Source organism: Wyeomyia smithii, chromosome 1, assembly GCF_029784165.1.
Source record: "Wyeomyia smithii strain HCP4-BCI-WySm-NY-G18 chromosome 1, ASM2978416v1, whole genome shotgun sequence".
In the NCBI taxonomy this organism is placed as follows: domain Eukaryota; kingdom Metazoa; phylum Arthropoda; class Insecta; order Diptera; family Culicidae; genus Wyeomyia; species Wyeomyia smithii.
The window spans coordinates 127667314-127739402 of NC_073694.1; the positions used below are offsets into that span (position 1 = coordinate 127667314).

The 72089-nt window shown below is 39.1% G+C and overlaps 1 protein-coding gene and 1 long non-coding RNA gene across 6 annotated transcripts in view; one reads left to right on the forward strand and one right to left on the reverse strand.

The window, feature by feature from the left end:
* The first annotated feature begins 23808 nt into the window (after window positions 1-23808).
* LOC129718014 (bombyxin B-7-like) lies at window positions 23809-56779 on the forward strand. Of its 2 annotated transcripts, none has more exons than XM_055668392.1 (3): window positions 23809-24025; window positions 56031-56375; window positions 56430-56779. In XM_055668392.1, the coding sequence occupies exons 1-3, from the start codon at window positions 24017-24019 to the stop codon at window positions 56580-56582; spliced, it is 507 nt and encodes a 168-aa protein (XP_055524367.1). In that variant the 5' UTR covers window positions 23809-24016; the 3' UTR covers window positions 56583-56779. The 2 variants fall into 2 exon arrangements, with proteins under 2 accessions (XP_055524367.1, XP_055524366.1); XM_055668391.1 differs by lacking the exon at window positions 23809-24025 and adding an exon at window positions 30744-30985.
* A 14710-nt stretch (window positions 56780-71489) lies between these two features.
* The window catches only part of LOC129718337 (uncharacterized), a 16316-nt gene continuing 15716 nt past the window's right edge, over window positions 71490-72089 (reverse strand). For all 4 annotated transcript variants that reach the window (XR_008726875.1, XR_008726876.1, XR_008726874.1 and 1 more), the window contains one exon: window positions 71490-72089. This exon is cut by the window's right edge and continues 395 nt beyond it. This is a non-coding gene — a long non-coding RNA (uncharacterized LOC129718337).

Sequence of the window (72089 nt, forward strand, 5' to 3'; positions counted from 1 at the left end):
CTCCTAGAATGGTATAGCAATCACTGCAAAACTAAAGGTATAAAAATGCTCAAATTTGCCGAATGTCGTATACCACTCGACTCAGTTCGACGAGCTGAGCATTTTCTGCATGTGTTTGTGTATGTGTGTGTGTAACGCTCTCCCAATCTCACTCGATTTTCTCAGAGATGGCTGAACCAATTTCAATGAAATTAATTGCAAATGAAAGATCTGGTTACCCTATAAGACCCTATTGAATTTTATTGTAATCTGATTTCTAGTTTAGAGGTTATGCATCAAAATATATAAATATCTCAGAAACTACACAACCGATTTGAACAAAATGGGTTTCAAATGAACGGACTACCTAAAAAAATCTTAACTTTTGAATTTTATGAAGATTGAACTTGTGGTTAGAAGTTATGGAAAGAAACGTGTTATGGAGACTATTTTATCTCACTCATGTTTCTCAGAGATGGCTGGACCGATTTTCATAAAATCAGTGTCATATGGAAGGTCTTGTTGCCCGGGTCTTACCCTAATGATTTTTTTGCAATCAGATTATTACTTTACCTGTTATGTTTCAAAATGTGAAATCCAGCTATGAATAGAAACACATTCCGAAGACTATTTGGACTCACTCACTTTTCTCAGAGATGGTTGACCCGATTTCCACAAAATCAGTATCAAATGAAAGGTCTAGCTGCCTCATAACACCCTACTGATATTTTACTATAATCGAACTGTAACTTCGCCCGTAATGTACCAAAATGTAAACATTATGAAACTTCATTATCTCAGAAACTACACAACCGATTTGATCAATATTATTATCAGATGAGCGGGCTAGTTAAGGGTTAACTGATAAATTAAGATTGAACACGTGGTTTCAAAGTTTGGCTGCCCTATACGTTCCCTTTTCATTTGATTGTAATCAAACTTAGGCAACCGTTATGTTTTAATTTGTAAAACAACGAAAGTCTATTATCTCAAGTATTACACGACTTATTTGAACATAACTAGTGTCATATAAACAAGTCATCTCTCATACTTACAAATAACAAATTCATAACACTTTGATATGCTGTTCAAAAGTTTTGGAAAAAAAGAAATTCAAAGACTATTCAACACTATACCTGCTCTGATCAATATATATGGCCTCGACATGATTTGAATGTGGTATCGTACTATATGAACGTTCATGGTATCGCTCGTGAATTGTTCGAAATTAAGAAAAAAATTAAATTAAAATCGGGTGAAATATATATATATATATATATATATATATATATATATATATATATATATATATATATATATATATATATATATATATATATATATATATATATATATATATATATATATATATATATATATATATATATATATATATATATATATATATATATATATATATATATATATATATATATATATATATATATATATATATATATATATATATATATATATATATATATATATATATATATATATATATATATATATATATATATATATATATATATATATATATATATATATATATTAGAGTGGCCATATTTTATATGGACGTTTTTGAAACTATCGATCTTAATGAGCGCCGGGCTGAAAAAGTTTCCTTTTGACCTCTACATTAAGCCACGAAAATTTGAAGTTGATCGGAGTATATTTAATGGACCCACAAAGCGCTTATATTTAAGAAATCGATTTACATGAAAACTGTACGGAGTTTTATTCTTTTTTTAACATATTTCTCTTGATAAACGTATCCAAACACACTTGTATTTTTATAAAACCATCATATTATTGTCCTAATTTAAGTTTAAAATAATCTAAAACTTTTGGTGTTTGTTAAAAAGTTCGGATTTAGAATGAGGTGGGTATTTTTACGGTATGAACCAACAACATGCAATATAAACTGAAGTTCGTCTTCATTATGTGTTGGAACACGGTTAAAATTTTTCATGAATTTAACACCATGTTTTGTGGCGTCGTTGGAAGCGAATAATTTCTGAAAGAAGTTTGCTATTCCTCATTATTTTTCTACTCGGCTGGGTCACGGTCGAAAAATCAACATGAGGTTCAAAACTCGAAAAGAAAGCATTGTATAAAACGAGATGGGATTAATTACATACTAGTAACTGTTCAGCATTTTATTGCTTGCGACATTCGACAGCAGCTTTTTAAGGCCAAACGGTATTGAAGCCAAAAATGGCCGACTTCGAGCCACCACTTTGAATTTTCAAAGGCACAAGACTCGGTAAAAGGTAATGCGTCATCTGTGAAAACGCTGTTTTATGTTTGCTGTGGTGAAGCAAACATAAAATAGCGTTTTCACAGGGAATGCATTATTTATTTCCGAGTCCTGTGCTTCTAAAAGTACGAAGTGGTGGCTCGAAATTGGCTGTTAGTGGCTTCAATACCGTTTCACCTTAAGGACCATTCGCTTTGAATCGTTTGATCATTTTTTGTTTAAATTCAAGCTTAAATACCACAAGTGATTCTTCATTTTTTTAGTTACAGCGTCTGAAACGACTATCAATTTCGATATATGCGAAAGAATCACGTAAAAAATTCATAACTTTAATCATACATTGGATAGCATTCGTACACCCGAAAAACACCTGAATGTGAAGTTTGACTATAAAAAGGAACATGTCTCGAATGCGATTTATGGTCAATGATCAGAGCAAATATTTTCTCAGGCAATAAATGTTATTTTTAACCATATAGCGTGTGATAAGTGAAAAAGGGTCACTTTACAACCAAGAAATGTGAATGCTAACTCCAAGAGCACTTCATAATCGCCGCGAACTTGATTGCATAAAATTGCTTGATTTGATTGCAATCTTCTTCGTACCATTTCGAGCGAACTTTTGGATCATTGAAGCTGTGAATCATTTCGCTTGATGCTCTTGTAAAATAGTTGAAGAAAGGTGTTTAAGGTCCGATGCTTTTGCCATGTAATATATTTTGCATAAAAGTTCATAGATATGAAGAGGACAAGTAATATTGGTTAGTTTTCGAAACTTTTCTGAAATATTCCAATCCACTAGGGTATTATGAACTTCTTAGGCGATATTTTTGCCGGAGATTTAATAAATTTTAAGCGCGCCTAGGAACTTTGCTGTTCAATCGTAACTCATAAGAATTGCAATTCGATTAACATGTGATATACCGACTATATTTGAAAAAAATCACCGTCCTGGTGAATTTAGATAACTAGTGCTGAACTGTTCCATAGAAAATAAAAATAATACTAAAACTAACATTAAATCAATACAAAAAGCTCTTAACCCTTTCCCGCTCATGGTGACTCTAGAGCACCAAGAATTATAATCATCATATCTTGACATAAAATAGTTTGTTGTGCTTACGATTGTTTCATAAACTTTTATATGCTGCCTCAGACCATCACTGGGCGTTTGCTTCAAAATACTACAGTTAATAATAATTTTAGTTAGTCTACAAAGTATTCAGCTTGAAGTTTCTCGTGAAGCTATAAATTTTAATGTTAAAACCTCGTGAGCGGGAGAGTGTTAATAACTTTAATAATTTTGCTTCACCAATCCGATTGTGACAGTTCACTAGGGATATAATCACTGAATGGCAGCTTCAAATCTTCTAACAAATACAAGAGGTCATTCATTTATTACGTAACGTACTCAGAAGAAGAAGATATTCAATGAAGAGTTCCATTGTGCGAGGCCCCCATGCAAAATTGTGTTATTCAGGAATAGTAGGTATTCAAAATTGCTAAAATTTAGCGTTACGTAACATGTGAATGTCCCTTATGATATGGTTTTATGATTAAAGAGTAATTCGACACAAAATATACAACTATTTTAAGAAACTAAGGCAAAAAACTTCATGAAAAGATGAAAAAAAAGCAATTCTTATGAGAATCTAGTTTTCTTAAATATAAGCGTTTTGTGGGTCCATTAAATGAACTCGGATCAACTTCAAATTTCTATGGCTAATTTTTGGAGTAAAAAGGAAACTTTTTTCGCCTGGCGCTCATCGAAATCGCATGATGTTACAAAAATGGCCACTCTAATATATATATATATATATATATATATATATATATATATATATATATATATATATATATATATATATATATATATATATATATATATATATATATATATATATATATATATATATATATATATATATATATATATATATATATATATATATATATATATATATATATATATATATATATATATATATATATATATATATATATATATTTTACAAACAAAAATTATAAATGCTTTCGCTACCATTTCAAAATTTGATTATTCGCATTTGAAGATCTGTGTCACATCACTCAATCACAATTTTTTTCAATATTTCACGCTATTGATACAATACTTATTTCTGCCGCAGCTACTTAATTCTTGTTACGCCAAGATAGCAATAATTTTCAAATTAACCACAGAAGAAAAGCTTTCGCAGAGGAGTTTCCTACGAAAATAAATCCATTTACCAACAATACGCGGAGTCAGCCTTGATGGCAACGTGTCCGTTTATTTTTCTTTGATAATTGAAAGGTTACAAATTGATACCCCTTTGGAGCAAGCATTTTTGACGTGATGATAGGAATCCGGTATAGCAGCGAAAACCAGAGCGAAGACGTCCTCTTTTGCGCTATCAGTCATATTACCAAACAGATCAATTGAATGAACATAACCCTTACAGCATACACTTTGTCGTTGGTCATACATCAGGGGCCATCCACATACCACGTGGACAGCTTTGGGGGGGGGGAGGGTTTGGTTAATGTCCACGGTCCATACAATTTTTTTAGAATTTATATGGGCAGTTGTCCACGGAGGGGGAGGGGGGGGGTCAAAATCGATAAAAATCTGTCCACGTGGTATGTGGATGGCCCCTTACGCCTTGATAAGTTGTCTAATCAATGTTATATTCGACCCTAGTTTGCTATTTTTCGAATGAGTACGCAAATAAGACGAGAAAGACAAATTTATCATTATATCTTTGAACTCAGATAATCGAAAAATGTGTAAATATGCATGAAATGTTTCTGTACACATGTTTACATGTACCCATAGCCGGATCAGAGGGAGGAGCATGGCCCCCGGGCCTCATAACAGTTCGCTTCTAATGACTTACGACACAAAAAATTTCGTGACACTTTAAAAAAAATTAAGTTTAAACCAAACTGACACAATCTTTCTATAACCTTTCTTTAACTTATATTATGAGATGACTTAGACAAACTAGAAAAATATTGTAGAACAGTTTTGTGGAAATATTTGTTTCTTTCTTAAAGGTAAAGAAATGATTATCCTTATTTGAATAATTTCTTAACTATGTTTTTTTTTTCCTGTAGAGGAACAATTTACTTTCTCTTTGTTAAGGTTTCTCAATCATCTGTGCACTCAGCGCAAGAAAAAACTCAAAACAACCAAGAGAAGAGCACACGACTTGAAAACAGAGCAGCGAGTTAGAATTTCACTTTTCTCTGTTTTCCTCTGAGGAGAAACCATCCCTGGCAAATAGGTGCTTCAAGCGTTTGCATTGCTGACTGTCGGAAAAAACACAGATATTTGCATTTTAACATAATAATAAAATATGGGTTACCGAGGGCTAAGCTTACCATAACAACGATTTTTTAATCAGATTACCACTGGTGGGGTCCAAGGGGCCATCCACATTCAACGGGACATATTTTTGACTATTTGACCCCCCTCCCCTCCGTGGACAACTGCCCATATAAATTCTAAAAAATTAGTATGAATCGTGGACATTATACAGACCGCAGGATGTTCCGCATTCGCGGATGCGGTTATCCGTAGCATCCCTTGTATTTTATTCTGCTTATTTCATATGACCATGTCCCTCCCCAGTGCAAAAGTTTTTTAAGCGAGCAGTAAATACACCAAGGAATATTTTTCTACAAAACTTTATGAAGTGATATTTTTTTCAATATCCGCATGGTATGATGCGGATAAGGATGCGAATGCGGATGTTCCGCATTTGCGGATACGGTTATCCGTAACATCCCTACCCAGTATGAATAACTTGGGTGAATGGGGGAAGAACCAATCACGTGGTAGCATCTCTGGTTTGTTTCCATGTCGGGTGATGAATGCGATGCCAATTGGCTGGCATTGCTATACAAAGACTGAACGCGCGGAACTATTTCGTCTATGTTTTTGATGTCTGCGTTAGGGAAATAAGCCAATAGTTTGAAAAATGTATGTGGATATTTGACATTTAAACTTTTTCAAGTAATAAGAAAAGGTAAGTATGATTATCATGTTATACAAATCTTGTATACTTTAGCTTTCCAATGGTATATCAACTATTGAAATCGGTACAGTTGTTTACATTAGTCATTAGCATCTGAAAACTTCCATTCCGCCAACCAAAAACGTTACAGTTTCAGTTTGTAACCCAGTATAGTGAAGAGAGACGTAGTCCCACGTCAAATATAGGAAATGCTTCTTTATTGTTTAGAACTCGATTGAGACACGTATCATCTAGTGTTTCTAGATGAAGTCTCCTTAGATAACCGAAGTATATTCAGGAATCGTGGTTATGGTGTAAAGGGGCAACGAATAGTTTTTCGGAGTGATTTTGTGCGTCGTCCCAGGGTATCATTTCTATATTTTCTTGGAACTATCACACGAAAGATATTGTTCGTTTCACGACTACAGAATTTGCGCTAAAGAACACTAAAGTATTTCAATACCCGGGAATGTATTCTGTAATGGATGGGTAGACTGACCAGTTTTTTTTTTTCGAGGGGAAATTGAGACAGGTGGGTTCGAAAAACGGGACATTCGATGAGATTGTTTTTTGAAAATTTGTATTTACCGAAGTAAAAAATGTAGAAAACTACTCATAAGGAAAAATATATATACAAAATCACTCATAAGGATAAGCTTGCCTGATTTCGTACAGAACAATACTTAGCTGAAGATGAAATTTTAATGAGGTCCTGAAACTGCAATGGAAATTTTGCCAAACAATTGTCATAGCTGTCATGGTCTAATCCTACACTGTAAATAAAAATCACGTCGAAGTGATTGTGAAGTGATTTGCTATTGAATTCGCACTACTTGCCTCGCATTTCAGATTTGAGAGAAAATCTCGCTAAACATGTGAAAAGGGCCCATGTGCCATAGGTAAACAAGCCACAATTTCACGTTTTTCAATGAATACAAGCTTAATTTATTCGTACAAACAAGATTGTTTGATTAAGAGTAAATTCTTTTATCAATAAATCTTATTGGTAAGGGCAGATTTCGCTTGTATTAATAAAAAAAACTGAAAAATTTAACTTGTTTACATATGGTACATGAGCCCTTGTCACATGTTTGGCAAGAAATCTTTCGAAATACAGTGTCGGACATAAGTTAAGCAGCTAGTTTGAGGTATGCAAACCAGACTCAAAAAATATAGATTTAACTGACGCTCATTGCTTTCGGGTTCGGATAATGTTTTTTCTTTTTCATTTACATCATTTCAAAGAGGGTGCAGTTATTTATTTTAAAATAACAATATGTAAGTACAGAAGAAGTTGAAATACGATGATTTTTAAAGCGACAAAAGATAAGAACTAAAAGATATCATTGATTTATAGCTGATTTTCTGAATATTTTGTTGCATATCTTCTATGCTATTGCTGCGCATCGCCGTGAGCCAAGCCTGAATTGTTCCTTATTTCGGATCCTGATGTAAAACAGCCGTTTTCAGAGCAACGTTTGATTACGCGGACCAGCCGTAGACTAGTTTTCCTCGGACGGGACGGAACGGGCAGCCGTTTCAGCCGTTTCTTTTCCTTAATATCGCTTTAGTAGGCGGGATACCACTGACTTGTGAATACCAAAAAGTTCACTTACTTCTTTGTGGGTACGTCCTTGTTGGATGAATTCAACAATTTTTTGTTTCAAGCCGTTACTTTTATAGGGTAAGGACCCCACAATTCACCCTGACCCCATAATTCGCCCACCCACTAATCAACTAATTGTTTACGGGGTTTGTAATTGAATTATGCCAAATAATAATTTATTTTCAATCTCAGCTATTTATTTTTATTTTTAAACACGGTTCTAAGGAAGTTGACACTATCTTGCGAACAATAAAAAAAATAGGTGGGCGAATTTTGGGTACTCGGATAAGTGGGCGAATTCTGGGGTCGTTACCCTATGACATTTCTATAGATCACTTTGCTCAATACTTCAGCAAATAATTAACCCCCTAGTACCCAATGCCGCCATTTGGCGGGCTTCAGTCGAAGTTCTGAAAAGCTTCAATGAGTACTTAAAAAGTATTTTTAATGCCTCATAGTGATTTTACCAAAGTCCGTCTAGAAATTAACTAGTAATTGTCCACGTAATAACCTACATCGACCACTTTGTTTACCAAATTTGCGCTTAATTTATGTCGCACGAGTTTAAGCACTTTATTAATATTTTCGAACAGTGCTGCCAAGAAACTTTTCACAACGCGATTCTACAAAATAGTGTATGATTACTTGTTGTTAGAGTAACATATGGATTAAATAAATACTTGCAAAAGTGATTCTACTTCAAGCAATAATAAAGGTTATCTGTTGTACCACCTAGTTGCTTAACTTATGTCCGACACTGTATATTATTACAAAGAACAATAAAATCAACAGCAAATAGCTTAATTTTTTGTTGTTATGTTCATCTTTGTTGATATGCGTATGTTTGAGAGACGGAATGTTGGTCAGTTAGATATTATCAGCTAATCACAATAAACCCAAGAGATTTTTTTTCATTTTAGATTTTTCATTTTTATTTTATTTTAGATTTTCAATTTAATAACAAGATGATCCCTGCCACTGTATCGATGCAATCGATTTTAGGATCTGTAAAAGAGTCGTTTTATTGTTATTTCAATTTAAAAGATTCAATAAAACTGTCGGACAATCCCTGGCCAATGCAGAGAAATATAATCGCAGGGAATTGTAATCCGCGTTAGAAAACGTGAAAAATATACTTTGCTGTGAAAACGTGTTTTATTCGTATTGTTGTACAAAAGAAAGAGAAAAAATATGACAGGTCGACACGGGACCTTCTTTGTTCACTAGTAAAGAGTATGTGGTTATAGATGGGCGAAAAGTTCATCAGCGCACCGATACTGGAAATTTACCAACACTCCTCCTCGCTGATTACTTTTCTTCTCTCTTCTGACGTAGCCCAAGCATTTGCCTGAAATGCTGCTTCTTCACTGATCCTAGTGGCTTGGTAAAAATATCAGCCACCATATTTTCCGTCGAGCAATAGCACAGTTGAATCGTCTTACTAGAAACTGGGCTCTTGGCATGATGGTATTTCGTATCGATATGCTTACTTCTTTTAATTCTGCCTCTCAAGCGACACAAAATCGATACAGCTACGATTGTCTTCATTGACCACTGTAGGAGATTGTTGTTTGTGTCCCAACTCCAATAATAGTCTTCGCATCCAAACCGCTTCCTATGCAGCTTCCGAGAGAGCTACATACTCAGCTTCCATGGTAGATGTTGTTACACATCCCTGTTTGCGGCTTGCCCAACTTACGCTTGCTTTACCAATCTGATACACAAAGCCGCTGGTGGACTTCCTATCGGTTGTGTCCCCAACCCAGTCCGCTTCACTGTACCCGATCAGTTCCAAGTTCTTCGTTGCATCACTGCTAAATTTCAGCTGGCAATCCTGCGTAGCCATTAAATAACGTACTACTCGCTTTAGTTCCACCCAGTCTCGCTGCATTGGTTGTTTAGTTTTTCTGCTGAGGATTGACACGGATGCAGCTATGTCTGGTCTTGAGTTAGTCGCTACGTACAACAGCGCACCAACCAGACTATGATACTGAACGTTATCTGCCAGTGCTTCTCCTTCTTGCTGTCTGAAATATCCGGGGTCTAGCGGATATCTAGATGTTTTCGCACCGATAAGCCCAAACCTATCCGCAATCTCTCGTATAAAACACTGTTGATTGATTGCGTAGAACCCATCCGAATCTTTTGTCACTTCGATGCCAAGAAAATGGCTCACCTCACCGAGAGATGAAATGTCAAAACTCTGTTGTAGTTGCCTCTCCAGTCGCTTAATTTGGTCTTCATCCTTACAAACAACAATCATGTCGTCCACGTGAATTAATAGATAGATCCACACGCCATCAGCTAGTTGCTTGGTAAACAAACAAGCGTCTGACTCCGATTGACGAAAACCGAGGCCGACCAACACTTCTTTAACGGTTGAGTTCCAGACTCTTGCGGCTTGCTTGAGTCCGTAGAGGCTTCTGTTCAATTTGCACACTAGTTCTTCTTTGCCCGTTACCAAATAACCCGGAGGTTGACGCATGAAAATTTCTTCTTGCAACACTCCGTTTAAGTACGCGTTTTTAACGTCAACATGCCGCACTTTAAGGCCTTGGTGTCCTGCAACAGTTAACAATACCCTGAATGTCTGTTGCAGTGCTACTGGTGCATGCACTTCACTGAAGTCTTCACCAAATCGTTGCGCATAACCTTGAGCAACCATGCGTGCCTTAAAACGAATTGTTTGCCCCGTTGGATCCTTCTTTTCTTTATAAACCCACTTCGATCCAACCGCGTGACGACCGGGTGGTAATGGAACGAGAGTCCACGTGCCATTCGATATTAACGACTGGTATTCTTCGTTCATTGCCTTTACCCACTCTTCTTTATTCACGCTTTTCATTGCATCCTTAAAATTCGTTGGTTCACACTCCTGAATCTTCGCAACACCTACCACGTAATCATCAAACCGTTTCGGTATAGCTCCGGCATTCGCCCGTTGTGATCTTCTCCCTTGCAATTCATCACTAGCACTAGCAGCCTCGTTATATGTGTCATCAATATCATGGTATTCTTCATCTGACGAATTCATGTCCGAGGAAGAGTCACTCACTAAATCATGATTATCGCCATTTTCTCCACATTGAACATCACCAATTTCCCGATTCTTCATTGAATCTCCATCACTCACTTCAGCTTTCTGCCTTGAGCTATTGCTTGGCTCCTCCTGCACCTTCACGCCGAGCTCGAGAAACCTCGCATCACGACTTATGGTAATTTTTCCCGTACGCTTGTTGAGAAATCTGTACGCTTTCGATCCACAAGCATACCCTACGAAGGTCAACTTTTCGGCTCTGCTCTGCAACTTGCTACGTTTAACATCAGGCACATAAACGTACGCCTCACACCCGAAAACCTTTAGTTCACTCAAGTTAGGCTTCTCTCCACACCATAACTCATTGGCGTTTTCTGTACAACCCGCGAAGGCAAGCGATTTTGAATGTAAGCTGCCGCCGCAATTGCTTCACCCCAGTACTGCTTTCCCAGTCCTGCATCCAGCAGCATACATACTGCCATTTCCTGCAAGTATCTATTCCGACGTTCAGCGACGCTATTCTGCTGCGGGGAATAGCCAGCTGTCAGCTGCATTTGAATACCCTCTTTGCGATAAAATTGTTATAGCTCCTTGTTAACAAATTCTGCACCACGATCAGAACGAATTATTCGTGGTTTCTGATGGAATTTATTTTCAACAAACCTGACAAAGCTTTTAATACATTCCTTTGCTTCCGCTTTATCTTTCAACAAATACAAAACAAGATAGCGACTGAAATCATCTATGAGCACCATAAAATACTTGTTTCCCTCAGGTGTAACGTTACTCATTGGCCCGCAGAGGTCTGTATGAATGAGCTCTAGTGGTTGACTCGCTCTATGTTCTGCTTGCTGTGGGAACGGCAAGCGCGCCATCTTCCCTTCCAAGCAATGTTCACACACGACTTTCATATCGCAGTTCACTAATTTCATACCTGTAGCTGAGTTTTCCTTCTGTATTCGGTCTATAATCGTTGGATCCCGATGACCGAATCGTCTATGCCACGTATGCTGGCAATGCATAGTGTGACTACCACCTGCAGCTACTGCAACATGCTCCGAATTTTTCAACACATATAATCCACCATTACGTTCACCCACAGCGACAATCTTGTCGGACTCATCATGGATCTCAACGCAATTTTGCTTAAATATAACATTAAAGCCTTTATCGGCAATTTTACTCACCGACAGGAGTCCACTATCGAGTTCCGGTACGTACAGGACATTATCGAGACGGATATTCACCTGCTTTCCCGAACCATTAGACCTGACACGGTACCAGCGCCATGCCCACCGGATTTAGTATACTTCCCGTTCGCCAACATAACCTGCACACTCGACGAATCGTCCAGGGTTTCGAAAAAACTGACGCAGCTAGTCATGTGGCACGAAGCACCACTATCCACCGTCCAGAAATGATTTTGCTTCACTGCCGAACGAATAACATGAGTCTCTTCCTGCGCGAAAAAACTTACGGCTTCCGTGTTCGAGTTAGCCTGTTTCGCTTTCACTGGCTGATTATTGCTCCGACCCGAGCTGCCTGCGTTGTTTCCAGAAGGCCCTGGTACCGGTTGCTTATCTTTTGCCGCTTGCCACTTCCGACAATTCTTCTTGAAATGACCGGGCTTTTTGCAAAAGAAGCAAACAATGTCTCTGTTTACCTTTTGCGTTTTCAGTACCTGTTCGCCAACAACTTGTTTCCCTTCTCTTTGCAATCGCTTCTGATACTGATCCACCAGCTTTGACCGGACAAATTCCAACTTTATTTCTTCATCGGGTCGTGCCTCTAACGCCGATGCAAAACTATGGTACGAATCGGGCATACTGCGCAACATCATCGCAATTTTTAATTTTTCATCCAGATTCAGTCCGCAATTCTGAAGCCGCTCAAACACTGAGTCCATCTCAAGCAAGTGTTTTTCGACGTCACCGCCCTCCGGAAGCTTGGTGTCACACAGCCGGTTCAATAGTGACAACTGTGAAGTTGTCGACGACTTCTCATGGTATGCTTTCAAAGCATTCCATACCGCAACAGCACTAGCACAATCTTTTATTATGGTGTACTGAGTCTGCTCAAGACACAAGCCGATCGTAGCGCGAGCTTTTCTATCAGCTTTTTGCCATACCGATGTCTCCGGTTCCGGTTTTGGTTGTGCAACGACATGCCAAAGGTCCTCTCGCACAAGAAACATTTCCATTTGAAATTTCCATGTAGCGTAGTTCGTGTTGTTAAGTTTAACTAACGAAAACTTTCCTAGGTCCGCCATTTTGCCACCACACAACACGCACGAACCGAACAAAACACCTAACGCCGTCGACCGAAAAAACTTTTCCGAATTTCGCGACAAAAACGCTACAATTCTCACGGTCTGATACTGGGACCAAAACCTGTCGGCCAATCCCTGGCCAATGCAGAGAAATATGATCGCAGGGAATTGTAATCCGCGTTAGAAAACGTGAAAAATATACTTTGCTGTGAAAACGTGTTTTATTCGTATTGTTGTACAAAAGAAAGAGAAAAAATATGACAGGTCTGACGGCGAGAAGTGGCCGGGTAATGGAATACAGCGTTCGGATTAGATGCTAAACAAGAACACGCGCGACTGTTTGGTAAAACTGCTTTTATTGGAATGGTATACGGATACAGAGAAACGCAGTAAAACGCATGGAACAATGTTAGGTTGGTAATGAATGACAGCAGGTGCGTGCTGTGTGTATTCTGAAAGGTGCGTTTAAATTAGGAGCAAGGTATAACAGAAAGGTGGGTCATTGTATTTCTCAACACTCCTCCTCAATGACCATCGGGTTCATTCCAATCTCCAAGTCCCATCATTTCACAAAACTGTTGATGCTTACTAGGACCCAGAGGCTTTGTCATAACATCCGCAATCATTTGGTCAGTTGAACAATAACACAATTCAATCACCTTCTTCTCACACAAGTTCTTAACAAACTTTTTACGAGTGTCAATATGCTTGGATCGACGATTGCATCGTTCCGTACGAACGAACGCGATACACCCCTGGTTGTCTTCGTTCACAACAGTAGGAGTCTCCTGCTCCTCACCAAAATCGCAAAGCAATTGCCGCAACCACACGGTCTCTTGGCAACCTTCACTCAGCGCCAAGTACTCGGCTTCCATTGACGACAGAGCGATTGAAGTTTGAAGACGACTCGCCCAAGATATCAGAGCTCCTCCGTGAAAGAATACAAAACCAGATGTTGATTTTCGACTATTCACATCGCCCGCCCAGTCGGAATCCGAATAACCGACAAGCGGTTGACGTAAATCTCCCCCTAAACGCAGGCTGTAGTTAACTGTCTTCTTTAAATATCGGAGCACTCTCTTTGCTGCAGTCCAGTCAGCTTCCGTCGGATCACTAAACTTACGGCCAAGAATTGCCGTACACGCTGCTACGTCCGGTCTAGTATTACACGCGAGATATAAAAGCCCACCCACGAGACTCCGGTATTTCGTTGGATCTTTAAACCCTGCACTTGATTCTTCATTCTTCAGAAATCCGGGTTCCATTGGTGATTTAGCTGTCTTAGCTAACTCCATGCCATTATTTACGATGAGCTTCTCAATATAATTTTTCAACCGAATTTTAAAGATTCCATCTTCTCGCTGTATTTCCATCCCTAGGAAATGCCGAACATCACCAAGACACGTGACTTCAAACTTTTCTTTAAGCAAATCAATTAATCGTAGCACTTCGCGTTCATCAGACGACCCTATCAACATGTCGTCAACGTACACGAGGAGAAACACTTTCACCGAACCGATATTTCGCACAAACAGACAAGGATCAGCGCTTGACGGTTTAAACCCCAGCTCTACTAAAGCTTCGTTCAGCCGCTTATGCCAGCAGCGAGCTGACTGCCACAAGCCGTATATGCTCCTCTTAAGTTGACATACGAACTCCTCCTTGCCGCTTACTTCCCAACCGGGTGGTTGACGCATGATGATTTCTTCCTCTAGTATTCCGTTAAGATATGCCGTCTTAACGTCAAGATGTCTAACAGCCATGTTTTGCTTCGATGCTACACTTAGAAACGTTCTTAAAGTTGCCTGATGCGTTACAGGAGCAAAAACTTGGTCATAATCAACCCCAAACTGTTGACTATATCCTTGAGCGACGATCCTGGCTTTCAGTTTCACGATTTCATTCTGCTCATTTCGTTTAATCTTAAAGACCCATTTTGAACCTATTACCTTTTGCCCTTTGAGCTGCGGGACAAGCTTCCAGGTTCCGTTACGATTATGAGAAGCCAGTTCGTCTTTCATCGCCTCTCGCCATTCCGGCTTTTTCAACGCTTCGCGATAATCCAGGGGTTCCTCAATTGCGCATGCCGCTATACCTACAGCATGATCCAACACAAAATCTTCAAAATGTTTCGGTAGTAAACCACGGTTCGAACGATACGATCGTCGACACCCTTCTGCATCATTATCGTTGTCGGGAACATCATGATACTCATCGCTATCAGAATCGCCAACCGACTCTTCTTCAGACGGTAGCAACTTGATTTCATCGTCAGCATTTGGAACAGATACAGACATGGGAAACTCTAGAGAACTAGTGCCGTTTCCATGTTCAATAAACTTGACATCCCGACTTATAGTTATGCGATTTGTTGAACGATCAACGAAACGATAGCCTTTGTGCTCCATGGAGTAACCTACAAAGGTCAATTTCCGAGCCTTACTCTCCAACTTGCTTTGTCTTTCAGCTGGAACTAGCACGTAAGCCTCACTACCAAAAACTTTAACGTGACTCAAGTCCGGCAAACGTTTCCACCACAATTCGTATGGAGTCTTTTGAATAGATCTCGATGGTAAACGGTTTTGAAGATAGGTGGCGGTAAGTATAGCCTCCCCCCAGAAGCGCTTTTCGAGACCAGAATCTATCAACATACAAGTAGCCATCTCATTGAGTGATCTGTTCTTTCGCTCGGCCACGCCATTTTGCTGTGGCGAGTAGGGAGTTGTAAACTGTGGTTTTATTCCCTCTTCACGGTAAAAGTTTCGCAGGTCTTTGTTATTAAACTCTCCTCCTCCATCTGAACGAATAACTCTCGGTTTCCTACCGTGCAAATTATTCACCCACCGAATATACTCTTTAATGTTTTCGGCCGCTTCATCTTTATGTTTGAGGAGGTACGTTACCGTAAAACGGCTGTAATCGTCGATTATATTCATAATGTAACGATTGCCGCTCGGTGTAACGGTTTTCATCGGACCACACAAGTCTGTGTGCACAATGTCCAGAATCTCAATCGACTTACGCTCAGTAATTTCGGGGAATGGAGGTCGGGCTAACTTTCCCTCCAAACAACATTCACATTTAAGTCGCAGACCACAATCGCTTACCTTCATGCCAGAAGCCAAATTCTCTTTATTGATGCGTTCAACAGCCGCCCAATCACGATGGCCCAAGCGCCGATGCCATAGGTGTTGGCAGTTATCAGTGTGCTGCTTAACTGTTGCCTTCATAGACGACTCTGCAATCCGCAGCCGATAGAGACCACCGCATCGACTACCAGTAGCGACAACAACATTTTCCGGATTGATAATCCGACAATTTTCTTCATCGAAATGAACTTTCAATTTCTTCTGTGCTAACTTAGCAACCGAAATCAAACTGGTCGACAAACCCGGCACAAACTTCACTTCACTCACGTTTATCTTCATAATTTTTTCTTCGCCGTCTATGCCGTAAAGAACACCGTTTCCTTCACCCAAGATCTGCGTCTTCTTACCATCCGCCATGGTAATCCAACCACCAGCGAATTCCTTCATGGTGTTAAAGAAGGAACGGTCGTTTGTCATATGAGCACTAGCTCCACTGTCGATAATCCAGCACTGCTTTTCATCCGCAACAGTAAACGCCACATTTCTCTCACTATGAGCAGCCTTTGCCTTCACTTGCTCATCTTTTCTGTTAGGGGCATTTTCTGTTTCCCTTTTTGACGCTAATAACTTTCTACAATTACGTCGAATATGACCGGGCCTCTTACAGAAGTGACATACACGCTTTTCCTTTTGATTGTTTTCCGCGGAGCGCATCGCTTTCTCCGTTTTAACGGAACCGACACCACCTTCCCGTTCTAGCCGGCGGTAATATTCATCCCCCACTTTAGATTTCACAACTTCTATCGTAATTTCCTCATCGGGACGAGCATCTAGTGTAGTAACTAACGTGTCGAAAGAAGGAGGCAAACTGCGCAAAAACATACACACTTTAATGTCTTTGTCTAACGCGATACCGGCACAATTTAACCTATCGAAAAGCTCGTCCATTTCCAGAAAATGTTTTTCTATATCACCCTGTTCCGGTAAATTGGTACCACATAGTTTCTTTAACAATGAAACACGAACGGATCGAGTCGTTTTCTGGTGATAGGTTTTCAAAGCGTTGAAAGCATCACGGGCATGTACGCTATTCTTCACCGTATGCAACTGATTGTCTTCTAACAAAAGAAATAGCGTTGCTTTCGCTTTACGATCTGCACTTTTACATGCTGCAGTTTTCGCCTCAGGAATTTCGTCGGCAATAGCGTACCACAAATCTTCTCGAGATAGCAGATTCTCGAGGCGAACCTTCCATGTTTGCCAGTTCGTACCGTTTAGTTTTGGAATGGTGAACCGTGCGTCAACCATTTCAACTCACAAAACACACAGAATCCACGCGACAATTTCTTTTATTCTATCTTCACTCACGGAGTGGAAAAAACAACATCCATCCAACTGGGCCGATAACCTGACGGCGAGAAGTGGCCGGGTAATGGAATACAGCGTTCGGATTAGATGCTAAACAAGAACACGCGCGACTGTTTGGTAAAACTGCTTTTATTGGAATGGTATACGGATACAGAGAAACGCAGTAAAACGCATGGAACAATGTTAGGTTGGTAATGAATGACAGCAGGTGCGTGCTGTGTGTATTCTGAAAGGTGCGTTTAAATTAGGAGCAAGGTATAACAGAAAGGTGGGTCATTGTATTTCTCAACAAGGTCGACACGGGACCTTCTTTGTTCACTAGTAAAGAGTATGTGGTTATAGATGGGCGAAAAGTTCATCAGCGCACCGATACTGGAAATTTACCAACAAAAACTCACGCTCAAATAAATTTTTGATCTCTGGGTAAATGTGCTGCTTGCGCCGTTCGCCATCGTCACTATTTTTGTTTCGCTTTATGGTTTTGACGTTCGTCAATTGGAATTGCAGCTGTAATTCAATTGATTTAAACAGTGGTGATAATACAAGAGATATTCATTATAACACGATGGTGATTATCATTAACCAGTTTTCTACGCGAGATCATTCCATTGGAAAGTGTTAATCATTGCGAAATCAACACTAAATCACTTCAACTTGCAGTGTGATGTGACGAACTGAGTCAAGTGCAAAAACACTTGAAGTAATCGTGACATTTTTTTACAGTATATGTCATGTCCAATCGTGACATATCGCCTGTTCACATATCGTTTACGATACAGAATAACCTTCCAGAGGCTCGGTACTACCGCGAAGACACGAAATGATCTCAAAAACATAAACAAATTGCTAGCATATTAGAAATTTCTCATTTCAGGAAATATTTCAACCCAACGGTTTGCAACTGTCACGGACTGGGTGTTCTATCTTTTTAAATACATTCCTGATAATAAGCATTTTCCAGAAATAAACTGATTGAAATTTGTTAATAAGGTCGTTACAAATTTTATTTCCATTTTATGTCACCCCCCCCCTTCAAAAATCTTGAATAATGGAAGGGGAAGAAAAAAAAAAAGCGCAAACTGTTTTGTTCATTTTATTGGTTTTCCGACAGCATAAATGCTTTACTTAGCAACAAACAAATCCAGTGACAGCGAGAATGTCTCCAAAAAGCAAGCGAAATAAATAGTAATAATAATAAAGTGTTATTTTGCAAACGTCATAACTTGCACACAAACTTTGATCAAAGATATTTCTTTTTTTTTCGTCTCAGTGTTATTTATTTTTTGCCACCCCCTTTGCTAACTTTGATAACCTTGAACATAAAATAAATTCGAAATTTGTATCAGCCTAAGTTTAATAAAAAATTTCTGGACACTTGAAGACGGTACAGAATGACGAAAATGGTCAAAGTATTTAAATAAATCGGGACTGACTCGTTATAAACGTTACGTTTGGTCATTGCTACGATTGTCAACATTAATGCTTCAACTAGTACCTATACAACCCTACTATTATTATTAAGTTTTGTGGAAATGATGAATACAACACTAGCATAATCGATACCAATCTAATGGATGTTTATGTCATTATTTGTTTTAGATAACTTTTCCTTCTAAAAATTTATATCTAGTAGTATTTAGTTGGAATATTTAGTACACATTCTCGCTGGGATAAAAACCAGTTATATTTATTTATTCCTTTAATTGTTCTTAATTCTGTTTCGAACACTACTATCCATTTATATATTAATTTTATGAAAACGCAGAAGATGCATCTTCGAAAAACCTTTCATTGGTATCTTTTTTTTATCCGCCTTATTATGTTATCAAAAAAAAAACACGTCTAGTAAGAAACTGCTCTACTGGCCTTAACTAATAGACCATCTCGCCGGATCTCTTCAACCTCACTTTTCTGACAGTTAGTGGTAACTTTGTTTACGTTTTGGATTTTGTGCTTTTTTCTAGTAGAGTAATCCTGAGCGAAATGCTACCGTCTGCCGGGGTGAGATTGTGCCAAAAATGGATACATTTTTCTTCATTAGCTTGTAATGTACACATTTAGGCAATGAGTTTGATCCAAATCACGTCAATGCACACTTAAATGTTTAGTTAACGACTGCCGCGAATATGGTTTAGTTACAATAAACTATAATTTTGCTAAAATTAAATGAACTTTGGCCTAATCTCACCCCTTCTATGGGGTGAGATTGTGCCAAAAACACAAAGTTGACTTCAACACCTGAAAAATGAACAGTAGTGTATCTACGAAAAAATCACATGAATAACATGATAAAACAGTAAATATAGGGTCGACCATAAACAACGAGGACTATTAAGGGGCTGTAGGGGGTTGACCAGAAACTACGTTTCATATCAATTGTAGAAAAATGTATGACTGGATCAAATCGATATCTGGAGTAACCAGTTATGAGTAAAGGCCTAGAGTTTAGGACCATAGTTATGAGAACGTAGCTTATAGACAGTCTCTATACATATCAACGTTGCCAGTATGCCAGATAAATCTGGATTTTGCCAGATTTCTGTTTGCGCGCCAGACAAACAAATAAACCTCAGAATCTGCCAGATATTTGTAAATGAGCCAGATATTTGCCAGATTTCATCCGCGTCGTCTCGCAAAAAGGTCATTACTGCGAGATGGGCCGTGCCTGGCCTTTACCTACCTACACCCGGCGAGAGCAAGAAAAAAAAAGTCATCAAAATGAGTGACAGATTTTTGCCAGACTTTTTATTTTCGTTTTGCCAGATTTTATTCAAAACTTAGTGGCGCCGCTGATACACATAGTGGCGTCTCCAGGTAGCTTAGAAAGAGCCTGAGAAGACTTTTCGTTTCAATTATTATATTCCGTTGGAGATCTCAAAACCACTGGAAACGTACCCACAACCCTCCTTCCTCGCCGAAAAAGTCATCAGTTAATATAGAATCGGTGAATAAAATTTTGTTACATTCCATAAGTAATATCAGTCAGTGTAAATTTCCATCTAATAGTTGTTAGCTTACTGTTCTCAAGCTTTTAGTCATTATTTCAAATATTACCTTGGCTATACAACACACCCTATGTAAACAATGCAAGTGTTTTGGTGTATACTGATATAATTTTGTCGTAAATATGAATTCCGTACATCATAGGCGTAGCCAGAATTTCGATTAGGGGGGGGGGCAAGTTCTTCAAAATTTTAGAAGCAAAAAAATGGTATTTTGAAGTATAGCAATAAATACTAGTAGTAAGTGATCAACACGGATTTGCCCGGTACTTTTGCCGCTGCAATGTCCTTAGTGGATCAACTAGAAAACCTGTGCAATTCCACATAGGCACAACAACACAGGCCAAGCATTTCAATCAATTATTTTTGATCTGGCTGATACTTTACACAGATGTTTCAATAGGCTAAAAATGTCGTTTTGTGCTAATGTATGCGTTTAAAAATGGACTTTTTTCGGATGGTGGTAAAAATATAACTAAGACAGATAATTAAGTTTCATAAATTTCCTATGGAAGGTAATTATGTTAGCTTACCTGCAAAAAAAATACGATCTTTCGTGCGGCCTTCCGGCAGTTAACCGGAACATTCGCCATGGCGGACGAAAACATGCTTGTAGGAATGTTTTTTAATTCTTTTTTGAAGTAGATCTTACGCTTCAGACTTGCCAGAAATGCTCGATGAGACGCAACTTGGGAACGTTGGCCGGGTTCGCCAACTTGGGTACCACATCGACATTTGGCCGTTGCATCTCCTCAAACGATCACCTCGAATAGTGAGCCGACTCCAGATCCGGCCAAAACACCATGTCTTCGGCCTTTTTTGGTATTTTTTGATGAACTACGCAACTTCCGGCAGGTACTTCGTATTAGTGCTGGAACTATCCGGATTAAAATATCCGGATATCCGGCATCGGATATCCGACAAATATCCAAAATCCGGATCAAATGGATATCCGCATATTATCTGACAGGACATCCGGAGTTTCGGATAGTCGGATATCCGGATATCCGGATTTTGTATCCGAACATAGTTTGAAGAGAATTATGTAATTAATTACTTACGAGGGGATGAGGGATTTTGAAAAAAGCCATATTTCGTGTTACGTTTTATTTAACGGGGTTTCAAAAGATAGAAAAAAATTACGGATATCCGGATAATAAATATCTGGTTACCCGAATATTCGATGATCCATATCCGGATAGTATTTGTTTACCCATCCGTGATCCGAGCTTCGGATAACCGGATCTCGAGTATCTCCGGTTAAAAGTCCCAGCACTACTTCGTACTATAAATTCCCCCGTTCAGGGCCAGTCCGGAGCGAAAGAAGAGCAGCTTTGACATCCCCTTCTCGCTGATTGTCAGCCACAGCAGCACCGTCTTGGGGAACTTGGTGTGTGAAAAAAATTTCACCATAGTGCTTACTTCTTTCGTGGTGGAAGTAAAATACAAAGTGCCCTACCAGTCGTTGCCAACCAGGGTAAGATAGGTCTCGTCGTCCATCACCAACGCCACGTCGTGAATTGCCGGGAAAATCGATTTGACCATCTTATCCAGGCGCTGCCGCTGCGTCATTGCCTGCAGCTCCGAGACTAGTGAACGGGTATTGACCGTCCATGTTCGCCAAGCACTGTTTGATCGGTTGCACAGACCTCCAGGCCAAGCGCACGGAGCGATTTATCCACTTTTCCCTCGGTCTTCCTCTTCAGTATCCTTTGGAGCTTCTTGTCGCTCAGGGTCGTCGGCCGTCCGGAACCGGGCTTTCTTTCAATGCTCTGATTGGTGTCCAATAGTGCCACGATGTTGTAGGCGCCGGAACGGGCGTATCCGGTGTCCACGAACTGCCGCACGATGTCCGTTTTTGACGCGGCGGGGTACCGTTATTTTAACGCGCAAATCAATTTTTTCCCAGATGACTTATGGGTTAATATGATTGTTGCTGCATGCGTAGTTTCGTCAGTGCATGTAAAGGTAAACAAAATTCTGCACCAATTCCAACAATTAGGAGGGGGGGGGCATAGGCTACGCCTATGCCGTACATTGTACCGTTCATCATAGCTTGGCATAATCTCACCCCAAAAGAGCTCGAAAAGTGCACAGTTTGGAAAAACATTATTTTCTGAGCCAACACAGATTTAATGCATAATATTTTCTCAACACATTCAAGACGACATCCTAACGTAGCAACTGAGCAGTAAGTTGATGAGATTTCTTGAACGGGTGGTTTGCCTTGGCCATTTTTGGATAACGTTATTTGCGCATGTTTTTCACCCTGTACTTTGAAACATTTTTTTAGTGGAACAATTCACTGATATTATCTATATTTTATTTGAAGTTGTGAATAAATATGTCACGTTTCATAAAGTGTTTGATTTGAGGTAGTAGGTAATAGAAATCTCAAGTAATTTAACATACAAACATATCCCGTTTTGGCTCAATCTCACCCCCGTGGCTTAATCTCACCCCGGCAGACGGTACTCAATTTATAATTGTTCTTAGTGTTCTGGTACCTCACACACAACATTTAAATAGCATATTGGTCACAATTGAAATGATCTGCTATAATCGAGAACTAAAATGCATCTAGAGCGGGGGCCTAGTGTGGTTGGTAACGTCTCCGCCAACCACGCTCGACGCCTGGGTTCGAATCCCACCGCCGACATAGGTGTCGATGGTTGTGAGGTGGCGTGATCCACTCACAACCAACCCAACTGGTCTAGATTCAATCCTAGCCGACACCGGGAGATTTTCTGAGGCGAAAAATCTCTGAGATCACACCTTCCATCGCATGAGGAAGTAAAGACGTTGGCGCCGGTCCGTTAATAAGCGGGTCGTGAGTTAGGGTCCTGGGTGTGGAGTCGCCTCCCTGGGCGTCGGTGATTAGCCACAACAGTGGCGGAACTAGACCGACGGAAAATAAGCGAAAACAAAAAAAACTAAAATGCATCACTCGAAGGTAAACAAAGTTACCAATATCTGTCAACCTCTAGTCAAACAAAAATGCATTACTCAAAACCATTATGCTCTTCGAATTAACCGTATTGAAATACCGCATGCAAATTCATCACCAGTTATGTATAAGACACCGGATGAGCACATTTTAATCAGTAATCATTCGCCTACTGTAGCTACAGCTGATATTTAATCGCCAGTGATATGTATAAAAATGTCAGACGGTAAAGGCACATTCTCAATTCCATCCGTATTTTGAACCGGTATAGATCTTGTGTGATTCAGATGTTATGTAATAAATAGTGAAAAGTGTAAAATAATTTACATTGTCCCTAAGCAAAGATGAAAAATGAGTATTAGTGTATTTTACAGTGTCATTTTCCTGAAATCAATCAAGTAAACCTTGTTATTTGAATATTTATACCGGACAACGTTGCAACAATGAAGCTGGTATGTGATATATTTTCGAATGACAGATAATTAAGACTTTAATATGTGTGAATTGAGAATGTGCCAACATACACCAACGAATCAGTTTGAATTAAGTGAATGTTTGCCTGCGGAAGTTTTGTAGAAATTCGACAAGTACACTAAAGTCGCTTTTTACGCGGGGGATACATGCCGCGTAAAAAAAACCGCGTAAATTCCGGAATCCGCGTAAAAAAACACGTAAATTCCGGAATCCGCATAAAAAAAACAGCGTCAATTCTGCATTCCGAGTGAAGGGAAACCGAAACCCGCGCAAAATAAATACCGCGTAAATTCCGGAATCCGCGTAAATTCCGGAATCCGCGTAAAAAAACCGCGTAAATTTCGGAATCCGCGTAAAAAAAGCCGCGTAAAAAGAAACTTGCGTAAAAAAACCGCGTAAAAAGCGACCTTAGTGTACTTAACAGCTTGCCTCTCGTTTTCGCAACGAGCCAGTCGTTGAAATTTTTTTGTCGTCTTCGAAGAGTCCTTCAAAATCACGGAACGCGTTTCGTGATTGTAGTGTAGTGGTTTCTTAGGTTAGCACAGAGCATTAATAACAGATCAAATTGAGACAAATTGCCAGATGCGCCAGTTCTGGATATTACGGACGGTGGTGTATGTAACAGTTATAAACAGTTTTTATTATGAATTCATAGTTTAAATGGCTCAGTGAACCAACCTTGCAGCCACTAGTAATGGTCTCTCCATTGAATAACAAAATCTGTTTCATGAGAAATCTCATAAATGATGCTGATGAGTTCATGAAATAATCGAACTAGACTATGAGTTGACCTTCGTCGAGTAATCTATGCAAAAAATAGTGATTATTCCGGAACAACCCGCTACCGCTTCAATGAAATTAAAAACTGTGTTACAATCTCTGAATCCCCACAAAGATCTTTGCACAATCACTGGTCTAGTGATTGAACATTATACGAGTAGGTATTACTTTTGAAATGTTGTGTATCGAGTTTATCATAGAATAATTGGGTACATTAAGTGTAAAGGTTATATTATGCATAAAGTCATTCACTGAAAAATGTCTATAAAAATCTACGCTTCGAGATCGAAAAATTGTTTCAAAAATCATATAATTTGTAAAACCGTGCAAGAATATTTTATGGCAAGGTAAATCTCGAGATTTTAGAATGTGCAAATGGGAATCTTCAATGCATTAAATATTTTCTATTGATTTAATAATTCATTTACCTTTGGCAAGTTTAGTCAGCGTAGCGCAAAACCTTTCCACTCCTTTCGGCTTGATCATGAGATGTGTGCTACGTTTCTTCAATGTTTTGCAAACTTTCGAGAAACTTTTTTTTTTATTCACGCACTTGCCAGAGCAGCAGCCAACATGCAACCGCTAGCAAATTCTCTTTTGTCTTTCTCCTCGCGACGAGAACGCGGGTAGGGATATGCGAGTAGGAGTACTCGAATAAAACTTGACTGGGAGTGCTTTATTCAGCGACTAACGCATGCGATTTGTCAATTGCTGAGTTGCTGCCAAGTAATTTTACTTCGTGCGCCGACAGCCGAGAGAAGGGTGGAGAATCTGTATAGTATCGCTCATCGCATACTGGAACGTGCAGGGATCGGACTACCTATCGGTCGAAATGTTTTTTGCCACTCCACTTCATCGCACTACGCCACTCCTCTACCATCGTGACGCGTCTTGAAACAATCACCTTCGGCTGGTCGTGGTCGCGAGTAGGAAAGCGCACACGAGTAGGAGAATATACGAGAGCGTGTGTCCATGATTTCGGGAGCGAATTTCTGCTTACGTTCGTACGAGAAAATTCGAAAGCATTAACGGGGACCTAGCGAGGTTAGTAACGTCTCCGCCAACTACGCTCGACGCCTGAGTTCGAATCACAACGCCGACATAGGGATCGATGGTTGTGGGGTGACGTGATCCACTCACAACCAACCCAACTGGTCTAGATTCAATCCTAGCCGACACCGGGTGATTTACTGAGGCAAAAAATCTCAGGGTTCACGCCTTCCATCCGTTGGCGCCGTTGGCGCCGGTCCTTTAATCAACGGGTCGTAAGTTAGGGTGCTGGGTGGAGTGGCCTCCCCGGGCGTCGGTGATTGGCACAACAATAGTGGCGGAACTAGACCGACGGAAAATGAGCGAGAATAAAAAAATAACTGGTACGCTTCCCCTACAAGAGGTGTTAAAATACTGCGGAATCAGCCAATTTACGATATACCAAAGATGACTAGAACAAGATACCTGACTCTTGCAGAAATCATCAGACATGATTGTCGCTGCGCGTGAGCGAAAGTCGAACTAATTTATACACTGTTATTTTGATATACATTTAACGTCAAAATCAACTGACGACAAGGCCAAGACATGACTGCTGAAAGGTGCAACAATTTTCTAGTTATCTTTGGATACACCTAATTCATTGGTAGCTCTGTGATCACGAAGATAAGACAGTCCACGCTACTTCGCAAATCCATGCTGATCTCTGATTTCGCTGAAACATTGCACAGGTGTTGTTTTATGATATGAGTTGTTTATGTTGACTCTCGACTGCTGTTTTAAAAGGACCTATCTGAAAATGTGACTAATAACTGAAATATTTTATATCAGAAAACGGTTTATTTGATTTGAGTGTCTTCAGCATAGTTATAAGCAATAAAAATGTGGTTCTAGAAAAAAACATTTTTTTTCTGTGCCAAATTTTACAAATTATCACAAAATATTTAATATCTATGCTTTCGTCAAGATGTTATTTTTTTACACATTGAAGATAACAATGATTACTACAATCTGTTAAAACTTGGTGATGGTGAAAGAAAAACTTTATTTGAGCCAAAACAGGTTGTTTGATTTAAATTATGTTTCCAACAAAGTTTTAGATAGTGTTTTGGTTGTTCCAAAAAATATACATCGTAAGAAAATTATTCTTGAGAAAAAAATAAAAACAATGGTTATACACCGTATTCTCTTTTTGCACGGTCTTTTTCAAGGATTTTTTACACGCCTTTTTTCTCGAAATAACACGGTTTTTGTAAACACGCTTGTTTTTGCACAGGAAGCATCCTCCGCGCAAAAAAATGCACCCGATTCTTTTTTTGCACGGTCACGAATTTTCTCGAAATAACACGGTTTTTTTTTTGCACAGATTCTCGAAACAACACGGGTTTTTTTTTACAGTAGACGCATCCCCCGTGCAAAAAAAAGAATCGGGTGTAAATTGAATAGCATAGAATATTTGATCGCCCGTGTGTTGCCCGCGATTGACCAGAATCAACGCAAGCACAAAGAACCGTTAAACTGATACCTAGGAGTAACATGACATTTTCAGTGTACGATTCCTGGTGATCTTTCTTTTCACTGGTCAATAACGTAGCTGGCCACGCTCAATGCAGATCAATTGAGGAAGGAATATCGGAAGTGTTAGTTTAATACTTGTTGCTTCTAGAGAACGAGGAATCCTCTGCATCATCCACAAGTATCAAAGGAAGGAATTAGTGTTAGGGGAAAGGAATTGATCTGGATTCATCGAGGTTGATGGTGCGATCTTTCCTATACAAATTCGCATACGATATGGTTACTTCTAGGTCTCGGTGCCCCGAGACCACCTGGAGATGATATAAATAGAACCGCTTCATGATCGCTGTATCGGCATATAGGAGAATGGAAGTTTCTAGTTATCTTCAGCAACCTACAAATCGTTTCGAGTGTAAATTGAATATCTTCCAAAGTTCACTTTTGAGGGTCTGATTAACTTACACCTTACTAGCCAAACATTGATACTTGTTTGAATAAAAACTAAAAAAGTTACGATTTGTTAAAAAAAAAACAAAATCTACAACTTTTCTAAAGATATGATATGAATCAAATGAACCGTTTTGATTCAAATAAAAATAAGATAGTTGCTTTTTGAAAATTGTAACTTTTTTGTTTCTTATTTTACCATCACAAAATTTTTAAAGATTGTAGTAAACATTCAATATGTAAAAAAATTAGATTTTAAGAAATAGTGCCTTTTGAGATATTCAAGATTTTGTGACAAGTCGTAATATATATATATATATATATATATATATATATATATATATATATATATATATATATATATATATATATATATATATATATATATATATATATATATATATATATATATATATATATATATATATATATATATATATATATATATATATATATATATATATATATATATATATATATATATATATATATATATATATATATATATATATATATATATATATATTAGAACCGCATTTTTATTGCCTATAACTTTGCTCAAGACACTATTTCAATCAAACAAACCGTTTTTCTGATATAGAACATTTTATTCATCAATCACATTTTTGGATAGGTCCTTTTGTAACAACAGTGAGTCGGACATTATGTGCTATTTTTCAGAGAGCAGAAATCGCCATCTTAGAATTTAAAACAGCATGCGGAGTCAATTTCTGGTCTCTAGGCATCATTCTGATTCCGGATATTATCCGACAGGACATCCGGAGTTTCGGATAGACGGATATCCGGATATCCGGATTTTGTATCCGAACATAGTTTTAAGAGAATTATGTAATTAATTACTTACGAGGGGATGAGGGATTTTGAAAAAAGCCATATTTCGTGTTACGTTTTATTTAACGGGGTTTTAAAAGATAGAAAAAAATTACGGATATCCGGATAATAAATATCTGGTTACCCGAATATTCGATGATCCATATCCGGATAGTATTTGTTTAACCATCCGTGATCCGAGCTTCGGATAACCGGATCTCTAGTATCTCCGGTTAAAAGTCCCAGCACTACTTCGTACTATAAATTCCCCCGTCCAGGGCCAGTCCGGAGCGAAAGAAGAGCAGCTTTGACATCCCCTTCTCGCTGATTGTCAGCCACAGCAGCACCGTCTTGGGGAACTTGGTGTGTGAAAAAAATTTCACCATAGTGCTTACTTCTTTCGTGGTGGAAGTAAAATACAAAGTGCCCTACCAGTCGTTGCCAACCAGGGTAAGATAGGTCTCGTCGTCCATCACCAACGCCACGTCGTGAATTGCCGGGAAAATCGATTTGGCCATCTTATTCAGGCGCTGCCGCTGCGTCATTGCCTGTAGCTCCGAGACTAGTGAACGGGTATTGACCGTCCATGTTCGCCAAGCACTGTTTGATCGGTTGCACAGACCTCCAGGCCAAGCGCACGCAGCGATTTATCCACTTTTCCCTCGGTCTTCCTCTTCAGTATCCTTTGGAGCTTCTTGTCGCTCAGGGTCGTCGGCCGTCCGGAACCGGGCTTTCTTTCAATGCTCTGATTGGTGTCCAATAGTGCCACGATGTTGTAGGCGCCGGAACGGGCGTATCCGGTGTCCACGAACTGCCGCACGATGTCCGTTTTTGACGCGGCGGGGTACCGTTATTTTAACGCGCAAATCAATTTTTTCCCAGATGACTTATGGGTTCATATGATTGTTGCTGCATGCATAGTTTCGTCAGTGCATGTAAAGGTAAACAAAATTCTGCACCAATTCCAACAATTAGGAAGGGGGGGGCATAGGCTACGCCTATGCCGTACATTGTACCGTTCATCATAGCTTGGCATAATCTCACCCCAAAAGAGCTCGAAAAGTGCACAGTTTGGAAAAACATTATTTTCTGAGCCAACACAGATTTAATGCATAATATTTTCTCAACACATTCAAGACGACATCCTAACGTAGCAACTGAGCAGTAAGTTGATGAGATTTCTTGAACGGGTTGGTTTGCCTTGGCCATTTTTGGATAACGTTATTTGCGCATGTTTTTCACCCTGTACTTTGAAACATTTTTTTAGTGGAACAATTCACTGATATTATCTATATTTTATTTGAAGTTGTGAATAAATATGTCACGTTTCATAAAGTGTTTGATTTGAGGTAGTAGGTAATAGAAATCTCAAGTAATTTAACATACAAACATATCCCGTTTTGGCTCAATCTCACCCCCGTGGCTTAATCTCACCCCGGCAGACGGTACTCAATTTATAATTGTTCTTAGTGTTCTGGTACCTCACACACAACATTTAAATAGCATATTGGTCACAATTGAAATGATCTGCTATAATCGAGAACTAAAATGCATCTAGAGCGGGGGCCTAGTGTGGTTGGTAACGTCTCCGCCAACCACGCTCGACGCCTGGGTTCGAATCCCACCGCCGACATAGGTGTCGATGGTTGTGAGGTGGCGTGATCCACTCACAACCAACCCAACTGGTCTAGATTCAATCCTAGCCGACACCGGGAGATTTTCTGAGGCGAAAAATCTCTGAGATCACGCCTTCCATCGCATGAGGAAGTAAAGACGTTGGCGCCGGTCCGTTAATAAGCGGGTCGTGAGTTAGGGTCCTGGGTGTGGAGTCGCCTCCCTGGGCGTCGGTGATTGGCCACAACAGTGGCGGAACTAGACCGACGGAAAATAAGCGAAAACAAAAAAAAAACTAAAATGCATCACTCGAAGGTAAACAAAGTTACCAATATCTGTTAACCTCTAGTCAATCAAAAATGCATTACTGAAAACCATTATGCTCTTCGAATTAACCGTATTGAAATACCGCATGCAAATTCATCACCAGTTATGTATAAGACACCGGATGAGCACATTTTAATCAGTAATCATTCGCCTACTGTAGCTACAGCTGATATTTAATCGCCAGTGATATGTTTAAAAATGTCAGACGGTAAAGGCACATTCTCAATTCCATCCGTATTTTGAACCGGTATAGATCATGTGTGATTCAGATGTTATGTAATAAATAGTGAAAAGTGTAAAATAATTTACATTGTCCCTAAGCAAAGATTAAAAATGAGTATTAGTGTATTTTACAGTGTCATTTTCCTGAAATCAATCAAGTAAACCTTGTAATTTGAATATTTATACCGGACAACGTTGCAACAATGAAGCTGGTATGTGATATATTTTCGAATGACAGATAATTAAGACTTTAATATGTGTGAATTGAGAATGTGCCAACATACACCAACGAATCAGTTTGAATTAAGTGAATGTTTGCCTGCGGAAGTTTTGTAGAAATTCGACAAGTTCACTAAAGTCGCTTTTTACGCGGGGGATACATGCCGCGTAAAAAAAACCGCGTAAATTCCGGAATCCGCGTAAAAAAACACGTAAATTCCGGAATCCGCATAAAAAAACAGCGTCAATTCTGCATTCCGAGTGAAGGGAAACCGAAATCCGCGCAAAAAAAATACCGCGTAAATTCCGGAATCCGCGTAAATTCCGGAATCCGCGTGAAAAAACCGCGTAAATTCCGGAATCTGCCTAAAAAAACCGCGTAAATTTCGGAATCCGCGTAAAAAAAGCCGCGTAAAAAGAAACTTGCGTAAAAACCGCGTAAAAGCGACCTTAGTGTACTTAACAGCTTGCCTCTCGTTTTCGCAACGAGCCAGTCGTTGACATTTTTTTTTCGTCTTCGAAGAGTCCTTCAAAATCACGAAACGCGTTTCGTGATTGTAGTGTAGTGGGTTCTTAGGTTAGCACAGAGCATTAATAACAGATCAAATTGAGACAAATTGCCAGATGCCAGATCTGGATATTACGGACGGTGGTGTATGTAACAGTTATAAACAGTTTTTATTATGAATTCATAGTTTAAATGGCTCAGTGAACCAACCTTGCAGCCACTAGTAATGGTTTCTCCATTGAATAACAAAATCTGTTTCATGAGAAATCTCATAAATGATGCTGATGAGTTCATGAAATAATCGAACTAGACTATGAGTTGACCTTCGTCGAGTAATCTATGCAAAAAATAGTGATTATTCCGGAACAACCCGCTACCGCTTCAATGAAATTAAAAACTGTGTTACAATCTCTGAATCCCCACAAAGATCTTTGCACAATCACTGGTCTAGTGATTGAACTATATACGAGTAGGTATTACTTTTGAAATGTTGTGTATCGAGGTACATTAAGTGTAAAGGTTATATTATGCATAAAGCCATTCACTGAAAAATGTCTATAAAAATCTACGCTTCGAGATCGAAAAATTGTTTCAAAAATCATATAATTTGTAAAACCGTGCAAGAATATTTTATGGCAAGGTAAATCTCGAGATTTTAGAATGTGCAAATGGGAATCTTCAATGCATTAAATATTTTCTATTGATTTAATAATTCATTTACCTTTGGCAAGTTTAGTCAGCGTAGCGCAAAACCTTTCCACTCCTTTCGGCTTGATCATGAGATGTGTGCTACGTTTCTTCAATGTTTTGCAAACTTTCGAGAAACTTTTTTTTTATTCACGCACTTGCCAGAGCAGCAGCCAACATGCAACCGCTAGCAAATTCTCTTTTGTCTTTCTCCTCGCGACGAGAACGCGGGTAGGGATATGCGAGTAGGAGTACTCGAATAAAACTTGACTGGGAGTGCTTTATTCAGCGACTAACGCATGCGATTTGTCAATTGCTGAGTTGCTGCCAAGTAATTTTACTTCGTGCGCCGACAGCCGAGAGAAGGGTGGAGAATCTGTATAGTATCGCTCATCGCATACTGGAACGTGCAGGGATCGGACTACCTATCGGTCGAAGTGTTTTTTGCCACTCCACTTCATCGCACTACGCCACTCCTCTACCATCGTGACGCGTCTTGAAACAATCACCTTCGGCTGGTCGTGGTCGCGAGTAGGAAAGCGCACACGAGTAGGAGAATATACGAGAGCGTGTGTCCATGATTTCGGGAGCGAATTTCTGCTTACGTTCGTACGAGAAAATTCGAAAGCATTAACGGGGACCTAGCGAGGTTAGTAACGTCTCCGCCAACTACGCTCGACGCCTGAGTTCGAATCACAACGCCGACATAGGGATCGATGGTTGTGGGGTGACGTGATCCACTCACAACCAACCCAACTGGTCTAGATTCAATCCTAGCCGACACCGGGTGATTTACTGAGGCAAAAAATCTCAGGGTTCACGCCTTCAATCCGTTGGCGCCGGTCCTTTAATCAACGGGTCGTAAGTTAGGGTGCTGGGTGGAGTGGCCTCCTCGGGCGTCGGTGATTGGCACAACAATAGTGGCGGAACTAGACCGACGGAAAATAAGCGAGAATAAAAAAATAACTGGTACGCTTCCCCTAGAAGAGGTGTTAAAATACTGCGGAATCAGTCAATTTACGATACACCAAAGATGACTAGAACAAGATACCTGACTCTTGCAGAAATCATCAGACATGATTGTCGCTGCGCGTGAGCGAAAGTCGAACTAATTTATACACTGTTATTATGATATACATTAAACGTCAAAATCAACTGACGACAAGGCCAAGACATGACTGCTGAAAGGTGCAACAATTTTCTAGTTATCTTTGGATACACCTAATTCATTGGTAGCTCTGTGATCACGAAGATAAGACAGTCCACGCTACTTCGCAAATCCATGCTGATCTCTGATTTCGCTGACACATTGCACAGGTATTGTTTTATGATATGAGTTGTTTATGTTGACTCTCGACTGCTGTTTTAAAAGGACCTATCTGAAAATGTGACTAATAACTGAAATATTTTATATCAGAAAACGGTTTATTTGATTTGAGTGTCTTCAGCATAGTTATAAGCAATAAAAATGTGGTTCTAGAAAAAAACATTTTTTTCCTGTGCCAAATTTTACAAATTATCACAAAATATTTAATATCTATGCTTTCGTCAAGATGTTATTTTTTTACACATTGAAGATAACAATGATTACTACAATCTGTTAAAACTTGGTGATGGTGAAAGAAAAAAAAAATTAAAAATTTTTTGAAAAAACTTTATTTGAGCCAAAACAGGTTGTTTGATTTAAATTATGTTTCCAACAAAGTTTTAGATAGTGTTTTGGTTGTTCCAAAAAATATACATCGTAAGAAAATTATTCTTGAGAAAAAAATAAAAACAATGGTTATACACCGTATTCTCTTTTTGCACGGTCTTTTTCAAGGATTTTTTACACGCCTTTTTTCTCGAAATAACACGGTTTTTGTACAGTGCGTATTGAACTGTCCTACAGATCAGACGTTTTTTCGGTTGCTTATGGACTGGTCTTTGACTGCCTATAGCTTCAAAGTTTGTGTTTTGTCAGTGTGTCTTTTAAAGACTACCTGAAAGTTATTTCCCATCAGTCTTTCTCAAGACTACCTACTTTTAAATTTAACATTTGTTTTAACTTTTTTCGTATCACCTGAAATGGCTGGACGGAAAAAGAAACCTCGCATCGCTGCGGGGAGGAAAAGAGAGGCATCTCTTTCTGACACATCGAGTGTCTGTAGTGACAATCCTTTTGATATTTTGCCTGAGCAAGAAGCTGGTGAAATGGAAGTTACCAATAATGAAACTATACAAAATATAAAATCTTTAAAAAAGGAGAAAGTTCCACCTATTGTGGTAACTATTTCTTCTGAATTTAATATATTCAAAAAGGAACTTTCAACGTTTGTTTCTGACGTTAAAGTTAACTATCAAATTGGCCGTTGAGGTGAATGCCGCTTATTAGCCGACTCAGTAAAGGGTCGTGATCGTCTTGTTCAGTATTTAACTGACAAGATGTACAAATTTTTTACATATGACACCAAGAACGCCAAGCCGTTCAAGGTTGTCTTGAAAGGTCTCACCAACGATCAAACCGTTGATGAGATCAAACTTACTTTAACAGAATTACTTGGCATAGCCCCTACCCAAGTAATTCTAATGAAACAAAAATCACGAGGCGAAAACAGTCAGAGAACTGGAATTTCCCTTGTTAATTATTTAATTCATTTTAACCGCAATGAGGTTAACAACTTAAAATTTTTTGAAAAAGCACATGCATTGTATAATGTGCGTGTAAAGTGGGAAATTTATAGGAAGTATGGCGGAGGTGAAAAGCATATCACCCAATGCCGTACTTGCCAACGTTATGGCCATGGTTCCAAATTCTGTAACATGGAGCAAAAATGTCTTAATTGTGGAGACTCTTCTCACAAAAAGGACACATGTCCTGTGAAAGAGAGTAAAAATTTTCGCTGTGCGAATTGTAACGGCAACCATATGTCAAATTTTTATCAATGCCCAGTCCGTTTAGCAATTGTTAAGGCAAGGCAAGGTAAACAAAATTCAATTTCTCAATTAAAACCAACTTCAAAACAAAATTCTCCAAGCGTACCAGTGACGCATAGTTTACCTACTCCTTTGCATACCCGTTTAACTTATGCACAGGTTACAGGTAGTTCGAACATTATACCGCCTAGTGTTGGTAGTTCGAAAATGACCGTTAATATGGGTAAGCAAAACACGCTAGAAAATAATTGTACACCTATTACTCCAGCTAATATTGCTGCCGAAAATATTTTTTCTAATGTCAACTGCCTGGGGCCTATTACGGCAGGTAAACTTTCTTTTTTGCAACAGGCAATGTTCGATCTTATGAACGCCATGTTGCAGGCAAAATCAATGTTTGAAGCCATTCAAATAGGCACAAATTTTACTATTAAAATTGTTTCTAATTTAAAATTTAGCAATGATTTTAAATAAAACAATTAAAATATTAAATTGGAATGCTCGCTCATTGAAGGCCAATGAGAATGAGCTTTTTAATTTTTTAACAGTAAATAATGTGCATATTGCAGGTTTATTAAACCTTTTCTCATAGTTTTTAACTGAATATATTAGTGCCTGCTGAATCAAACGAAAAATCTTTGTGTGCCGTGACGAAAACCGTAAATTTAAGCCGATATAAGTGTAAATAAATAGCGCATTTTGTGAAATTTCTTTCGTGCCGGATAGCTATAGTATTTTTCGTGCGACCTGCCAGACAATTTAAAATCATGGCTACCCAGAGTGGTTACTAGTAACACGTTATAGTTGGAGAAAAATTTTAATATTTGGAACAATGTTGAGGTGTTACGAAATGCCAGCCAAGTGATATTGTATATCAGGGAATCCAATAAAATCGTAAAAAACGGCAGTTGCATACCTCACAATGCTTATCTGTGTATATGTGGCGTAGAAAAAAATGCCGGATTCGCAGTGAAAAATAGTACTGGTCGACATGGAAGGATAGACTTGATTTTCGTCTTGTTGAAATCAGATAAGTAATCGCTTTCTTTGAATTTCATATAATCATCATTTAGGAGAATATAAATGCCGTAAAACGGCGAGTTTAGTTTCCGTTTTTCTTATCGCTAGAGTTGAATTTGATAAATAAGCAAGTGAGCAAGCAATGCAAACAGCATAGGCTTTTCCAACACCGTTATCTCTCACAGAAACATTTACGAGATACGAATCTTATAAGAATCCCGTACAATAATGGAATTGCTTCAGTCTCGTCTAATCGTGATTTAATTTCTGCAGCAGCCTTATGCAAAAGCCTGCCGGGGAGGCCACTTAAAATTTGAAATCAAAATTTTGAATGTTCTCAATGTACTAGATGAAAATTAACATAAATGTTCTACATATTTTATTTTAAGTTCGTGATATCTACGAATGCATAAAGTTATTAACTGCTTCGGAAATTGTTTCATTTTATGATTTATCTAGCTTTTGGAAAAATGTTGGTGTATGTTTGAAAAATTAGATCATATGGGTCGGAATGTTACGAATCCACGACGACTGTAATTTGATTTGTTTAGTATTTTGCGAGACAAGTATCTGATCGCAGGGTTTTCTTTTGTTTTGAACGCTCATCTTCTACCCGTTTAAAAACTGTAGTACAAGAATGAAACAGAATCGAATACTACTGTTTTATAGTAAAGTTCGCAAAAGTTGCGTTAACATATTTTTGGGATATAGATATTTCAGAAGATGATTGTCGTTGTATTGAATGAACAAGCTACTGGTTCGACTATTTCTTTGGTTTTTTTCTAATAATGTTCTGGTTATTGTTTCAAAAGTTTTACGCATAAATGCAATACGACCTCTATTACATTCAATATCTTATGAGTATTGCAATACGATTGTTGATTGTTTATTTTGCGGTTTTGCTCTATTGTTTAAATGTTTTGACCTAAATTGAACTTGAACCAATTTATTATGCTATGCATTCACTCTGTCTTTTTATTTATGACTTCTCTAGCTTTTGAATATTGTTCCTCTTGCTCTCAGGCATTTTTTTGACAATAATGTTAAATTTTCAAAGATGACAGGTTTGAAACGATTAAATCATTTGATAGCTTTGGCATTTTGCAAATAGATTAGAAATGTTATATTGTTACTTATGCGGATACGCTTTTTATCTAATTTTTGCGTGGTTATCGGTTACCGGTTATCGTAGTACATATAAATAATAATATCAGACTAGCATTAATTAAACTCCATACTTTTTTAGGTATTGCCATGACTGGTGCGCTTCCCCTACGTGTGTTCGGCGCGCGGTGCTTTTTACGAGATAATACTTTGAATTCGTTATTCGCGATCTATCGATCTGTTAGGCAGAAAGCCCCGAGTGATTGAGTTCCTAGAGAATTCGCGTCTATATGCTCCACGAAATCGTATCGTCTACAGTCAGATTAACACCGCTTAATAGTAATCGGTATGAGTTTATCTAAATTTAGCCATAGGTCCGGTATCCTCGCGTGCACTTCGTTTTTACGGTAATACATCATCAAACTGAATGAGTTTGTTACGTTATGATTTTTACATCCGATATAATGATCTCGTAGGCGCGATATTTAATTTTGCAGCGGATATAATTATATCGAAGGCGCGATATTTGTTATCATGAACCCGATGCTCGAACCCAGCTCATCGTTTACCAAAACGAACCCTGCTGCAAACCCTGCCCTTTTTCCAACATCCCAGTGATTTCTCGTGGAAGTGCAGAGGTGTTCTCGGCTTCCAATAAAGCGAGTATCACGTCAACATATTCCTATACAAACTCCTCCATTGACCTGCATTCGGATGCGGCCGGCGCTGGTATTGCCTAATACAAAGATTAAGGTCTTCAGTTTTTATACATTGAGGGTGAATGTTAGTCCCAAGCATCATCCGTTGGTTCTCTGTGTAACTACAGCTGATCTGGCAATAACGGAGTAGCAACCGCGGGCGGTCAATCATGCTCATGCTCATGCTCATGCAGTAAATAATGTGCATATTGCAATTATTACTGAAACATTTTTGAAACCTAACATAAAATTAAAATATGATCCCAATTACGTGGTTCATAGATATGATAGGATTCAGGGTTCTGGCGGTGGAGTTGCAATTGTTATTCATCGCCGAATCAAACATCGTGCTCTTCCCCATCTTGAGACGAAAGTTATTGAAACTTTGGGAATTGAAGTTCAAACTGAACTTGGGATTTTATTTATTGCCGCAGCATATTTACCATTTCAATGCACACGCGAGCACAAAAATTATTTTAAAGGTGATTTACAAAAACTCACCAGAAATCGTTCGAAATTTTTCATAATCGGCGATTTTAACGCTAAACATCGTTCATGGAATAATTCTCAAAGTAATTCCAATGGCAAAATTTTATTCAATGATTGTTCTTCAGGATACTATTCTATTTTGTCTCCGAATAGTCCTACATGCTTTTCTTCTGTAAGAAACCCTTCAACAATTGATTTGGTGCTAACAGATCAAAGTCATGTATGTAGTGATTTGATCACACATGCTGACTTTGATTCTGACCATCTTCCAATAACTTTTTCTTTATCACATGAATCAGTTTTAAACCCTATGAGCTCTGTTTTTAATTATAACAAGGCTAATTGGGAAAGATACAAAACTCATATTGAGAGAAATTTCAATAATGAGCTTGATTTGCAAAACGAAGTGAATATTGATTCCGCTTTGGAAGCATTAAAATGTGCAATTGTTGATGCCAGGAATTATTCTGTTCCAAAGGCTCAAGTGAAATTTGATTCATCAATAATTGACGAAAATCTTCAACTTCTAATTCGTTTGAAAAATGTCCGCAGACGTCAATATCAACGTTCTCGTGACCCTGTTTTTAAAACTATTTATAAAGATTTACAGAAAGAGATTAAACATAGATTTACTCTTCTGAGAAATCAAAATTTTGAGACTAAAGTTGAAAAATTGAAACCATATTCAAAACCATTTTGGAAGCTGTCGAAGATTCTTAAGAAACCTTCAAAGCCTATTCCAGTTTTGAAAGATGGTGAACGTTTTCTTGTATCCAATGAACAAAAGGCTCAAAGACTTGCTCAGCAGTTTGAGAGTGTTCATAACTCAAATTTGAATTTTGTGAGTCCAATTGAAAATGAAGTCACACATCAATTTGATTTAATTTCTTCCCAGAATTTTTTACCTGCAGAAATAATTGAAACTAACTTGAATGAGATTAAATCAATTATTAAAAATTTCAAAAATATGAAAGCACCTGGTGACGATGGAATCTTTAATATACTAATCAAACATCTCCCTGAGAGCACAATGGAATTTTTAGTGAAAATTTTCAATTGCTGCTTCAAAATTGCATATTTTCCCAAATTATGGAAAAATGCAAAAATTACTCCCATTTAAAAACCGGATAAGAACCCAGCTGAAGTTTCAAGTTATCGACCAATCAGTTTGCTTTCTTCAATAAGTAAACTGTTTGAGAGAATTATTCTTAACAGAATGATGTCACACATCAACGAAAATTCAATTTTTGCAAATAAACAGTTTGGATTTCGCCATGGGCATTCCACAACTCATCAATTGCTCAGAGTTACTAATATGATACGAGCTAACAAATCTGAAGGTTATTCCACTGGAGCTGCTCTTTTAGACATAGAAAAAGCATTCGACAGTGTTTGGCATAAAGGTTTGATTGCGAAATTGCAAACTTTTAATTTTCCAATTTTCCTAATCAAAATTTTAAAAAATTATCTTACTGATCGAACTCTGCAGGTTGTCTATCAGAATTCAAAATCTGATAGATTTCCTGTCAGAGCAGGTGTACCTCAAGGTTCAGTCTTGGGTCCAGTCCTGTACAACATATTCACTTCAGATCTTCCTGATTTGCCTCCAGGATGCACAAAGTCATTGTTCTGCGATGACACAAGCATTTCCGTAAAAGGAAAAAGCCTTCGTGTCATATGCAGTCGATTGCAGAAAAGTTTAGATATTTTTTCTTCCTACTTGCAAAAGTGGAAAATCTCTCCCAATGCTTCTAAAACTCAAATGATAATTTTTCCTCATAAGCCTAGGGCTTCTTTCCTCAAGCCAAACAATAATCACGTTGTCAAGATGAATGGGGTTATTTTAAGTTGGTCCGACAAGGTTAAGTACTTGGGACTAATTTATGATAAAAAACTTATTTTCAAAGAGCACATTGAGAGTATACAAGCCAAGTGCATCAAATATACGAGATGTTTATATCCTCTTATTAACAGGAATTCTAAACTTTGTTTAAAAAACAAACTTTTGATTTACAAACAAATTTTTAGACCAGCAATGCTTTATGCTGTACCGATCTGGTCAAGTTGCTGTTCAACAAGGAAGAAAACGCTCCAAAGGATTCAGAATAAAATTCTGAAAATGATTTTGAAGCGTCCTCCTTGGTTTGGTACACTCGAATTACATAGACTTACTGGTGTTGAACCATTAGAAGCTATGTCAAATAAAATTATTAACAATTTTCGACAAAAATCGTTGCAATCCTCAATTGCTACGATAAGCTCTCTTTATAGCCAATAAGTTAGCAATTAAGTTAGTTGTAAGTTTACTTCCCCTTTTCTGACAAGTAGGTTTAAATCCCTACGAATGATAAGTCCTAATTGCGAAAGCAAACAAATCCTAACAATTAAAATTACAAATTTCTAACAGTGTTGAGAAGTCACCATTTGTGATTGGACACACATACTCATTATTTACTAATATTTATCATAAATACTTAAGCTACTAACAAATCCCCCCTTAAAAAAAAAAAAACACGGTTTTTGTAAACACGCTTGTTTTTGCACAGGAAGCATCCTCCGCGCAAAAAAATGCACCCGATTCTTTTTTTGCACGGTCACGAATTTTCTCGAAATAACACGGTTTTTTTTGCACAGATTCTCGAAACAACACGGTTTTTTTTTACAGTAGACGCATCCCCCGTGCAAAAAAAGAATCGGGTGTAAATTGAATAGCATAGCATATTTGATCGCCCGTGTGTTGCCCGCGATTGACCAGAATCAACGCAAGCACAAAGAACCGTTAAACTGATACCTAGGAGTAACATGACATTTTCAGTGTACGATTCCTGGTGATCTTTCTTTTCACTGGTCAATAACGTAGCTGGCCACGCTCAATGCAGATCAATTGAGGAAGGAATATCGGAAGTGTTAGTTTAATACTTGTTGCTTCTAGAGAACGAGGAATCCTCTGCATCATCCACAAGTATCAAAGGAAGAAATTAGTGTTAGGGGAAAGGAATTGATCTGGATTCATCGAGGTTGATGGTGCGATCTTTCCTATACAAATTCGCATACGATATGGTTACTTCTAGGTCTCGGTGCCCCGAGACCACCTGGAGATGATATAAATAGAACCGCTTCATGATCGCTGTATCGGCATATAGGAGAATGGAAGTTTCTAGTTATCTTCAGCAACCTACAAATCGTTTCGAGTGTAAATTGAATATCTTCCAAAGTTCACTTTTTGAGGGTCTGATTAACTTACACCTTACTAGCCAAACATTGATACTTGTTTGAATTAAAACTAAAAAAGTTACGATTTGTTAAAAAAAAACAAAATCTACAACTTTTCTAAAGATATGATATGAATCAAATGAACCGGTTTGATTCAAATAAAAGTAAGATAGTTGCTTTTTGAAAATTGTAACTTTTTTGTTTCTTATTTTACCATCACAAAATTTTTAAAGATTGTAGTAAACATTCAATATGTAAAAAAATTAGATTTTAAGAAATAGTGCCTTTTGAGATATTCAAGATTTTGTGACAAGTCGTAAAACTTGGCACAGAAAAAAAATTTACGTGTGTATATATATATATATATATATATATATATATATATATATATATATATATATATATATATATATATATAAATATATATAAATATATATATATATATATTTATATATATATATATATATATATATATATATATATATATATATATATATATATATATATATATATTTATTTATATATATATATATATATATATATATATATATATATATATATATATATATATATATATATATATATATATATATATATATATCTATATATATTAGAACTTATTTCAATCAAACAAACCGTTTTTCTGATATAGAATATTTTATTCATCAATCACATTTTTGGATAGGTCCTTTTGTAACAACAGTGAGTCGGACATTATGTGCTATTTTTCAGAGAGCAGAAATCGTCATCTTAGAATTTAAAACAGCATGCGAAGTCAATTTCTGGTCTCTAGGCATCATTCTGATTTCGGAAATACCTGGTGGTATTCGATCATTTTAGATTGTTTTCCAGAAACCGGAACTCGTTATTTTGAATTCCAAAATAGCATGTGGGGCCATTTTCATTCTGGTTTTGAAAATATCGATACTCAACCATATTGGGTTGTTTTCTAGAAACCGGAAGTCGCCGTCTTAAAATTTAAAATGCTGTCCGGTGTCAATTTTGAGCTTTTGTGCATCATCCCGATTGCGGAAATACTCGTATTTGGTGGTATTTGGCAGTTTTGTGCTGTTTTCCAGAGAGCGGATGTCGCCATTTTAGAATTTGAAATGGAATGTGGAGTCAAGGCATCATTCTTGTCCGGCAATTCACAAACTGGATGGTATTCTGGTTCTGTTTTCCAGAAACCGGAAGCCAGCATCTTGGATTTCAAAATGGCAAGTGGCTGACTTCTGACCTCTGTGCATCCTTCTGGCTTCGGAAATATCGATATTGTGTGCCATTTTCGGCTGTTTTTCGGACAAATTGGTTGTAATATGTGTGTCATTTGTGTTGAACCACCTCCTCCTAAGTCAAGATTGGTGTCAAAACATCATAGAAAAGTTTCTTGTATTCTAAATTTCTCACTTTTTAAATTTGATTCCATTTGCTTGATTAAGAAGTGTTACGATCAAAAATTTGGGCAAACTTAAAGGTGTGTGAATCGATCATTTTAACTATCAAAAAATCAAATCATGTTTTTTTTGTCAAGTTCAATTCGTATTCGAATAGAGGAAAAATATTGGCTCAAGCTTCCTCTTTAGAGAATGAAAATCGCCGGACCTCTCTTGACCCCTTCTATCATGTATTGTACAGCCTTCTTGGTTTCTTTGTTGCCGCAGTTAGCTTTGATGTGTATCTCGTTGACAACTGTTTTTCGTGTCTTCTTGATGTTCCGCCTGCGAATAGCCTAGTGTTTTTCTATAGGGTGAAGCTCTGGTGTGTTGGGAGTGCTTTTGTCTTTGGCGCCACATTTCAGTTCCCGTAAAATATTCCTGTCTAGAAGGCTGTTAAAAGTCTGCCTTGGCGTGAGTTTCATCATCCTATACCACGCAATCAAACTTCGTCAGCATCTTCACGTATAGCTTTCGCGATTGTTGACTGGCCCACTTGTTTTGCTTATCGTCATGATTTGGAGTCATCACCTGTTTGTAAATCGACAGTCCCCTCGTTTTTCAGCTTGGTGACAAATGATTCGGCCACATTCAACAATTTTAGCCAACTTGGTGTGCGAGTAGCTCTGATATTCGCAATACACTGTAGAGTTGAAGGGTTTACTTCAGTTTTTCCAATAAAATATCACGGTATTTATTCAATTATCAATAGCGCTTTATTCGCGTGTCTTGTTCCAATCTCTCCTTTTTTCTCCCGTTCCCGATTTCATTGCAGTGCACCCAGACCCTACAACCCTACCTTAAGATTCACAAAACTAATGAACAACATAGTCTCTGAATCTCGACGGCTGATTGCAAGCGTGTTTGCTGCGAGCAGGTTCGTCCTGCTGATGGACAGTTCCAGAGTCAGGAACTGGTTCCTCTGGGGATATACGATCAGGTTCCGCATTCGAAGCTAGCTGTTGATCATTTTGCTTGGGGACACGTACCGGATCGTCCCGAAATGTGTGTTCCGAATGTAGAGTTGTAGGCTGTGAATCAATGTGTCCTGGAGGGACCTTCTCCAGATGTGTAACGCTGCGATGAAACTCTTTGTCAGATAACTGTGAACGAACGACAACATCGGATCCAGCTTTCTTCATGACCACGAACTCTTCTGGAGAAAAGTTCGCTTCAAGCTTATGACTCTTCATCATTCGTTTTATGAAAACGCGATCTCCTTTCCGAATATCGTTGAATTCCGCCCGACGTCTTTTATCCGCATACTCCCGTCCCTTCTCTTTCTGAAGACCATCAAAATCACGAACAGCTTCATCGTCGACATATCCTGGCACTTGAGGAAGTCTGGTTTTTATTCGCCTACCGAGCATTAAATTTGACAGTACTTTGCCAGTGGTTGAATGATTGGTTGCATGATACACGAGTAGGTATTCACGCAGCTCTCTTCGCCAGTCTTTCCCGAGCTCCTGTGCAATTTGCAACCGTTTCAAAATAGAACGGTTCTGGCGTTCTACCTGCCCATTCATCTACGGCCAATACGGGATCGTATGGACCAGTTGTATATTGTAATCACCACAAAAATCGCCAAACTCTTCACTTGCAAATTCTGTCTGTCTTAATCTTCGATGGGACACCGTAACGGCTAAACATCTCTAGCATACAGATTATTGTTTCAGCTGAATCTATGCAGCCAATTTCGCAAACTTCCAGATATCTGCTATAACAGTCCACGGCTACCAACAAATGTTGACCATTAGGCAAAGGACCTAGAAAGTCGATTGCGATGTCTTCCCAAGGCCCAGAAGGTAGCGCTTTCCAAAGCATCGGCTCGGGAGCATTTGGAGCAGCAACTAGGGTATTCACCGTAGCTTCGGATAAATATTTCTACATCTGAATCCAGTTTGGGCCACCAAACTACAGATCGGAGGAACGGCTTCATCATTCGCATCCCAGGATGCCCATCATGAGCTATATTCAGAATCCGTTGACGTAATCCAGTAGGAACAACTATACTATCCCTCCGAAGAAGGAAGCCACCAACGCTACAGAGTTCGAAAAAATAATACGATAAGCTGTGGGCAATAGATCCCCCGTTTCTTCCTTCAGACATTTCAAGATGTTCATGGTTTCTGCATCGCTTCTACTTTCACTAACAAGCTCTTCCCAAGAAACGGAAACAGATTTGGCGTTTACTGCAGCGATAGGCTTAACTATAAGTTCCTCGCTAGAATCAAATGGTTTAACTACAGTGCAGGAAAGTCGCGATAATGCGTCTGCAGCATTCTGGTCGCCTCTGATATGTACGATCGAGTAATCGAAGCACTGCAGTCTCAGAACCCACCTTTCAATTCTAGAGCAGGGGCGAGATCGGGGTGTGAATAAATAGATGAGAGCTTTGCAGTCCGTAACTAAATCAAATTTCCTTCTCAGGAGGTAAAACTGAAATTTTCCAACGGCCCAAACCAGTCCTAAAGCCTCTTTTTCTGTCTGACAATACCTCTTCTCGGTTTGTGTCAGCGATTTTGAGGCAAAACTAAGAACTCATTCACGACCCTGGTTATCTGTCTGCACTAGCATTGCCCCGAGTCTCGTTGAACTTGCTTCAGCAACTACTGCTATCCCTAGAATCATAGAAACCGAGAACGTTAACGTCGGACATTGCTTTTTTAATCATCTGGAAGGATTCTTCGTGTTGTAGTTCCCAGCCAAATTTAACTCCTTTTCTAGTCAGTATTCTTGAGGTTCATTAAGAGTGGGAATGTACTTGTTGAGATAGTTAGCGAGGCCCAAAAAACTACAGACTTCACTGTCATTTGTCGGACGACGAAAAGCAAGAATTGCTGTCACTTTGGTATCGGAAGAAGCAATGCCAAACTCAGTTATGTTGTGGCCGAGAAATGCTACTTCCTTAGTTCTGAACTGACATTGATCCATATTTAGCTGAACACCCCGATCCCTAAGTTTAGTCATAACCGTTTCAAGTCTTACATCGTGCTCCTCCAAGTTTTTACCTTCCACAAAAATATCATCAGTTTAAGCGGTAAGATTAGACAATTTTAAATTCAAAACTCTGACGGTTGTGGTAGTATTGTATCCTTACAACCCAACTGCTGTAGCTTCAATTCTAGCCGTTGCCGGTAGATTTTCTAAAACGACAAATCAGTTTGATCACGCCTTCTATTTCACGAGAATGTAATGCTGTTGGCACAAAAAAAAATCATTTGATGACCTTTTTGCCTTTCTCCTAGAAAGGTACAGCAATCACTGCAATAACTAAAGGTCTGAAAGTGCTCCGAAGGGCCGAATGTCGTATACACATTCGACTCAGTTCGACGAGCTGAGCATATTCTGTATTTATGTATGTATGTATGTGTGTCTGTGTGTGTGTATGTGCAACTTTTATTTCTCACTCACATTTCTCAGTGATGGCTAGACCGATTTCCATGAAATGAATTGCAAATGAATGTCTAGTTGCCACATAGGCTGCTATTGAATTTCATTGTAGTTGGATTTTTAGTTTAGAGGTCATGTAAATAAAATGTAAAAATCACGAAACATCAATATCTCTGAAACTACACAACCGATTTTAACAAAACTGATGTCAAATGAATGGGCTATCTCCAGAACCCTTAACTTATAAATTTCATAATGATTAAACACATGGTATTAGTCTCAAACATACTTAAATTATAACTTTATATATAACATCTATATTCTAGAACCCAGAGAGTGGATATACAATCCAATGTATTTGACAATTTGAGGATTTTTTCCAGAAACCGGAAGCTGCAAATATGGGTTTCAAAGTAAAGTATAGAGTTCACCCCGGCTTCCGAGCATTATCCCGGTTCCTGTAATATTTGTCCTTTTTAGGTTGTTTTCCATTTATCGGAACTATTACCTAGAAATTTAAAGTGACGTCTAAATTTCGATTTCTGGCCTCTGGGTATAACGCTTCCGCAATACTCATAGGGAATGTTATTTGGTCACTTTAAGCTGTTTTCCAAAGGCTAAAAGTCGCCATCTTCGCCATCGAAATATCCAGATTAGGCAGAATTTGGCCATTTTAGGCTGTATTCTGGTAATCAGGAGTAGTCATCTGGAATTTTCGCGTGATGTATTTGAAACATATTTATTTTATGGTATTTGCATGTGTATGTGTTAATGTACGCTCATATGTGTGTGAATGTTATGTTTTGGATATTCGGTATAGTTGTACTGTTGGCTACCAGAAATTTGTTATTTAAAGTGGAAAATAAATCCAGCAGAATTTTCAAGGTGTATTTTCTTTCAAAAAATTGAAGTGTTCGTGTAAATCTACTTTAACAAATAATAAGTTCGAATGAGAAAGGCTGGGTCTAACCGCTAGGAAGATTAATCTGGGTTTTAACCATAAATTCACACCACAGAAAAACCCAAATTAATCCACCTAGCGGTGAGACCCAGCCTTTCTCATTCGAACTTATTATTTATTAACATAGATTTACACGAACACTTCAATTGTATTTATGTATGTATGTATGTGTGTCTGTGTGTGTGTGTGTAAGTGCAACTTTTTTTTCTCACTCACATTTCTCAGTGATGGCTAGACCGATTTCCATGAAATGAATTGCAAATGAATGTCTAGTTGCCACATAGGCTGCTATTGAATTTCATTGTAGTTGGATTTTTAGTTTAGAGGTCATGTAAATAAAATGTAAAAATCACGAAACATCAATATCTCTGAAACTACACAACCGATTTTAACAAAACTGATGTCAAATGAATGGGCTATCTCCAGAACCCTTAACTTATAAATTTCATAATGATTAAACACATGGTATTAGTCTCAAACTTACTTAAATTATAACTTTATATATAACATCTATATTCTAGAACCCAGAGAATGGACATACAATCCAATTTATTTGACAATTTGAGGATTTTTTCCAGAAACCGGAAGCTGCAAATATGGGTTTCAAAGTAAAGTATAGAGTTCACCCCGGCTTCCGAGCATTATCCCGGTTCCTGTAATATTTGTCCTTTTTAGGTTGTTTTCCATTTATCGGAACTATTACCTAGAAATTTAAAGTGACGTCTAAATTTCGATTTCTGGCCTCTGGGTATAACGCTTCCGCAATACTCATAGGGAATGTTATTTGGTCACTTTAAGCTGTTTTCCAAAGGCTAAAAGTCGCCATCTTCGCCATCGAAATATCCAGATTAGGCAGAATTTGGCCATTTTAGGCTGTATTCTGGTAACCAGGAGTAGTCATCTGGATTTTTCGCGTGATGTATTTGAAAAATATTTATTTTATGGTATTTGCATGTGTATGTGTTTTTTTTTTTCCTCATCTATAGTTTATTTGACACGGCACAAATACAATTCAATGTTTAACGGCGCCAATTATATCTGGTAGCTTACTTTCTAAAGTATCTTAATAACTAAAAGCAAATTTTTTATCCTCGCTGCCGACTACGAGCTGAAACTAAATTTAACTTAAAGCTAGAATATTTTGCATTAAAAGCACATGTTTGCTGTTTGATGATTTTCATTGCCATAGGTAAGCAGCATATTAAATTTGTTCCGCTGCTGGGCCAAGATATTACGGACTGGCATATTGGGTTGTTTTCATCGGGCCTTGAGAGTATCGTGCGGGTCTGATTGCTGTTTCCGGATCCGGGGTCTTAACGTGTTCTTGTCGTTTGGTTGGATGTAGGCGGAAGGGGATAGGACTAAACTGGGGCGTGGATGGATTTCAGGAAAACGTATATAAGGGACATGTAGGATAGGTCACGGCTCGCCAAGACATCACGAACAGGAACAGCCGGCTGCCTACCTTCGGCCTGCAGGGAAGCTATTAATCTAGACCTGGCGTCACGGTGTACAGGGCATGACCAAACAACGTGCTCTATGTCGTGATAACCTTCACCACAGGCACAGATACCACTTTCCCCGAGCCCAACACGACGGAGATGCGCGTCAAATCTATAGTGATTGGACATAAGCCGGGACATCACGCAAATGAAATCCCGACCTACATCCAACCCCTTGAACCACGGGTTCGTCGACACCTTGGGGATTATGGAATGTAACCACCTTCCCAGTTCCCCCTTGGTCCAAGAATTTTGCCAACTGATGATCGTATTCTGACGTACAAATGCGAAAAATTCATTAAAGGCAATTGGTCTTTCATAAATATCACCGTTTGTTGCGCCCACCTTAGCCAAAGAGTCCGCTTTCTCATTACCCGGTATCGAGCAGTGAGAAGGGACCCACGCTAAGGTAATCTGAGTAGATTTTTCGGATAAAGCACTCAGATGTTCCCGTATTTTCCCCAGGAAATACGGAGAGTGCTTAACATCTTTCATCGATCGGAGAGCCTCAATGGAACTGAGACTGTCCGTAAAGATGAAATAATGGTCCGTGGGCATTTTTTCGATAATCCCTAGGGTGTACTGAATTGCAGCTAATTCTGCGACGTAAACAGAAGCAGGATTATCGAGCTTATGGGAGACGGTTAAATTGTTATTGAAGATACCGAAGCCAGTGGACCCATCAAGAAGTGATCCGTCAGTGTAGTACATATTGTCGCAGTTGATGTTTCGATATTTATTGGAAAAAATTTTAGGGATCTGCCGCACGCGTAAATGATCCGGGATTCCACGAGTTTCTTCTATCATGGATGTATCGAAAAACACAGTAGAATCAGAAGTATTTGATAAGTCGACACGATTTGGAATATTCGAAGAAGGGTTAATATTTTGGGACATGTGATTGAAATACAATGTCATAAAACGGGTTTGAGAATTAAGTTCGATTAACCTTTCAAAATTTTCAATCACGGGACGGTTCAAGACCTCACACTTGATTAGAATACGAGAAGACAGGCTCCAGAAGCGGTTTTTCAATGGTAGTACTCCAGCTAAGATCTCCAAACTCATCGTATGGGTCGATTGCATGCAACCCAAGGCGATACGCAAACAACGATATTGTATTCGCTCCAGTTTGATCAAATGTGTGTTTGCTGCGGAGCGGAAGCAGAAACACCCGTACTCAATAACAGACAGTATCGTTGTTTGGTAAAGCCTTATAAGGTCTCCTGGGTGGGCTCCCCACCATTGTCCGGTTATTGTACGAAGAAAATTCACTCTTTGTTGACATTTTTTCATCAGATACCTCACGTGACAACCCCAGGTGCCTTTAGAGTCGAACCAGACACCAAGATATCTGTGTACCAAAACCTGAGAAATCGTTTTACCCATTAATTGTGTTTGAAGCTGAGCAGGTTCATGCTTCCTAGAAAAAACTACTATCTCAGTCTTCTCCGGAGAGAATTCGATACCTAGCTGTAAAGCCCAAGCAGACAAATTGTCCAAGGTATCTTGCAATGGTCCTTGCAAATCGGCAGCTTTGGCTCCTGTAACAGAGATTACACTGTCGTCTGCAAGTTGTCTTATCGTGCATGAATTTGCCAGACATTCGTCGATGTCATTTACATAAAAGTTGTAAAGAAGGGGGCTTAAACATGAGCCCTGGGGAAGACCCATGTAGCTAATGCGAAAAGTTGCCAAATCGCCGTGCGTAAAATGCATGTGCTTTTCGGACAACAAATTGTGCAAAAAATTGTTCAAAATTGGAGAAAATCCTTGTCGGTGAAGTTTACCCGAAAGAATGTCAATACAAACGGAATCAAAAGCCCCCTTAATGTTCAAGAACGCAGACGCCATTTGTTCTTTGCGAGCATACGCCAGCTGGATATCTGTTGAAAGCAACGCAAGACAATCATTCGTCCCTTTGGCGCGGCGGAAGCCAAATTGAGTATCTGATAGTAGACCATTTGATTCGACCCAATGGTCTAAACGACGGAGTATCATTTTTTCCATCAATTTCCGGATACAGGATAGCATTGCAATCGGCCTATAAGAGTTGTGATCAGAAGCTGGTTTCCCTGGTTTTTGGATGGCGATCACCTTCACTTGCCTCCAATCCTGCGGTACAATGTTTTGCTCCAGGAACTTATTGAACAAGTTCAACAAGCGCCTCTTGGCATTGCCGGGTAGATTCTTCAACAAGTTGAATTTGATTCTATCTAACCCAGGCGCGTTATTGTTACAGGACAGGAGGGCAACTGAAAATTCTGCCATCGTAAAAGGTGATTCTATCGCGTCGTGACCCGGAGACGTATCGCGAACAAAGTTTTGCGCAGGAACAGAGTCCGGACATACTTTCCTGGCAAAATCAAATATCCACCGACTTGAAGACTCCTCGCTTTCGTTGACCGTTACGCGATTCCGCATTCTTCGGGCTGTGTTCCAAAGAGTGCTCACCGATGTCTCCCTCGACGTCTCGTTCACGAACCGACGCCAATATCCGCGTTTCTTTGCTTTAGCCAGGCTTTTAAGCTTGGTATTAAGCTCCGAATACCGTATATAGTCGTCGGGTATACCTCCCTTCTGGAAGGCCAAAAACGCGTCGGATCTTTGCGTGTAGACATCGGAGCACTCTTGGTCCCACCACGGAGTGGGAGGCCGTTCTTTGATCGTTACGCCGGGATATTTCTTCGTTTGGGCTTGCAACGCGGCGTCGAGAATCAAGCCCGCGAGGAGGTTGTATTCTTCAAGTGGTGGATGATGTTGAATCGACTCGACCGCTTTTGAAATCATTTCCTCGTATAACTTCCAATCGACATTCCGTGTGAGGTCATACGGAATGTCAATTGGTCGCATGCGAGTTGACCCGTTTGTAATTGAAATAAGAATAGGCAGATGGTCGCTACCGTGAGGATCGAGGATTACCTTCCATGTGCAATCCAACCGTAGCGACGTCGAACATAAGGATAGATCCAAAGCGCTTGGGCGCGCTGGAGGTTTCGGGATACGTGTCATTTCACCGTTGTTCAAAATAGTCATGTCGAAGTCATCGCAAAGGTTATAGATTAAAGAGGAGCGGTTATCATTGTAAGGGGAACCCCAAGCCACACCATGAGAGTTGAAGTCTCCCAAAATCAAACGTGGATAGGGAAGAAGTTTTATTAAATCAAAGAGCAGCCGTTGCCCAACCTGTGCTCTGGGAGGAATATATATTGAGGCAATACAAAGCTCTTTACCTTGTATTGTCATTTGACATGCGACAACTTCGATGCCTGGAATCGAGGGGAGGTTAATACGATAGAAAGAATAGCACTTTTTATTCCCTAAAAGTACTCCTCCATATGGGGTGTCTCGATCAAGGCGAATAATATTAAAATCATGGAAGTTGAGATCAATATTTGAAGTAAGCCAAGTTTCACAAAGGGAAAATGCATCGCATTTGTTTTTATTTATCAAAACTTTAAACGAATCAATTTTTGGTAAAATACTTCTACAATTCCACTGTAAGACAGAGATAGAATCCTTCATATACGCGGTTGAATTAGGCATCGAAGGATACAATCGCTGCAAGGAGGGGCCATTGGGCAGTCAACTGCTTCAAAAATGATCTAACTGTTGGGAGGAATGCTGTAAGAAAAATTTTAATTGGATCGGGTACATTGAAATTTTCAAAAATCCAGTCCACAATGTCAGAAAATTTCACTAATCCAGAGTTTTTTTCATCAACTGGATGTGCAAAAGGAACAACTGGGGTTTTAGATGTTCCTGGCAGTGCTGGGAACTCCTTCTGGGACTTTAAATTTGCAAGCCCAGGAAGAGTTTGCTTCGGTTTTTCCGCAGCACTGTTTGGTTTGTTCGTACTTTTCATTACACTTTGGGAAATCTTAGGACCTTTACGGGGAAGTTTAGGAGAAGAAACATTTTTCCTCTTCCTAGACTCCCCAGGATTGGCATAAGATGTTCCCGCTGATGAGTCGTCAGAATCGGTTTCATCAGAGGACAACAGATCAAAGGGGTTCGATGTTATGGTAGAAGTGGTCACGGTCTTCTTCAGCATCTCAGCATAAGAACGCTTTGAACGCTCCTTAAGTGACCGCTTGATTTTATCTCTGCGCTGCATGTACACCGGGCATGTGGAGAGCTCATGCTGGTTTTCCCCACAGTGAATACATTTTTCAGCATTAACACTGCAAGAATCTTCCGCATGAGTCTCCCCACACTTGCTACATCGTGCCTTATTGCAGCAGTAGGCGGCTGTGTGGCCTAACTGCTTGCAATTGGTGCAATTCATAACACGGGGTACATACAATCGCACAGGCAGACGAACCCGGTCGATCGAGACGTGGCTAGGGAGTGCAGATCCGGCAAACGTAACGCGAAACGAGTCTGACGGAGTGTAAACTTTTTTACCGCCGACGAGAGACATGGACCGCAATTGCTTACAATCCAAAATCTTCGCCTGTGTTTCGGTATTTTTGAAGCAACCGGTTGCGCTTTTTAGGATACACTCGACAGACAAACTCGAATCGGTTATGACACCGTCGATCTCCACGTCTCGTGCGGGTATGTAAACGCGATACTCGCGTGTGAAGAGCTCAGAGCAAGCGATAGCATTGGCCTGTGCCAGATCACTGACCACGACACGGAGCTTGTTAGCTTGTTAGGTCGGACCTTGGAAATTTCGGTCACGGCCTTGTACCCCTTCGTCAGGTCTTTAGAAATTTGCAGTATGTTTAATCGCTTTGAATTCACTCCTGCCTTTGGACGAAAATAAACAGTATAGCTGCCCTGTTGAGATCCGTCCGGGTAAAGCCTGTGGCGAGGGGGGACTGGAGAATGAACAGGGGAGGGGGTAACAGAAGGGTCAGGGTCAGGGGGGTTCGGGGATGGTGGCACGGGAGGCGAGGGATCTATATCCATTCGCTAAATGTAGCGCACAAGCGCACTAGCGCCGACAAGAACACGTACCTATTTACTTCTTCCTTCCAGCAGTGGTTGTCCGATCGTTCGAAGCTGCACCAAAGCAGCCAGCAGCACCGGTACAGCAGCACCAATACAGCCAGCAGCAGTGAGCCGGGTGGGAGATCACTCAGCACACTCGACTGTCAACTGATGGCCTTGAATTAGAAAGATCTATTCACTGTGCACAGATCAAAACTGCAGCTGGTATTTTGCACCAATACAGCCAAAGTTGCGAGCCGGGTACAGAACGTAGCGACACAACTCACAATCTAGTTGGCATTTAGCGCGAATAATACACTCTTTTGTTTGGCTATTCGTACACACGGACCGGATTGTAATAGAACGACCACTTTGCACGTCCGTTTCTGTCGAGTGTTCGACGCGGAATGATGTGTATGTGTTAATGTACGCTCATATGTGTGTGAATGTTATGTTTTGGATATTCGGTATAGTTGTGCTGTTGGCTACCAGAAATTTGTTATTTAAAGTGGAAAAAAAATCCAGCAAATTTTTCAAGGTGTATTTTCTTTCAAAAAATTGAAGTGTTCGTGTAAATCTACTTTAACAAATAATAAGTTCGAATGAGAAAGGCTGGGTCTAACCGCTAGGTAGATTAATCTGGGTTTTAAGCATAAATTCACACCACAGAAAAACCCAAATTAATCCACCTAGCGGTGAGACCCAGCCTTTCTCATTCGAACTTATTATTTATTAACATAGATTTACACGAACACTTCAATTTGTAGAAAAAAACGCCTTGAAAATTTCTACTGGATTTATTTTCCACTTTAAATAATGAATTTCTGGTAGCCAACAGCACAACTATTCCGAATATTTAGAACATAACATTTACACACATATGAGCTCACATTAACACATACACATGCAAATACCATAAAATAAATATGTTTCAAATACATCACGCGAAAAATGCAGTTGACTACTCCTGGTTACCAGAATACATCCTAAAATGGCCAAATTCCGCCTAATCTGGGTATTTCGATGGAGAAGATGCCGACTTTCAGTTTCTGTGAAACAGCTTAAAGTGACCAAATCATTCATTATGAGCATTACGGAAGCGTTATACCCAGAGACCAGAAATCAACTACAGACGCCACCTTAAATTTCTAGATAGTAGTTCCGATTTATGGAAGACAACCTAAAAAGGACAAACATTGCCCAATGTTTTTCGGGAACCGGGATAGTGCTCGGAAGCCGGGGTGAACCCTATACTTCACTTTGAAACCCGATTTTGCAGCTTTTGGTTTCTAGAAAACATCCTAACATTGTAAAATACAATCCAGTTAACGTACCTATGAAAGTGAAAATCGGTCCAGCCATCTCTGAGAAAAATGAGTGAGTTTAAACAGCCTCTGGAAAACATTTCTTTACATAACTTTAAAACTATATGTTTAATCATTATGAAATTCATAAGTTAAGGGTTCTGGAGATAGCCCGTTCATTTGACATCACTTTTATTAAAATCGGTTGTGTAGTTTCTGAGATATTGATGTTTCGAGATTTTTACATTTTGATACATTATCTCCAAACTAAAAATCCGATTACAATGAAATATAATAGCAACTTATGGGGCAACCAGACCTTTCATTTGCAATCCATTTCATGGAAATCGGTCCAGCCATCTCTGAGAAAAGTGAGTGAGAAATAAAAGTTGCACATACACACACACGCTCACACACACCAACACACACACATTCACACATACAGACACACACACTCACACACACCAACACACACACACACACACCTACACACACACCTACACACACCTACACACACACACCTACACACACACCAACACACACGCACCAACAAACACATACCCACACCCACACCCACACACACACCCACACCCACACCACACACACACACACACACACACACACACACACACACACACACACACACACACACACACACACACACACACACACGCACACCTACATTCATACATACAGAAAATGCTCAGCTCGTCAAAGTGAGTCGGATGGTATACGACATTCGGCCCTATGGAGCACTTTCATACCTTTAGTTTTTGCAGTGATTGCTATACCTTTCTAGAAGAAAGGCAAAAAGCTATTTCGATACTGTAAACGTAAAATTATTAATAAACTTATTATCTCTTATATTCTAGGAATTAACTCTCGCTATTCTCGTGTTCTTGCCCAACAATCACTACGTATGTGCCAGAGCAGTGCGAAGATCATGTGGAAAATATCTGGCGGATCGAATCTCCGACATTTGTAAAGCCAGAGGTGGTTATACCCAGTTAAGCACTTCTCTTATTCAACATCAGAGTCACCGACGAAACAAGCGTGGAGTGGTGGAAGAATGCTGCAAACGAAGTTGCACTGATGATACATTAATTCAGTACTGCATGGAACTTAGCAGTGCAGAAGAACAAACAGAACAGGTCTCAATTCTAAATGTTCCTAAAATCACAACACCATATTCAACAGAATATCTAGTTTCTCAAGTTGTAAGCATAGTACACACATTTATCATGCATAATACGATAGAAGACTTTTTTCAGCAATACACAACCAAATTTCCAATCAAGACCATCCCAATCGAAGTGGGTACTGTTCGCCCAGAATTTATCAACATCAACGCAAAATACATGACCAATAAACGAAAACAATATCTATATTATTTTTGGCCAGGCAACGATGTACACGTGATATAGAAATGCGAAGGAGAAGAAAACTAACTGACGTCTGTTTCATAGGCTGTGATAAAATTTAAGTAGAATACAAGCTCTAGTCGTTCAACTAATGGATTAAACGTATTTTTTTCTAAAAACCAGAGTATTACGTTTTGTAACTCTTGCTAGATTTCCCATCCTTTTCGCGTTGTCAACTGGCAACAAGCTGTTGTTTAGAAATGGTGAAAAAATGATAATAAACTTTTATTTGTTTAAATATGTATAATTTTATAAAAAAGATAAAGCCGCTATCTTGGAGTTTATCAGAAAAATTCAAAAAAATCATGTTCGTAATCACTTATTCTTACTCAAACACCAGCACTGAAAAACTGAGAAAAATTCAACTAAATGCAATCATGAATTTAGGTCAGCATTTTTCGTTTATTTTTAGTTGGTTAGCAAAAAGTTGTTTCGCTACAAGACTCGCCAAATTTGTGGGGAAGAAGCAAAGATGCTAGATATTTACAAAAACTGGCGTGCATAAAATGCTTTTGATGATCTGCAAGAGTTAGGTACCTACTTATGAAACTCATTCAAACAACGGTCAATTGTCGTAATGATGTCAAATATGTGAGAATATTTGAAGGATCGCATAATTTTGTTAGTCTTTGCCTCAATTAGAGTGCGCACTTAAAAGTGTCCCATATCAAATTGCCTCACGGGAAAAACGCTGTATAAAATTTTGTGTAGAAGTAGTTTCAAGTGTATTGTTTACACTGTATTTTTATCACTATCAGTTCTTCGAAAATTGGAAAAATGCCGTTACCCGAGAAGCAACACCGCGAATTGATTTTGCGCAAGCACGTCGAAAATCGTAGACACTCTCATCGCGACATCGGAAATCATTTCGGAATCGTGCAATCAACGGTAAGTCGTGTGGCTAAACGTTATTACGAAACTCTGAGCATCGAACGGAAGGAGGAATGCGGTTAGAATGGGATCGCTACGTGGGATAGTCACGAGCCTGAAAACTGTACACCTACACGCAAAAGTTCAAGTCTTGTACAAGCATTGTGTCTTCCCGATTCGCACAAATTTTGCACTAAAATCGCACAAAAAATGTGTGAAAAGGATAACGCAACAGTTGTACTGCGAATACATTGACACAGATTGAAATCAGAATATGTATCATATATCGACACTTTATTTCTCACGTCGAGTGTATTAGTGACTGCTACTCATGGAGCAGTGCAAGCAGCGAACAACAACTTGTGAACTCACTAGATTTATATAGCTATAATGCTCGATCCATTTATCTCGATGGATTTGGTCATTTGAAAGTACCATTGAATGATTTGCAAAAAAATAACGAAACAAAATTCTGTTCACAACATTTTGTAATCAACGGTAGCTTCACCAAAAACCCTCCATTCCACAAAGCCACATAAGCGTTGCTGATTTTTTATGGCAACACTTTTAAATTGTGAATAATTATTATTTCTCATCCTGTGCAGCTTTTTTCTCAAGCGACGAGAGAAATTTCTCTCTCGCTCGTAGAATTCCCATGTACGTGCGGGTGCGACAAGACTAGACACGTCATATACAATTTGCTGGTTGCTCTTTCGCTTTTCTTTCGGTTCGTATTGCGACGCGCAAGGTCTCGTGTCTCGTCGCTTTACGAAATGAGCAAGATACCCGTGCTGTACATACTTGATACTAGTGTTGTTAGTGTCACTCATACTGGGGGTGCGTGCTTGCTGCGGGGAATGCATGAAGAAGAAAGAGTATCTCGAAAGCGTGTGTGCAAAAGACTTGAGAAGCGTAGCATATGTCTCGTTCTCAAGCAGAAAGGAGGAGAAAGGTTTTGCTTCTCGCTCGCTTTGCAATGCTGCTTGATACCAGTTGAAACTCTTTAAGTGTAGTAGTTAGGAGCTGCCAAATACATTGAAAAAACGCTAGAGCAGTAATTGCGTTATGCCCAACACGCAATCTATGTACTGGTTCCAAATTACATCAACTTTTGCGCTGAAAACGCACAATTTTGTACTGGTTTCGCACCATTCAACTTTTGCGTGTAGATGCTGACGAAGCATCATTGGAAGATCTACATCAAGGAGTGTCTACAGAAGCGTCTGCTTTTTCTGTTGAAGCAACACGAAACACCTACGTTCTTCTGGCCGGATCTTGCTTCGTGCCACTATTCAAATTATGGCCTGGAGTGGAACGAAGCCAGCGGGGTCACTTTCGAGGGACATGAAGCTCCTCTAAGCACCGGAATTCAGGCCTATCTAAAATACTAGGCTATCAAGAAGCAGACACTAGGAAAGCATCCCAAAATGGTCTTATCTGAGGATATGAAGAAAAACCTGAGTTTCCGCATAGGAAAAACCGCAGTCAGATGTTGTACAGAACCTTAATAGTGTATTTAAGCGTAAGGTGGCATTGAAGTTGAATGAAATAATTGGATTATATTTTCTGAAAGTTTGAGAAGGATCTGTCAACTAGATAAGTTTTTACTGCGATGCGATTAGATGTATCCCCATTTTAGGGGCGGCGTACAACAGCGTCTGACCCGGAGCAGGCGGCTGAATTATGGAATGCTGTACCCCGCCAGCTACACCTAAGATGGCAGCCCCATCAGCAGAATGTAGGTATCGCGACCCTGGTAAGGTAGCATACCGAACCCCTTTCTTCAACCACGAACAACGAAATTAGAAATACGGAACGGATCAATCGGCAAAGACCTAGGCTACGAACGCGGAAAAAGATTTAAGTAAACGATTGGGAATTGGGTACTTGGAACGTCCGATCTCTGATGAACCGGCGCGGGCTGGTTTGCTCGCTCGAGAACTACTGCGGCAGGGAGTCGAAATCGTAGCAATTCAGGAGGTTCGGTGGCCAAATTCCGGAGAAAGGGAATTCTGTGCACGCACTTTTTTCAAGTACCACATCTACTACCGTGGCGGCAAAGCAGCGGAACGGGACGTCGGTTTCGTAGTGATGGGAAATCAGAACACAAAAGCCATCCGGTGAAGGCCCGTAGATGACCGTATATGCGTGTTGAGGATTAAGGACAAATTCTTCAACTACAGTTTAATCAACACCGACAAACGACAAATCCGATTAAGTCAAAGATGAGTTCTATGACAAGCTTGAGCGAATCTATGACGAGTGCCCAAAACACGACGTAAAAGTCGTCATCGGAGACGCAAACGCACAGGTTGGGAGGGAGGAATTCTTCCGTCCGGTAATTTGAAGGCATAGCCTCCACTCGTCAACCAACGAAAACGGCCTGAGGCTGATAAAATTTGCCGCGGCCAGAGGAATGGCCACGTGTAGCTCCTATTTTCCACGTTTGAATAATCGGAAACACACCTTGAGGCATCTAAATGGAAAAGCCTGCTCCCAGATCGATCACGGTCTGATTGACGGTCGGCGCTTTTCGGATGTTACTGATGTTAGGTCATTTCGGGGACCAAACATTGACTCTGACCATTATCTCGTCGTTTGTAAGATCCGCGCACGGTTGTCGAACGTGTTGAAATCTCGCACAGAGAGGACGACGCGTTTCAACATTCAGCGGTTGAAAGCTGATGGCGTGGCAGCAGAATTCGCCAGAGAGCTGAATCAACGGATCGCAGAACAGCAGGTGGAAGGAGTGGAAGACATAAATGAGCTGTGGAGCAGTATCCACGGCGCCATCGAAACGACTGCGAGAGAGGTGGTTGTGCGACGCGTGGAAGACAGCGTAATGGCTGGTTCGATGCCGAGTGCCAGAGAGCGACAGATGAGAAGAACCGTGCCAGGAGCCGCATGCTCACTGCGGTTACGCATCAGAACAGAGAGAGGTACAGGGGGGCAAGAGCTGCCGAAAATAGAACCCACCGTTGAAAGAAGCGCGAGTACGAGGAGCAGGTGCTCGCCAGCCTAGAGGACAGTCATGCTCAAAACGACGTGCGGAGATTCTATAGAACTGTCAACAAAGTCAGAAGCAGGAATTTCCCTGTGCCGGTCATATTTAATGACAAGGACGGCAACCTGCTTACTGATAAACCGATGGTTGCAGCCAGGTAGAAGAAGCATTTTCAGGCGCTATTGAACGGTGAGGAGCTGGATGAGCAGAGCAGGAACAGGATGACGATTATGAGTGACGAATAAGCTGTGGAGTCACCAACACAGGAGGAGGTGAAAAAGCCACAAACACAGGAGGGGGTGAAAAGGCGATTGTGAGCTGAAAACGACAAGGCCGCTGGGAAGGACGGTATCTCGGCCGAACTTCTAAAAGCGGGAAGCGAGCGGCTGTACTATGCGATCCACCAGATAATACTAAGGATCTGGGCGGATGAACAAATGCCGAACGACTGGTTGGGAGGCCCTATCTATAAGAAAGGTCATCGATTGGATTGTGGCAACTATCGAGGCATAACGTTGCTCAACTCTGCATATTAAGTGCTCTCCCGTAGCCTGTTCTTCAGATTGAGACCGTTAACGAAAACCTTTGTTGGCGAATACCAGGCTGGTTTTCGACAGGTGCGTTTCTCGACGGATCAAATTTTCATCCTGCGACAGATCCTCGATAAGTTCCGGGAGTACAACTTACCGACTCACCATCTGTTTGTGGATTTCGAGACGGCATACGACTCAGTGAAAAAAACGAGCTGTGGCAGATCATGCTGGAACACGGTTTCCCTACGAAACTAGCCGTATGACGCTGGAGGGATCAAAATCGTGCGTGCGGATAGCTGGCGAAACATCAGCCGCATTCGTAACGTTGGATGGACTTAAGCAGGGGGATGCGCTCTCTAACTTACTGTTCAACATCGCTCTTGAAGGTGCAGTACGAAGAGCAAACGTGGAAAGAAACGGTACGATCATCACGAAATCTTACATGCTTCTTGGTTTTGCGGACGACATCGATATCATCGGTATCAACCGTAAGGCCGTGAAGGAGGCCTTCATACCTTTTAAGAGGGCTGAAGGAAGCTGATCGACGAGTGCTCGGAGTTTTTGAGCGTAAAGTTCTGCGATCGATACTTTGCGGTAAACTATAAGATGGAGTGTGACGCAGACGCATGAACCACGAGTTATACCAGGTATACAAACATGCTGATATAGTGAAGGTAATACAGCGAGGCAGGCTTCAGTGGGCTGGACATGTAGTCAGAATGCCTAACGAGAGAGCCGCCAAAACTATCTTCAGTAGAGAACCAGAAAGAGGCCGTCGACTCCGTGGTAGGCCTCGCACGCGGTGGATGTGCGCGGTGGAAGATGTGTGACGTCGGAATGAAAGATTTGAAACGGTAATACTGATGTAATAAATGATGGATCACAATAGGCAATGTGTCGTTGGATTGATAAAATGATGGACATATTTTTGATACTTTACTATCATTTCATTGCTTGACAGTGAAAATTGAATAAAAGTTTCAAGGTCGAATTTTCACGAACAATATACCAATCATATGCGAGCACGCCTAGCACAGACTTCATGAGTAAACACTGCTTGCTGCGATATCCTCTATATCAGCGGCAAAAAAAATGACAGAGTCTCCCCGTTCCAATAAGTCAACTAATGTTTTCTTTCCTGAGCCTAGACTATTTGATGTCTTGAAGGTGAAGCTTTTTAGGGGAGTTCGTAACCACCTCCTTTATCAAACAGTGCAACGATCTGCTGTTATAATGTTATTAAAACTGATGCCTTGAAGGAAAACATGGTGGCACAGTTAATATGATGTATATTTAACGTCAAAATCAACTGACGACAAGGCCAAGATATGACTACTGAAAGGTGAAACAATTTTTTTCAGTATCCATCTGGACGACAGTGCTGCTATCCGAAAAATGATAATAATATGTACGAATGTTTAGTCCTCAAACAAGAAACTATCATTTAAAATTAAGCGTATCATCAGAGCTTCCTGTTAACCGCTATGAGCACGCTCTACAGCCAAGTTTTCCACTCTCGCCGAGGTTAATAAAGCAAAACTCGAGTGCCCGGGGAAACTGACCATAAGCGCAATGGTTCTGAAACCTGGCTTGCGACATATCAAACTTTGAGTTTTGATAGGATGGGACCTGAAAAAATATAACCCCTCAATGTAAACCCCCACTCTGACAGTCAATTTAACACTTTTCTTTCGTACTTTGAAGAGCGAAAAATATGGCAATAGAATTAAGTGCAAAAAATGACAATATCATCAATCTGCATGTTATTTTAAGCGTCGAGCTGACCAAACTGCTACACCTTTTTCATATACAATCTTGAACAGCTCAGCGATCGATGACGGACTATGCACGATAAATCGGTTTTGCTCATAGTGGCAATTTTATGAGAGTTTAAGTCCTAACAGTACTAACCGTCGGAAATCGGTCGTGTTCAAAATGTATGAAAAATATGGAAATTAGGTATCTTGTTCTAGTTATCTTTGGTCTTCGGCAGAGTTGAAAATAGTAGTTTTTTACTTTCGAAAAAAGTATACACTGTAAAAATATTTAAAGGAAAGATATAAAAATAAAATTATTCATAATTTTTTTTTAAATTTATTTAAAAAATGCATGTTTTTGCTTGCAAAATCTACAAAAGGTAAGTTGAAATTTGATGGTTGTTGGGGCATGGAGTAATAGAAATATTAATAGCTCAAATTTTGTAAAGAATTTTTTTGGGCTTTTTGTTTGATGTATAGATCGTTGGTAATTTTGTTCTTAAAAAAACCCAAATTAATTCACCTAGCAGTGAGACCTAGCCTTTCTCATTCAAACTTATTATTCGTTGAAATAGATTTACAAGAACACATCAATTTTCAGAAAAAATACACCTTGATAATATTTGCTGGATTCTTTATCACTCTAAATAACAAGCTTTTGGTAGACAATACCTAAATTATACCGAACATTTGAAACATAACGTTCAAACACATATGAACATACATCAACACAGCGGTTCTCAACCTTTTTTTGTCCGCGTACCCCTTGGCGATATTTTCCAAATCAATTGTACCTTCTGGCTTGAAATGTTCCCGCAGAGTGGGAGAGAATAGTGGTAGATCATGTTGTGGTAGTCCAGTTCAGGTTTTAAAATGGACTATGGTTTGTTTGATTACTGCAGTCATGTTTTAAGAGCAAGTTTGAACAACAAATAAAGTATTATAAAGAAAAATAGTTTTGTCCGCCTTTACTAATTTTTCTTGCGCCTACCCCTTGAAAGCTTTCTAGGGTACGCGTACCCCAGGTTGAAACCGCTGCATTAACACATGCAAATAACATGAAATAATTATGTTTCAAATATATGACGCGATTTTATTTTTTATCGTGGTTTAATCGAAACGTCACTGTACTCATATTGAGATTATAGGGTAGGTGAGCCAGTTATGGCAAGCGCACCAGTTATGGCTATATCGCATAAGCGCAATGGTACCAGTTATGGCAATACTCCATTTAAACTCCATAGGCCATAACTGGTTCATGCCATAACTGGTACATATTTTAGGTATTGCCATAACTGGTACTCTTCCCCTACTTGATTATCTATAGACTCAATAAAATTATATATAGACTTGATTATATAGTCGGCGTGCGACCAGACCGAACCAAGCGCCAAAAACATTATTTCGAGTAATCGGCGATCAAAGTTTATCCACCCCGTATGTTTCCTGCTAGCTGCTGCAGCGAAATTTTGTTATAATACCGTTAACTGGGGTGACTTTGATCACCGGGGTGACTTTGATCACTGTACCTCTTTTTTGAAAATGTAGTAAAAAAGCACTCGTAGTGCTTGGGATTTGTCGTAATCTTCACTGATTGTGTGGATATATGTCTGCATTGCTACTATTCATGCATATCCTGCTATTTAAAGAGTATTTTTCTTGCTAAAATATTAATTGAAAATAAAGTGTATTTTTGGCGATTTTTGTTGTATACACACAATCGGTTCAAGCAGATTCAAAACAACAAGTTGCAATACGTAAAGTTTTTTTATTTTGTTCTCAGATTAGTTCTTAAGATGAACAAATATTAAAACAATGTATTTCATTGTTATTTTTGCAAGTTTTTCCTCGAAGGCAATGTTGAGTCCCAATAATCTCCACAGCGTATTTCAAATTTCTTCTTAACAAAACCCCAAGACGTGAAATAATATGCAAATTTGGACAATTGCATAAGTCATATTCTACGTGGGCTAGTTTTTGATGATTTTAGACCACCTTCCCTCTCAGTGGATAATCATTCATATATATTTAAAAAATTTTGTATGAATCTTGGACATTCGCCAACATGAACTATTCACGTAAAATGTGAATGGTCCTCAAATTGATTTCCATATTTATCAACTCGCATAAGTCGTTTTAGGCTGTTTAATATAGTGAAAGTAGCAAAGTGTTACTCCAAATTCAAAAAAAAAAGTGTTACTCCAAAATAATAAGGTGATCAAAGTCACCCCGGAATGATGATTAATGTAAGAATTTTAAAGCATATTAAAAAACAGCAAAATTGTTGCTAACCTTTGGAGTAGTGACTAAATCTTTCTCAATGCATGCCAGTACTTATTTCAAAAATATCAAACAATATTGTTTTCAGAATATTTTGATAAATTTTTAAGCTACAATTAAAGAAGTGATCAAAGTCACCCCAGTTGGTACCAAGATAAACTGTTTAATTTTTTTATTTTTTTCATGAAAGATAGATTATCAATTTTAACATCCACTGGTGTTAGAAACTCAATTTTAAAAAAAAAATGGCGCTTGGTTCGTTCTGGTCGCACGCCGACCATATATCATTCGATAAAATATCATTTTAGATTCGATTACTTATAGTAGGATTTTTTTTCTATCTCAAAAATGACTTTCTTTTAAAAACTTTTGAACCACGTGCTCAATCATAATAATTTATCAGTTAACCCTTAACTAGCCCGTTCATCTGATATCAGTATTGTTCAAATCAGTTGTGTAGTTTCTGAGATAATGAAGTTCAGTGATTTTCACATTTTGATACATTACAGACGAAGTTACAGTCCGATAACAGTAAAATTCAATAGAGACTATGAAGGCAGCTAGACCTTTCATTTGACACTAATTGTGGGAATCTGCTCAGCCATCTCTGAGAAAAGTGAGTGATTTTATGAAAATGGGTCCAGCCGTCTTTGAGAAACATAAGTGAGAATAAATAATCTCCAGAACACGTTTCTTGCCATAACTTTTAAACCACATGTCCAATCGTTATGAAATTCAAAAGTTAAGCGTTTTAGGTAGCCCGTTCATTTAAAACCAATTTTGTTCAAATCGGTTGTGTAGTTTCTGAGATAATAAACCTTAACGATTTTCACATTTTGTTAAATAACATACAAACTAAAAATCCGATCACAATAAAATTTAACGGGGTTTTATGGGGAATTTAGACCTTTCATTCGAGAATAATTTCATGAAAATCGGTCCAGTCACTTTGATACCTTCGGTTTTGCCAGTGATTGCTATCAAGCTTTTTACGCACCATAATGGCGGTCGCTATAATGCGTGTTCGTCATATGCGAACCACTCTGCTTACGTCAGATTTGAGATTTCTGTAAAATTGGCAACACAAATGTTGCCAGATATATTTTTCTTTTGATAAAATATATGAAGACTTCAAACTGACGTAAGCAGAGGTGTCAAAAGGGTGGGTAATTTATTACGAACTTTGCATTATAGCGTCCGCCATTATGGCGCGTAAAAAGCTGGATACCTTTCTAGGAGAGAGGCAAAACATAAAAAATTGAAAACATGAATGAAAAAATTTATAATTATTATTATTACTCTATACATAATAAGTCTTCAAAAAAATCATACAGACAGATGTAATGAGTTTTTGTTTTTAGCTTAAAGACAGGTATATCATGAGTTGAATATCTTGAAAAACCTATACTGCCTATAATCGCATATCAGTCCCATCTGGAAAATCAACGAGTTGAGAAAACAGCGCTTGGAGATATTTTTCTTGTTTTGGGTATTTCACCCGTTTGGAGTGGGTTATTCTTATTTTTTCGACATAATGTAATGAAATAGACCTTAATCATAACTTCTACATTGAGGAATTGCCTTTTTCGTGAAAATTACAATGAAAAAAGAGGAAGAGACTGATATGCGATTATTCAGACCATTTAGTAACAAAATAATAGCATACCAGTCTCACTTTCAACCGCTCTGTGTAGGAGTAGTCATATTTTTCTAAAGTATTTTGAATATGGGCGCACGTTTATGACCGCAGACAGCTCCTATGCTGCATGGAGAATGACGGAGACGTCCACCCATCACTTACCCCGACTTTAAGGTCGTCGTTGAAATGGGAAAATATAAGGTTGTAGTCTTGGATATGCTGCTGGATAATTTGCTTTCTGTGTTTCGCAATACGTGCTGAATAAAATTATTCCGCATTGGCCCGTGCATTTAGTTTATTAGAAAAGTGGTATTGAGAAAGGAAAGTTTCCAAGTTCAGTTCAACAGTGACTTGATGGAAGACGACGGCGATGGAAAGCGGTACAAGCTGTTTTTAGCTAAGCAACTCAAAACGATTTCTTCTGAGTTTTGACCATTTCAACTTGAATGATCATTCGAAATGAGCAGATTATCCACAGAAAATTACCACTTCACAGAAAGCATTGCTCGTTGCTATTATCCATCTGATTGACGAACCCACTAACCTTTTGGGGACGAACTTCAGAAAATGTTGCAGTTTCAGTGTCTATTTTAAATTAACTTTTGTGTGGAATTGATTTGAAAAAACTTTGGATTTATCAATTAGGTATTTGGTGATTTTTTAACATTTAAAAGCTCAAAAAACAGCACCAAGTATATGTTATATGGATTGAAGAAAAAATATGGCCATACTCAGAAAAATCATTGGTGGGACTGATATGCGATTATTTTTAAGATGGGACAATTTGACCTCACATGTTTTCTGACTTTTTTCAAATAAAACATACTTTTTTGTTTCCTTAATCGATAGTAAACCAAGAAATAGATGGAATTGGATATTTAACTCAAAAACGATATATGGGACTGGTTTGCGATTATAGGCAGCATACATTATACCGATAAAAAACAACCGTTTTGGCCCTAAAAATATTTGTTATCCTCAAAAAATGGTGGGCGATCTTACCCCGCTGGTGGGCGGGCTTACCTCGCATGAAAAAGATCTGCACGCTGCCTCCGACGTCCCAGCTGATTTGGTCGATTTACGATCTTTCGTCATTACTAATGAAATGGTTGTTGAAGCAGCGAAGAAATCGAAGTGCTTCTATTCATCTGGTCCAGATGGAGTTCCAGCTGTGGTTTTGACCCGTTGTATAGCTACATTAGTACAGCGGTTCTCAACCTTTTTTTTGTTCGCGTACCCCTTGGCGATATTTTCCAAATCAATTGTAATTGAAATTGAAATTTTCTCGCAGCGTGGGAGAGAGAAGTGGGGGATCATGTTGTGGTAGTCTAGTTTAGGTTCAAAATTGAACTATAGCCCGTTCAATTGCTACAGTCATGTTCCAAGAGCAAGGTTGATAAACAAATAGTACTAAAAAGAAAAATTGCATTGTCCGCCATTACTGATTTTTCTTTCGCGTACCCCTTGAAGGCCTTCGCGTACCTCTAGGGAAGGTTGAAAACCGGTGCATTAGTAGATCCACTGCGCTGTATTTTCAACCGTTCGTTCCATGAAGGAAAATTTCCATTTTTGTGGAAACATTCCTACATGTTTCCTGTATACAAAAATGGCGATCGTAGAAACGTGACAAACTACCGTGGAATAACAAGTCTCTCTGCTGCATCAAAACTTTTCGAGATTGTTGTGTGCGGCGTACTGTTAGAGCAAACTAAAAATTACATCTCTTTTGATCAGCATGGTTTTATGCCCGGCCGATCGGTGGCTAGTTATTTACTGCGATTCACTTCTACCTGTATTGCGACCATGGAAATGAAGGCTCAGATGGATGTGATATATACCGACTTGAAAGCCGCTTTCGACAAGATTGACCATCGAATATTGCTCTGTAAACTCTCTCGACTCGGTGCCTCAACGATCAGTTTCAAGGCGCTCAAAAAACCATTCTTTACTTTCGCGAGCCGGTGCGTATCAACGGCTCGTGCATCCCTAAAAATCGTCAGCAACCGAAACAGCCAATAGCGAGCCTTGTTGCCGCGGAAGTTATTGACGCTGGTGCCAGTAACGCAGAACCGGATGCATGTAAATGAAACCAGAGTCATAATTAAATGCAAAATGTTTTGGACTAATCTCATGTTTTTGTTTATTGTTAAAAATTGATTGATGTTTTCAAATGACCTGATTCATGAAAGTGAACCGATCAGACAATAATTTCTTCAATGGAGTCAGTACCCAACTTATCAGTATTGATTGCTGGTTGCACTGTTTTAACGATGCCAACCTTTTGAACATCGGCTGATGCTTTACAAGTGTAGTGGTTTGGAGCTGCGCAATACATTCAAAATACGCTAGAGCATCAAATGCGTTATGCCCAACGCACATGCGTTGTACTTATTCCAATTTTAATCAGTAAATGCGCTTATTTCGCTCATAAATGATCTGGTTACGCACACTCCAACTTTTGCGTGTACCTTTCGGATTAAGCACTGCGAGTTAAAATTGATTCCTGCACTTCAAACCTTTTACTAACGCATCAGGGATTCCTCAAGGAAGCAACCTGGGTCCACTGCTTTTCATATTTTTTTTAACGATGCCGCCTTATTGCTTGAGAATAACTCTGAACTGATTTATGCGGATGATCTGAAACTTTATTTCGTTGTGCGTTCCGTGGAGGATTGTGAACGTCTGCAATTATTACTTAATGTTTTTGCCAGTTGGTGTCAAAGAAATAAGCTAACTCTAAGTATTGGCAAATGTGTAGTAAATACATTTTATCGCATCTCCAAGCCTATTGAGTTTGCGTACGAAATTGATGGCGTTACACTCACGAGAGCAGATCAGGTAAACGTCCTCGGCATCCTGCTAGATACGAAATTGACGTTTGACCTTCATCGTTCAACGGTTATATCCAAAGCCAGTCGTCAGCTGGGATTTAGCTAGAAAATAGCTAAGGATTTTTCCGATCCCCACTTTTTTTAGGCACTATATTGTGCTCTGGTTCGTCCTCTTTTGGAAACTGCTGCTGTAGTATGGTGTCCACATCAAACCTCGTGGAGTAGAAGAATCGAACGCATACAGAAACGTTTCCTCAGACTGGCCCTAAACGATTCACCATGGCGCAATCCATCAGAACTTCCTCCGTATTCTGACCGATGCATACTCCTGGGTTTAGATACGATGACGGTCAATTCAGCAAGCGATTCTAATTGGAAAGCTTCTCAACGGAGAAATCGACTCACCCTTGGCTGCTTTCGCTGCTTGATTTGCGAGCACCGCAAAGAACGTTGCGCAACGATTCGTTACTTGTGCCTAGATTTCATCGAACATCTTATGGTAATAATGAGCCAGTCGTCGTATGCATTCGTGCCTTTTCACTAGTTGAAGACTCATTTTTATTTAACGAATCTATCCATCGATTCAAAAAATGGCTAATTAGTTCGACTTTGCTGTAATTTAGTTAAGATTTTTAATTCATTAAGACTTAGTGTCAGATGAATTTAATCACAAATAAACAAATTATTTCCATCTCTAAATACACAAAACACGTGTTCTATGCTCAAACACACAGTAATAACTCAAATTGTTTTCATTGTTTGGCTGGGTATATTAGTGTGAGTATGATAATAAATATTTGGAAATGAGAATGGTGGTTATTACGGGAGTCACTTCACGGTGAAATATATTTCACTCTCACGCTCACTTCACTTTTTTAGACCTATTCCCGATTCCACCTCAAGTGAGGTGACAAAAATCACCTCCGTGGAGTGAGATTGACAGTGAAGTGAAATTGAGAATAGGACAAGTGAAATGAGATTGTTTCCCAGCTCAAAAATGTCTAAGTCCCAGAAAGTCGTTTTTCCCGTATTTTAGATAACACCAGATCTTGACGTGTTCTGCATTTCTAAGACAATCGGCATAAAAAAAATGTTTTTTTCGGTATCTAAAATTTCCTGAACTAGTTTGCATTTTTTTCATCGGGCAAAAATATGAAAAATTGACCGCTTTAAGGCACGGATCAAACTCTGATTCGCTTCGTTACTGAAGAATAAATCCAATATTTACCATTAGATCACAAATCAATCAACTTTAAGACTTATGGCAGCTTCGTGGAATCATTTCACCGTTCAAAATGGTCGTGAAATATTTCCACGTGAAACGTCGCTTTTTCCGTTCTCACTTCACTGATATGACACTCATAATAACCCAGATTCCACGACAGATGTCACTTCGCGACGTTTTTCTCACTTACGTGAGTCCCGTAATAGGACTTCATTCACTTCACTCTGATTACACCGTGAAGTGACTCCCGTAATAAGCACCATTGACTCTGAGAAGAAAATTAACACCAAAAATGATGGTGGCGTTATATATATTTCCCCCAGTGTATTAGCCATTCACAACGGAATCATACACACAGAAAAAAAAATAGTAATTTTTACTATTTTAGGGGTCAGCATGAGCAGATTTGATTGCTGATTTTCAACCGACTTGTCTTTGTGGTCTAGATAACAATTTTATGGTTATATCAACAATCAACCAGTATTAAAAGCAAATGGTGAAATTGACCGAGTATGGTTGCGATGACCATGACAGTGTTATACTATGATTTAGTAGTTTTGACAATATTTTGGTGACAAATGACTATGCATTTGTTGTTTGGACCAAATTTAATGGTCGGTTGAAAACCACCGATCCAATCTAGTCAAGCCGACTACTAAAATGGTAGAAAATACAATATCGCTGATGCAGTTCTTTTTTTTCTATTTTCTGTGAAAATTTCTCATAGAAAATAATGTTTTATTGTAAAAATAACGTTTTTCGCTACACGAAATACAACAAATGCTCCTAGCAATCAGATTGAAATTTATGTTTACCGTGACTCTTTTTTATGCCTGAACAGCTTTTCAATAAACAACGTCTTAGGCTGCTCGGTCTACAAATAATGCCTCGAGTAACTACTATATTTACCTTGGCTCTATTTTTTGACGTAAGAATTAGTTTAATTAAAATCTTATAATATAATATTTTACGCTCAAAAACAAACTAGAACGAAAATTTAAATAGCCTAACAATTGATCAGAACCAGAACTGGTTGGGCTAATACGCTAATAACTCTGCCTCAACCGTCAACAAATGCTGCAAAATGTTTTCCAATTTCGTTTGGAACTTCCTGATCAGAAGAACACAACTAAAAAGAATTACTTTATATCTGAACGAGATATAAATATCATATTCTGATTCGATTTTGTATTTTGCCAAATGCTTCTGATAACAAACATGAATCTGAATGAGATCTGATAACAAGTCCTGAAATCAAGTTGTTGTTAAACATAGTCTCGATTCTATTAGAGCGTGTTTTTCTAACAATGGTTGCCTATTTTATATACTATTTCATTATGTTAGGAAATAGATACGTTAGTAACAGAGTTT

What these genes read in the sequence shown, in the direction of transcription:
- LOC129718014 (XM_055668392.1), top strand. An exon ending in AATATCTAGTTTCTCAAGTT is followed by an intron (nt 56,376 to 56,429) that starts GTAAGCATAGTA and finishes GACTTTTTTCAG; the next exon opens with CAATACACAACCAAATTTCC.